General features: G+C 31.5%; 1 protein-coding gene across 1 annotated transcript; it reads right to left on the minus strand.

The window, feature by feature from the left end:
• Window positions 1-12,339: 12,339 nt before the first annotated feature.
• On the minus strand, window positions 12,340-53,606 carry LOC110995317 (acid sphingomyelinase-like phosphodiesterase 3a). The gene is made up of 10 exons (XM_022262421.2): window positions 53,472-53,606; window positions 23,934-24,058; window positions 22,082-22,147; window positions 18,116-18,266; window positions 17,630-17,835; window positions 17,086-17,252; window positions 16,553-16,751; window positions 15,092-15,201; window positions 13,320-13,492; window positions 12,340-12,759 (listed from the first exon to the last, which is right to left on the minus strand). Exons 2-10 carry the CDS (start codon window positions 24,001-24,003, stop codon window positions 12,540-12,542), a joined length of 1,362 nt encoding a protein of 453 aa, XP_022118113.1. The 5' UTR covers window positions 24,004-24,058; window positions 53,472-53,606; the 3' UTR covers window positions 12,340-12,539.
• Window positions 53,607-56,854: the final 3,248 nt, after the last annotated feature.

The following is a 56,854-nucleotide window of genomic DNA, read 5'->3' on the forward strand; positions in this document are numbered from 1 at the left end:
TGAGAAGTAAGGTTTTTGTTATGTTACAGGAGGCAGACGAGCACGGCTCACCGGATCTTAAGTGACACTGCCGCCCATGGACACTCGTACTGCCAGAAGGCTCGCAAGCGCGCTGCCGTCCTTTTAAGAATCGGTACGCTCTTTTCTTGAAGGACCCTAAGTTGAATCGGTTCGGAAATATTTCAGTGGGCACACATCGTGGGTTTCACATCGTGATGGTGCGTCGCAGAAATTGCCTTAATTGCTGGCTAAGGGTCAATAAATATTAATTTTTATTTTATGAATTTTTAGATAAATTTTATACAAAAATACACCAATTTTGAGAAAACAATTTGAAATCTAATCAGTTTAATCTAGTATTTCGTAACAATTCAATTTGTCTCAACTAGTTAATTATATTAGATTCCTTGGATTGTTGGCGCCTGGATTGAAATTATGACAGTCAATATTTATTTCAATAAATTTCCTATTTCTCAAACGAGATTAAATATGAGATTGAATGCCATTAGTAAATAAAAAAAATCATATTAGTACGAAAACCACTTTAGTCGGTTTATAATTTGATTTATTCTAAAAGATACGAAAACTGAAAGATAAATGAAAATGGCTTAACTAAAACATGGTCCCAAAATAACATTCTGCAATGTACTCGCTAGAATTTGCATAAGTATGTTTTGTTTCGTTCTAGGAAATTCTAAGCAAAGCCACCTTGATGATAATTAATAAATGGAATGTTTAATATTCGCTCTTCAAATATTAATTTTAATCTGTGGTTTAAATATTCTTCAGGAAATTTCAACGTACAATTGTCACATGTACACAATAAAATGTAGTAATAATCTGTAACTTTGTATTGAAGAGATACTAATCGTGTTTCTTTTCTTCACAAAATACAATTTAACAGGAAGAGACGAAAGAGTAGTTTATACAAAAGAGATTGGTTTTTTATGGTTTGAAAATTAAATTATTCTAACAAATAACTATCAATTCCATTAATTTGAGACCTTGGACATCATAATTATTATCTAATGATTTAGCAGTTATATAAAACTTATTATATCTCCTTAGATATTTATTGTAATCAAATTATGTTGCCGGCAATATAGTTTAAAAATTAATACTAATACCATGTTTATTAAACTACCTTGCCATGTATTGTAGTCAGTAGACATTTGATTACTATAATATAGTATTCAAACGTAAAAGACACACATACTTTGGGGTATGCAATATTATTCAAATTGTCTGAGTTAATACAAAATTCTGTTTAAACTGGTTTAGGGACGTGTACGTCACCAAAAAAATAAGGAACATTGTAAACGTACTTTTTTGCCCGCCCGTAATACGAACTCGAGTACAAATGTAAAATTTTATTAGTTAATTATAAACATAACCTCTCACATTGATATTCTTAGATAAAAGCGAAGCTTGTATTTTTTTGAATTCGTAGTATTTGTAGTGAGTTCGAGTGAATTCGGGGTGTATTTATATTAATCGTTGGTAAAAAAATGAAGTCCCGTAGTAAAGGGCCATGACACAGTTTTGAGTGTATTTCATTGAGCTTTATCCGGCCCAGCTGCGCTTGTCGTCTATTGATGGATATCAGATACAGTACCTCGCGATGATTTTCTTTACCGTAGTGTATGAGTCAATTGTCAATTCAAAGAAAATTTAAAGCATGTTTCGAAAAAAAGACTTCAGAAGAAACGAGATAATATACTAAAGATAACATACTCTATTTAAGATCACCTGAAACCCCTGTACCTTTTTCTGTGGCCCGGAAAACTATTAATTAAATTATAATATTCCTGTGTATGTTAATGTAAATAGTACCAGGGTCGCATAGGTTCTCTGGATAAGGTTCTTGTTAATAGTCCATTAAGTTGCCGCGGCACGTGGCGACGCGCTACGGATTGCCGACTATTTACTGTCGAGCTCGAAGAGTGGGCCACGACAGATTCCATATATTATTTACACTATCATGTAACAGTGAATTATTTTTAGAAATACTTAAAAGGGAATGAAACGATACAGAAAATATCAATTTTTTATGTACTTTTTAATACGGAATTCCGATTATATTTGTATAAAAGTCCAATGTACCTTAAATTTAATTCTGATATTATAATACGATATTAGTAAAAACATATTTACAAAATTTACGCAATTAACAGAACAGAAGGCTAATGACCTTTTAGTATATAATAATTAAATAATAAAAATAAACGCATACATTATGAGGCCAATATTATTATTACCTCAATAGTTATATTTTTTTAAGTTCTAATATGTCTAAACGAATATGTACATCAACCAATAGCGTGTATTTTTTTTCGATATCTCTTTCTCACTCTCTCGTAATCGGTCTCAATCACTCTCTCCCTTTTTTTCGATAAAAACGCTGCACATATTCGTGACGTTTCATTCGTAAAAAAATACCCTCATGCGCCTAAAGAAGGTTCAATAATTTTTCATGGCCCAACTGAGAAGATTTACGTCGCGCTCAAGGGTAGAGCATATTGACCTAGCAGAGTAGATGTGTGTATGTATATGGATTGCATAAACAATGCGAACATGGTTTATCAAGTGTGGATTTAGTAAATGGTAGGACTGGTCATACTAATGAAGTGTATGATCATCACTTATAAAAGATAAATTGGTCTTAATATTTTTACAAAAGTATTCACTTGTCTCTTTCCGTCAAATTGAGTTTACGGTGTGAGAAGAAGAGACAGATCGGCAACCGTGCTTTGTAACTTCCGATAGCAACAGCGATACCGAACCTTTTTGTATGCAAGTTCGTTGTAGCTCCATATTTCTTAAAGGAATCTTGTATTTTCTAAAAAAAGTTAGTCCAATGTTAAAGAAACAAATGAGTTTCACAAATAGTGAAGATATTGCTTTTGATGTTGAATGAAGTTTTTATTTATAAACAACATTAAAGGCAGCGATAACTATATTTGAATAGCAGTGGCCATCATCTATGTAGCAAAAGCAAGGGGACCTAACGATGAAGATATAGAATGTTTTTTCAAGGTTTACAATATGTACACGTCTAAATATAGTTTAAACAATAAAAAATAGAACACTCATATCAAATAATAGTAAATTTTGAGGGTTTTTTGACATAATAAATCAGGCAATATCAATATAATACAAATTATTCGAGAACTGGTTAATTAAATTCACTCTGAGAATCTAATCAAGCATTCAACTAGAAGTTAATTTGTGTTTCGATCGCATTAAATATCTGAAAGAAAAAAGATCCGATTTGCACTTTGACTGTTCAAATAAAAAGAAATTCAATATAATGAATTTTCCTTGCGTTCCAAAATGAAATTTTTAAATCACTGGAAACATCTTTTAGAATATTCACAGACGGAATATTGTATATTCGTTTGACGGGTTTTCAAATACTGTAAATAATAATTATTATAACAACACGTCATATATTTCATATCATATCAACTATTCACATATGTATTTGTAAAACTTTAAGCATTAAAAGTTCTTGAAGTAAGAAATACATTTAACCTAAAACTTAATATGTATTAATACATATGAAAATAACATATCAATATATATATTTATTATAACATAGATAATCCCTCAGAATAAATTGAAGCATATTATTATATCATTCTTTAATACATTCAAACATTTTTATGTGTAGCGATAAGCGAAAAACAGTTAATTTTTTAAGGCTGCCAACGCTTGCCAGTATGGCAAGTATGACTGCCCACCCTTAAAAAAGACCATCACCATTTAGAATTGGTACGCTCTTCCTAAGTCGACTTGATTCGGAAATACTTCAGTGGGCAGCTCGTTCCACATAATGGTAGTTCGCGGCAAAATATGCTCTAAGAAACGTTCAGTGGATCGATGGACTCCGAGGTGAAACGGTATTTCATTTTTTTTAAAACAGGGGGCAAACGGGCAGGAGGCTTACCTGATGTTAAGTGATACCGCCGCCCGTGGACACTCTCAATGCCAGAAGGCTCGCGAGTGCGTTGCCGGCCTTTTAAGAATTGGTACGCTCTTTTCTTGAGGGACCCTTAGTCGAATTGTATTCTGCCTTGACGTCCGATGATAAATTTCAGCTGCAGGTATTATCCGCCTTATACACCTACTCTGAACACCGTCTATGGTAAATGCAGTAGAAGATGCAGACAGACCCCACTTCTCTACGCAACGCTATTGGATCCAGTACTGCCACTAGTCGTTGACTCGAATAGTTTTTAGTTAAATATAGTTAAGCGGAATTACTGTACTGTTCCATTCTATAAAAAGATAGTCGATCCACGTGTATATATCAACCAAACCAGGTAACTAACTATGTGACATATAAAACTTTCCTTCATTAGTTTGTCTAAAAATCCATGCCAAAACCGAATAATTCGTTTATCGATAAAGCGTTGCGTGTTGATGGTTTACGCTAAATTTGCCAATGAGATAGCATATCCGATTCATGGCTTGTAAAACATGAAAGGAATAGAGCTTCTGGGCGTATTGAAAAATGATATTTCCCATTATCGAAATCATGCTTTAGCTTTAAGGAAAATATTTATTATGAATGAGATGTTTATCTTGGTTGGAAGATTGGTTGTGTAAATATAGCGAGAGTGATAAGACATGCTTTTAAAAATTTCTCCAAATTCTTTAATGAAAAAATGGTTTGACTCGTAAATACTTCAGTGGGCATCTGTTACCAGTTTTGTTTTGGTAAACACAAAACTGACTCCGTATTTTTGCACAATTTTTTTTTTTTTTAAAGAACAGGGGGCAAACGGGCAGGAGGCTCACCTGATGTTAAGTGATACCACCGCCCATGGACACTCTCGATGCTAGAGGGCTCGCGAGTGCGTTGCCGGCCTTTTAAGATTTTTTTTATAACATACAATATTTTGTGTATATATAACATTTTCAAATCGACCCAATTGACCCGAAGAGAGATAAAAAATCTTCTAATTATCCTTTTGATTGTCTTTTGAATAAATTTCACGAAGGTTTAATGATCATTACCAATTCCTGTAGGCTTGATATGCATATCAAAACGAAATAAAGTAAATAATGAAACGTTAATATGGCAATTAGTAGATCCAGGTTGTTGTTACATTCTGTTATTCCGTTCACCGCAAATTTATAACTCTTATTGCATCGTATTTATGGAATGATGCCTGTTTAATGTATTTATTCATGCTTATTAATACATTATTTATTCATTGGTTAGCGTGTTTATACATTACACAGCTATTCGTTATAATATTCTTTGATTATATGTGTCATTTATCACATGACATTTATTAGTATTCTCACTGTTATATGTCAAATGTCATCGTTACTGTCGTTCGTTTTTGACGTTCATGAGTGTACATTATGTTACCTATATGAATACATTATTTTTGATTTGATTTGATTTGTTACGTGTTAATTGTCTAAAAGGACAATTCTAAATTCAAGTATGAAACCTCTAGTTATGTGCGAATTCAGTTGATAATTGATAATTCGTTATTTTTAATTTAGATTGAGAAAATGATTAGAGCTTTAGTTTGAATTTATAACTAACTTGATCTGAAAAAAAATTGATTTTTTTTTAAATTAACAATATTTTAACCTCTAATTTAATAACAGTGCGTTGCATCCAAATTTTTAATAAAAAAAGCTATGATAATGTCACGAATTTGAAATAATGATGAAATGCGTATACTTGTTTACTATAGTGGGATATTAATATCTGTTCATCGTGAAAGCGTGTATATTGGTTTTATATTTATTGAAAATAGTGGCTTAAAATACTAGTATTCATATTTCAAAGTCGACGTGTTGTTAAATTTCGACCGCTGAATATACCTAGCTACCGTGTAAAAGGGAAAAATATCAAAAAATAAAGTAAAACCAAGTGACAAACGCGCCACGGGAGTCGGTTCCGGCTACCATGAATTTGTTCGCTTTGGTTCCTGTTAATATTGTAGCTACATTTTATCGAAAGCTGAAAATTCTTTGAAATTACAGGAACTTTGTAAAACTTTAAATTAACTCACTCGTGCAATCGGTTGAGTATTTTTGTTGGTACCTTTGTTGTAAGCAATGTCGTGTATATTGTTGTGTATGCTTTTGTATATTTAAGGTGTTATTAGAGATAATGAACATTGAATTAGACTACAATATATTGGAACGGATGTTTTTCGATAAATTTCTAACAGTTATTTCCCCATTTGCCATACACAATGAGAGGCTTTATTACTATATAATAATAATAAAAATTAAGCTTTAAATAATCAATAAAAATTCATACCAATGTCATGACAGTCATAAAAATTAAATCTCGAATAATAATGAATAAAATGACGTACCAATAATTAATTAATCATTAAGTAATCATTCACACATGATAATTAAATTATTTTGCTATTGAATATCGGTAACCAAACCTTATTTAAAATAATGACAGGATTCTGACGTATGTTGTGTAAACTGTGTATTTACAGATAATGTAAATATTTGTATGGTCCTGACGTTTTGTTGAACAATTTAAAATGCAAGATAAATTATAAATTAAAAAACATTTGGTAATACAGTTCATTAATACATATACGAATCGTTGACTTTTTTTAAATCGCTTTACCTCTTGATTTTTGTTTTTAGTGATCAGCATTTTCGTGTTGTCTTAGCTGGGTCCAACGTCATTTCCAACGTAATAAATCAGATCAAGTTAAAAGTCGAACGGTGGAATAATTTACCCAGTTCTGTTCTCCAGTTAAACCTATTTGTATGACTCAAAGCTTAGCGATTAAAAAGAGTGGCGGAAAGTTTTTTGCCAGTACTCCTTGCCCGCTCTACGCCCTTGACTTGCGAACTGGTAGTATATGTAAATTTACAATTTTTTTTTGACGTTCATAAGTGTACTTGTTTACCTATATGAATAAAGATATATTGAGTTTTGGAGTTAATTTGATCATATCTACTGACCACTTGCATCGTGCGAGCCTTAGGTTTCCGCCCAGCGAATATCAAAGACTGAATTTTCAGGTAGTGTGATCTATGTATTTGTACAATCTGTAGGAATTGTGAAACAGTGTGCAAAAGAAAATAGAGCGGAAAGTAGGAATACACTTTTTTTATTTAATTACCGAAATCAAATCTAAAATCTCATTAATAATCAGACAAGTGTGCACACTCTACAAAATAGATGGCGCCAAAATCAATGCAGCGCAAAAAATCAAGCTAACCACAAACTACATTACGTACTTTCATTAACAATTAGTCGCCGCGTACGCCGGGCGGCGGCCAGCTAGCAGTATTCAGTGGGCATATTAAATTGCTCTGTAAAAGCGGATTGCCTTTGCTTTATTAGTCCACTAATTTGATTTTATGTCCAGCCACTGCGGTGCTCCCGTGACTGGAAAAGTAAATAAAATATGCGTGCTTTGCAACGATTTAGCTACAGTTTATTCGTATTCCACTTTAAAAGATACGTCTGATGTTATACAAACAGATATACCTGGGGCTTGTTTGCTTTTAAAATGAAAAAATATACAATTCCGTTTTTAAAATAATGCTGCGGAAGGCAAGATAGCATGTTAAATATTTTTGAAAACTTTGGCTCACAATTTGTACTTATTTATTAAGCTTGGCCAAATGCATTTTATTCATATCAAACATAACAATCAAATATACAGTATTAACAATTAAATATATAATCAAAAATTAATCAAAATAAAATTAAAACAAATATAACACAGTTACAATGTTTATCAATAGTATAAGATCGTTGTTATAACACGAAATGACGTATGTATCAAAACAATTACACACGAAAAATGTAATTTTTTCTTACCTTTTTCATATTCTTACAGACCGTAATCTTCATAAACACTCCCTAGCTGTAAATCAGAATCATTTGTGCTAATAAAATGTACCAAAATTCCAAACCCGACCCCGGCTTAATAATTCTTTTTACATCCAATTCCACTGTTGTCGAGAAAAAGGATAAAAAAATCATAACAGATTAACATAATTTGCTCATGCCGTACAGAAAGTGCCTCGCGGGTCGTATGCCATTAATTTCGCAGCAAATTTAATTAGCACAAGGGGTCAGCCAAAATACGTAATATAATCAACGGGGCCAGATACATTGTACTCTAATTAGATGTAGGTACATACCAAAGGACAAACACAAAGGTTTTATTCCTGTTGATGTGACTTGGAAGCCCATTAGGAATACAAAGGCGAAATAAATTCGCTTATTTCAGCTCTGTCGAGTATCATAACTTTGTAAATAATCTTGTAGTTACGTCAAACAGTTGAAAAACCCGCGAGTGACGTTGAAAACCAAAGAAATTGACGTCAGATTTTACCGTAAGTAGAAGTAGGTCAAATAATCGTGATATTGTTAATTTAAAAGGACGAATTATTTTCTATCTAAATAAATGTAGTGTTGTCTGCAGTGTCATTTCGCGTTTTAAGTGTATTTTTAATAAAGATTAGTCTTACGCTGTTATTGAAGAGTGCTACGTTGTTATTTATTAGAGAAATCCATTCAGTGTTCTAAACAAATATAAAAAATGGTAGTTTGTGATTTTCGTTTTGGAATCTTTTGATCATTGGATTGTGAAAATCTACATAAGGTTACTTTGTTTCTGTTTGACAGATATAATAGCAATACATTGGTTGTACAAATGGGGGAAACCTTGTATACAAAATCTCTTCGTTGTGCGCCATCGTTGAAGTCTGCAGAAAATCATCAAAATATTATTGCGTAAAACTTACAGTAATAAGTTCATTTTAAAATTAAGGAAAAATGGTTTTTAGAAAAATTACTGTCTTATTATGAATAGAGGTATATTTATATTTTTCAGTATAATTAAATCAAGTGCTTCGATGAGCGCGCGCAGCGCTGGTAAATTCATTTTGTTGTTTATACCCAGTTTATTGAATTTGTAATTAAGAACGTACGAGATTTTTCATTAAAATAAAAATTGTAATAGAAGATTTCATTTTTAAATTGGTTAAGCGTTATTTTTATTATGGTTGTTACTTGAAAGTATGTCACATTATGTTCAAGCAAAATACTATTTATGTATAGGTAACATGGCCAAAACACTCATGAACGTCAATAAGAAAATAATAAAAGAAAATGCTTCTAAATTTAAATTTTCTGGCATTTCTCAAATCAAGGACGGCGAACAGACGAGAATAATTGCCTATAAACATTCCGTCACTTTTAAATTGCCAAGTTTTTTTGGCAAATAAATTAGGGAGCTGCAACCATTATATCATGCTTGTCAAATCTTAACGTAATAATAATAAAATAAAAATGAGAAAACAAATGCTTTCATTACCTCAATCAGCAAAAGCGAAATAGGGCTATGTATGTTTGCGGCTTTATCTCGAAAGATATGGTAAAATGTCTTTAGGTACTTATCAGGTTGTCTTAATGATATGTTTTTTATTACAAGTCAAGGATGAATCATATAGACAACTAGTTGGATCACCAAAAATCTTATTCAGAAAATCTTTATGCTAATTATTTTATATTAAAATAAATATCGTGTGTGTTTCATTTCGTTCTCCGATCGCCCGGTATATCTTTAAGTCGCTTGAAAAGTTTTCGTCAATATCTGGTGTCAGCAAAATTGCTTGTATATATTATTCCCAATGCCCACAAAGAATTTCCAACTTTTATCCAGCCTTTTTTCACTTATCAATATTCCGATATGTGGGATAACGATTTTTGGCTATTTAGGAATGGCCTACGTATTTACTGAGGGTTCCATTGTAGATGTTCGAGTGTTGCAAATTCGAGGGGCCAAACAAGAATGGTCTTGCGAAAAGGTTACTATGACCTATTTCACAGCGTTATAAGGGCATCCGAATGATTAGTAACAGTAGCTTGCTTTTAGAAATGTTGAATGTATTTTGTGTCAGCTTATTCGTAAGATATTACCATAACATATTACTATCAATAGTACAAAGCAAAAGGCAGTTGTGTCAATAATAATACCCATTATTGTACACTTTATAGTGAATTTATTTTTTAAAGTAGAAGTATTTTTATACTTACTATACGTATACAATTTCTTTATATACTTTAATCACTTCCTTATAAGGTTTTAATAGAGCAAGCGGGCAATGGTAAATGCCTGACCCTGGACCGTACGAGTAGAGAAAGCACAAGTACAATCAGAAACGACATGTTTTGAAAAAGGCAGGAGATAATTGTCTGGGCAGTCTCCTCATAAGGTATGTAATATGCGAGCAGTATTGGCTTAATGGGCCTCTCACGCCTGAACACTGGATTTTTATATCACCTGCTCGTAGGTAAAAGTAAGCATCACGACGTCACAAGTAATATTTGACATAAAGAGGTGATTAAAAATCATTACAATAGGGTCAAATTACTTTAATACTGAGGATTATTTTCTCAGAAGTGAAAGTGTTCTATGGAAAGTTAATGATGAATTGGGTGTAAATAAAAAATAAAATACGTAGTTAATAGCATTTTACTATATCAATTATTATTACAGCTTGACTTAATAATCTATATATACATAATAATCATATTATCACAATGAAATTATAGATAATAGCTAGAATCTTAGTATGTAAAGTTTATTTTTCTTATATATTTTATCTCTCAAGTCAAGTAATACAAATGTCATCTTTAATTTAATTCTTAGGTTCTTGAGTTGTGAAAATAAACTTACTCGTAACTGTTTTGTCTGAAGTACTCATAACTCTGACAAATTTTGTTTCTGCTGTGTGTGTGCCTGCCACCATTTTCGCGACATTGCGTAGAACTTAAATCAACACTAAAGTTGGTCAGTCAATATAAAAACCTCCTTTAACTGATATATAATATGAACATAAAATTCTTGACATAATTTTCGTTGATTTTCAGCAATCGTGCTTAGCGAGGGACTATCAAAGTATTATTGAAATGTATAGTTTTCGTATAAACTAAGGACTTAAATAATGTCCTTCTGTTCAGTATAACGATTAAAATGATGTAACATGTAGTATATGTTAACTTATATAAAAACAACTTCAAACAATTTTATAGCGGTTCTGTCCCATTTTTTCATAGCAGAGACACAATTTGAAAGACAGAAACGAAAGGATTAAAATTCAATCACTGTAATGGGATTAAATCTTTTAAGGTCATAAACCGCTAAAACTTAATAATCATTATCTCAGAGATTCAAATATACACGTCAACGATGTTTATAAAACCGAGGAAAATTCTTATTATAAAATGCTTTAACATTACACTTTTTATGAAAACATTTAGCCTTTTTATTATGAAGCCAAATGTTGGGTTGTCGTTTTATGAACTCCAGGTAACTAATGAGATCTACTTTCGTTTTGGACGAAATAATTTACTAGGAGCGAATTAAAATTCCGTACAATTAGTTTATACAGTATCACAAAGAACGTACAATATATAAAATTCTACATTTTTGTATACGTATAGGAAACTTAAAAGTATTTGGAACAAAACTGAACGAAGAAACTCGTTCGAATAGAATTCGTGTTGTAAAATATACAAATCCTTTGAAAAATCAATACATTCGAGCTGTCAAAAACTACCAGTGTATTGACGTATATGACTTGAGGAAACTATAGTTAAGTTTATGTTAAGACTTCGGGACGCAGAACGTTAAGCAAACAAAATGGCAGATTCACTTAACATATCGCGTTAAGCTTAGTTGAACCTGCACTAATTAGTTTTTGTGTTATGCAATCTGCAAATATAAATTTTTACTTCACAATTTTGGAACCATTATGAGATGCAGGAATGTTGACCACAGTAGTGGTTACTCAGGACTTTTATGCACTCCTCCTGTCAACATTTTTGTAGATATATAAACCATACCTAATTCACCTCAAGGGTATCTCTTATAAATGCTTAGTTATTGGGGTAAAATGCTATTTACATATGTAGAGTGTAGACGGATATTAGAACATGAACCCTTTACTAAGTACGTGAGTTAGTGGCATACTTGATTTAGGACGTATAGCAATTTTTTGGCCATAATTTTGTATTCGTTTCTTGTGTTTTACTCATCATGGCATCGTCGTGGTCAGTATTAATTAAATGAAATTAATGTTAAAACTAACCTGATGAATACGTACACTCAGTGCTTTATATTATTAGAATAATAATTACAATTGTGTATATAAGTAAATACATGATTTATATCTATTGGAAATTAATACTTTCAATTAAATCCACTATGATTACTTGTCAATATTTACATTGATGCAGTGTTTGATTAATAACGCAGGGAGCTAAAATAATCGAATCATTAAAAAAAACTAAATACATATTTATATATTTATTTAGATTTATATTTTCTTAATTTCTTTACATACTACCTTTTATAACATGATTGCAAAAGACAAAATTTTTACAGCATTTTTTACATTTCTCCTTCTCTCATCCTTTCATCACAATAACGATAAATTAACAATATGTTGAAAAGCCTAAAACTGCTTGAAATATCGTAAAAATAACATTGTTGAGTACTCCACACATTCTAGTACCTTCTCGAACTAATCAGCAGGACTATTGCATAAAGCAATATAGCACATGAAAGATGCGGCGCACGCGACGCAAGGGCGGACGCTGGGTTCCGTACACAAGCACGAAAATCAAGGAATTCGGCATGAGTTATGGCGCAGTAGTGGACGTGGACACATGCTGTATCACAGTTTGATATATCTGGTGCATGGCGTACGTGGAGAGCCATCAAGTACCTGAAAAGAAATGTTAATATTAACAAAATTAAACAATGTACAAAAAGTTAGGATCTGTACTTGTATTTTGTATGGATTCTTTTTTAGAAAATAATAATTTATAATCAGCTAGATAAACAAGGATTTTAATCTTAGTTGACAAGTTGACACTGAGACTGAAGCCTTGATTTAACTTTTTATTAAATTATTTAAAATTATTATTTATTCATACTTGACTATCTATGTTTTTACATACAAATATGTAACGAGTTTATTACGCCGACATATTTTTTTATTTTTGTTTATACTTTTCTTCGTTTGTGTCTGAGCATTAATAGTTAAGCCTTTATGAAACTAGATGTTATTTAGACTGTAAGTACTCGACGTTGAAGTATGACATATCAACTAAGGATGAAACTTCTTGTCCAAACCACATGTCAAATTAGATAGTATAAAACGTCATCCATCATTGAATTATGTTTTTAAATATAAGGTGATATTTTTTTGTAGGCTTCATAATATTTTATACGAACTCCTTGAATTGTTAAAGAAAATTAAAAAATATAATAACAATATCTTACTTGTGTAAGTACGTTCGGTCATTATAATTTCTTATCTTCTTCGATAAAGCATCCAATGATACTGCAGTGATGTCTCGGAGATTATAATACTGAGTTAAGTTATATTCCACTGCCCAATGCAATTCCCCTCTTTTATTGGTTACGTCTAAATAAAACTGGGTATAATCCAACACCTGAAATGGAAATATGACTTAGTTTCTTTCAATAACGGGTATGGACGAAAGACGATAGTGTTTTTCATTTGATTGGGTTTGGTCTAACAGCACACGTGTCTCTGAAGAAATGCTATTATAAACAACCGCAATATGTTCGTCTTTTGTTTCCGATCTTATATATTGGCAAACTTTTGTTTTGACTACAAATATAATAAATTATACTAAATATTAAAATTTACTTCTAATATATATAATTAATGAACAAAAACACATTTTTAATTTTTGGATCAGAACGTTCCCTTTTTTCTTTAGACATATTTCGTTAATTATAACTCTAAAAATCTTTCCTATATTAACCTCAGGAAACTGCTGGAATTTTAATTTCAACTATAGTAAATTAAAATGCATTATAACGCAATTCTGTTAATCAACATACATTTCGTTTATTTTTTTTAAATAATAATCAATGATTCTATACAAATAAAATCACTAGTATCTAAACATTAAGCAAATACTGATTGCCACTTAAATATAATCATAGTTAATTCGACAGCGTGTTAATATAAACACATCGCACTCCAGCGTGAGGTTGTTTGAGAGAAGCTTTGAATGCGATCAAACAACAAAATTCCTAACACGAATTGGGTGGAGAGGTAAAATTAAGCGGCATTGCGTACTTAGTTCGGGAAGTACGAAAATTCATTTACTATTAACATTTTAAGGGCGGGATTATGTTGTTATTAACTGCTAATCTACTGATATATTCCCGCTTTTATCTAAGCAAATTAATGTTTTGTAAAGCTGTTGTATAATGTACGTTATGTTTTGCTGGTAAATTCATTTGTGTAACAAGTATTTAAGTTAACAAATATGTAGACGTACCTACGTCTACATATTTGTTAACTTAATAATAAGGCTACCTAGCCTTATTATTATAAAAAGGAGCAAAATAATAAAAAAAGTTAAAGCAGTGAGGTATATTTGTATTAATTATAATATCTACAGAGTACAAGATAAAGCTGATTCGTGTATTGATGCAAAGGACTATCATTCTTTCTTTTTGAAGTAGAACTTCTAACGCGGCTTCCAACAAGGTTGCGTTAAACACTCTTGGGGAGGGGGAATAGAAAGAGACAGACAGAGCGAGAGTGAATGCGAGGCACTCGTTAACAAAGAGTAGCGTCCAATATTCCAAGGTAAGAGGGAGAGAAAGAAATATATAAAGAATAATACATAAAGGTAGAAAGTAGGAAAGAGAAAGAGAGTGAATCGCTAATTCACCAGCACATGCGCGTGGTATTCTTGCTTTGCAGCGGAGTAGTGAGCGTCGTGAAATTAACTGAAATACGTACTTATTGTTATATTTTAATTTATAATATTCATTATTTCATTTACAAAGATCAATTTTGAATTGTAAGCAATGTTAATAAAATTTGTATTAACAATATCATTTGACTAAAACCAATTTCTACCCCTTCCTATTTTCAGTTCCAAATTACGAAGTTTCACTTCTTCCGTGAAGAAGACTCCACGCACCATTTATTTTCTTTATGACCACAGAGCAAACGTTAATCCCCTAATCACTGCGTCTGAAGCTGATAGAATTATTAAACTTACTTTTCCATTATTTGTATCAAATTTGTAAAGCCTTAAGCCTGGATTAGACGTACTCCCAGCGCCCCTCGGCGTAACTGAGGGCGCTAATAACGCCCATGACACTGGACGACCTGTTCAATAAATCATTATATAACCAATCTTGCAAAACATAATTTATTTAGTGTGTAGTAGAATTATATTTAAAATATTTTTCACACTTTCTCACATACGAAAGTTCATATCAGGGTTCGCAAGCATTTCCAAAATACCTATTAAATAGCCTGTGTCAACTGTGATCGTAGATACCGCAAGACAGCAATTTGCGTATTTGCCACCTAAATTATTGTTTCGCTTGAAATGGAACCTAGTACTTTTTGGTTTCCAAGCTCAAGCTCATATAAATAGTTTATATGAGAACACAGACACATCAATATCAGACACTTGTTATGAAAAAAAGTAGGTTAAGTTAAATTAATGATGATTTTAAGTAGTTTAACTGGCTTATATTAAATTAATTGAGGCACTCGTAACTTTTAATCGTGTAAAGCTTGGGGTTAACTTTGTTTCTGACTTATAACTTCATTATTATGCTAAGGCTTTATTGCGTAATTAAGCTTTATTGACTTTTTATACGTTGTCGTTAAGCACGCACTGAAAGTGTATCGTATTGTTTATAACGTAAATAAAATGTGTGAAATAGTCGAACATTATTGTAGCTTTACTTAATACAATTCAACAAAAGGTTTACTAGCTTATATGTTGTCTATGATTTGTGTCTCATTTGATTGACGTTTATGACAATGCCCCTTCCTTTTGATGGGTTAAAACCTTACTTAAGTTAAAAATAAACTACGGTATGATGATGTTTTTACTGTTAGAAATAGTTACCATGTTAAAAAACACGTTACGTAATTAAATTTATAATATTCTCATAGTCGACATGCCTTAGATCGACTCGCGGGAGTCAGGGGAATCTTAGCAACTAATAGTTTAGTAAGTATTGTATCAAAAATGAAATTTAATTTATTATTTTAGGCTTAAGTTTAATTAGATCACTTCTGAGGGTAATATGAAACCGTCTATATTATTTATCTCAGGGAGTCTCTAAAGTTAGCTGAGCACTTACCAGCAAAGCACATAAAGTAGAGAACTGTTTTGCTACTGTAATAGATCTCATAGAAACCAGTTTCCAATTTTATTTAAATAAATGAAAATATTGCTCTGTTGAAAGAAAGCAACATAAGTATGTTTTCAGGATATCAACTATGTTTCATGAAAACACAAAATGCGCGTTGCGTTATTAGTTGCTTATAAGTCATTGGATTATTAACCTATACCGATAAATGAACGGTTTTAGATAGAAAAATAAATTGATAGTAATAATGGTCTCAGATAGTTGCATATTTATCTATCTATCAACCATCAAATATAATTTGGACGACCCGGCGACTGTGATTGTGAACGTTGTATGGAGAAACATACCTTCATTATACATAAGCCTAAAGGTGTCAGAATGGCGGTGGCCATAAAACTGCCCAGCAATGACGTCACTGAAAGCTTTGATAATGCGTACTAAATTTGAATTAGCTGTTGGAGTGAGTTCTCCACCTCCAGCCGCGGAAGAACTTCCAGCGTTGTGTCTCTCTTCAACACCTGGGCCAGCGTGAGCGACCAGATATACCTAAAAAAACGAAAGGTTAACTAGTTTAAAAAATGTGACTCTGTAGTAGCTTCATACAATAGTAACTTGTAACGTAGAAAAAAAATCAAATATGTTTTTGTAGTTTCATTTATTCAGTAAAAAGCCGAATCATAAATATATTTTAAGTGTTTATATTTCGTATATTTTGATGTAAAACATTATCCTAGTGGAAATTTTAAAGAAGGTCAAAAATTACTACTTACTATGTAACATTAGTATACATTATTATTTATAAATAAGTAAAATTATTGGAAACCACTTAATCTTTTAATGTAAAAAACGTTCAGGTCACACATGGCCAAAATAAACATACCATTTCGTTTTTCCTTCTAGCCTTGCTTAAAACGCGTTCTAACCACTCCCACTGAGCTCTTCCCCTATGGGGACCATCAGTGGTGGCTGCGCCACCGGCCCAAAGCACACTGTTTAGTACCACAATACGTAGCTTGCTATATGATTGTTCAATCGTGTAATAGCCGCCTGAAAAATACTTATAATATAATAACAAATAATACAGGATTCTTTTAATTTAGTTAATAATGTAATCGATAATCTGGGCTTTACCTCTGTGACTTATTTTGTACTTTATGTACAATAAAAATATGTAAGCATTTATCGAATTTTTTATAAGTTTTTAAATAATATAAGGGTAAAACACAGTATTTTGTGATATAAAAATAATTTGATAGCTACGCGTTATAATTATGATGATAATAACTTTGAGTTTTTGGTTATTTATTTTCCTAATGCACCTCCACTTTGCTACTTTCTCTCGTAGCGTATCATCTTCTCTCCATAATAAAACTAGACGTTTCTTTTATTTAAAATAACAATACTTATTGTGGATATACTCGTACCTGTTTCAAATGTGGTCAGCGCATCAGAAGGCAGCCATTGCATCCACATATCAATAAGTCTTCTGGAAGGTGGAGGGTCATTATGACCCAGAGCTGGGAACACAAACTGACTGCTAAATGTCCGACTTAGCAGGTCAGTTACGTTCCTCACAGCTTCCATTCTGATTTCATCACTGAGATGCTCCATGGATGATGATAGGATGTCCCTAAATTTTTTATTAAATTAAAATAAACGAGTTCATACCAATTTTCCGAAATCAAAAAGTATATTTATGTTTTATTATTATTATTATTTTTAATTGTATAAATGCGTATATTCTTATTTCTTACTCTAGGGCTTCGAAGTTACTAACTGGGACTGTAGTCGCTACGACGGCAAATAAAAATAATATACTCTTAATGCCTTGTAATAATATTTGCCATTCAATTATCATATATACATAAATTAAATATAGTATGTGTTTTGTAAAGTTATATAATATTTACCCCGTCCATAGCACAAACTCAAGGGTGTCTGGATGTCTCTCCGCCATAAACGAGACAGCACTCTGTATGAGAAGCCAAGAGCTATCACATGTGTGGTCCCGGTGGCGTCCATTTCTGTGGTTGTGGTCATTGTTTCCACGATGTTTGCAGCCTGTATAAGATAATGCTTTTATAACTATAAATCAGTCCACAATGCATCGAGTAGGAACCAATAAATCTCTTTTGGTATCTACGTCGCAGTAAAGAAGTAAAATTAGAGGTTAATTGAATCTCTGTTAATTAAAGATCGATATTCAATCAAGTTGCAGCATTGTGATTTAAATAAAGCAGCGTCGAAAACGTTTAACTATTTGACTGACCGAAAGTCAGCGTGTTGATTAATAATATAACACATGTAACAGCTGATTAGAGTATTTATTATTTTAAAGTGGTTTTATGTTTCGAATTTTAGTCTTTGGTGAAATTGTAAACATGTTGTCGACTCCGCCATGATTTTTTCGGTGTGATCGTTAAGAACTGTCTAGAGATTCAATTAACTCCCTGATTTAACTACTGTACTGCGACATCTATACTCAAGAAACAGTGTTTCAGAAAGGTAGGGACAGAAGTTGCAGAATTGTGTTATTGAATTATATTTATTATTAATTTTTATACAACTAAAATATTAATCATTATGCTAAATCAAAAACTTATGAACAAAAATTTTTTAATTCCTTTTGTATACTTGTGGACGTTGCAGATAAGTTAAGAATTAACAATACATAATGACAATTTTGAAACCAACTCAGGTAAAGTTTTAAATTTATTCTCACAAGATAATTATAGTGCGACACAACAATTAAAATATGAAAATTTTTAATTCCATATCGCGATAATTACTGGACGGCGATGACACTATCAATATTAATGTCTCAATCTGAATTCATTGCTGATTTCAATACGATATGCATTTTGGAGTTTGTAGTTATCGGATTATACGACAAAGAGAATAACAATAATTAACACAATTTTATTCTTATTTTAAAAATTCTATAACTAGTCTGGCTATTAATACAGTAATAAATTTAATACATAAAAACTTTTCTTGAACCGTTTCTTTTTTTTTTAATTTAGAACAGGTATTTAAAAAAAATATTTCGATGTTGCGTCATTTCACATATATCTTTGTGTTTATTGTCAAATCATAATATGGAATAGGGTATTAAAGAAAGTATAATTGCCTTGCAAAAAGTGGCTTGGCTGAAACCAATGTTCTGGCCTTAAGATATATGCCGCCTATAAGAGCTGAAGTCTGGCCCTCATCTAGCCTAGACTTTTAGACTTCATATTATCTTTAGTTTTAAACGACATGGCATGCTCTATACGACATTTATAAGTCTGTTTCACGATGTCCGGATAAGTTGCAAATAAGCTATTTGTTAATTATTGGTATGATAAACACCATTGTTGCGTTTTACGACTGTCAGATAGCGCTATTCGTCATGAAACGCGAAGTATCTTTTTCGGAACTTTTATCTTTCGAATAATTTATGTGTTACATAGCTATTTGGTACTTTATCCATACACTGAGAAACAGGCCCTAAGTCTCTTAAAAATTCTTTGGAGCTAGCAGTCGCGAAATTTCGCTTGGAAACAGTGCGTAAAACCATAGATTTGTGGCCAAACAGATTAAATGCCTATAAAAGCTAGAGGTGGCCATTTCGAATATAATATTTTTTTCTAATTATTATTGATTAATATTTATTTTGCATGACCCTTACTATTCCAATTCATATCATAAGAATCAAGTCTGAGACTGTCTAATATGACTTATTAAATTTATAGTTATAAGTATCTAGTTCGCTAACTGATCGTAGAAGTATTTACAACAATTATATTATATTCTTAATTATGTTCTGTTTGCGAATGAAATACTCGATTTTTCTTATTTTCCAGGCACTTACGTGATTCTAGGCTTGTTAAGGAACAAAGAGTTTAGAAGTAAGAAAATACTAAGTACAAAACTTATGTTAACGACTGTAACATTGTGTAAGTATTATTAAATCGCAAACGTTAACTGCACTATGCGAAACGTTAAACTGAGAATGTATATAATCCTATAAAGTTATTTCAATACAATGAAAACTGGTAGGTACGATACTGAAGTTATTATGGGTAGGTTTTTAGTTTATTATTTTCAATACATATAGTTATATGTTTGTACATAGTGGTATTACAATTTTATGGCATAACAAGGAATCTGTTTATCGTAATACGTATGATACGCATAGAGAAGTTTAATTATGATGAGTTTAAATCTGATATGCACCTTAGTCATATTCATGAATGGTCCAATGTATAATTTTAAATTTGATATGAGTGTCTTTCTCGTAAAATAAAAACCAACTTTTTAATATTGTTTATAATTTAAAGCGGTCTTAATTAGATGGCTTTTATTTATGTTTGCATATAATTGGTTGTTCATGTAAACATAACAAAAATACTGGCTCAGAATAGTTAAAAGTGTTCCTCTCTCTGATTTATAATTGAACAATTCTATAAATTAATTTACGTTCGCAGAAAGAGTAACACAATTATTAAAATATTTATACATTTTACATTTCTCAAGAACGTGTCAATTACTGAAATATGAAACTTATTTTCGTTTTTCATTAGCATTGCCGATAATATAAACGTATGAATACTGTTTTATTAAAAGAGCCCGACTCCTTTGACGTTATTGGCAATTGTGAATAAAATAAATTCGTGTATATTTTAAATAATTTCATTTCATACTCATTCTCGTACATTGAGACGGTATATTTACATTATAGTTTTCACTCTATGAATAGATGAAAATTATTTAGCAAACAAAGTCTGTCAAAATCAAATACATTTTTGCCTTACGGATTACTGGCGATAAATAGGAATGGAGGACCAGACAGTTTTCAGTTTTTGCCGCATACCACCGCTATGTGGAACCAGCTGCTGACGTATTTCCGAACCAATTCGACTAAGGGTTCTTCATGAAAACAGAGTAGCAATTTTAAAAAGGCTGGCAACGGACTTGCGAGCCCTTTGGCATTTAGAGTGTCCATGGTATAGTATCACTTAATATCAGGTCTGAGCCTGTCACTGATGCTTCCATTTTGATCCTCTTCAATTTTCTTTAGAATAGAATCTCACAGCAGAGAGCCAGGCCCTTAAAGGCAAAAGGCCTTTACAGCTCATGTCAGGCTGTTCTGGTGAGCTCTTCAGAATTGGGCGTATTGCCGCGACTAGCGCAACACTGTCTCTTGCAGGGCTCGATCCCAGGGCCGTCGCGGTGTGGTCAATCGAAACCCTCTCCAATTGTCAGCCTGTGTTCTTAATTATACTGATTTATACTCTATAATTCTCCGTATGGAAGTGAATTTTTCATGTCTTTCCTGCTATCTAAATGCAGATGATTTTTCTCATCGCATTACACTCAACGATCATCCACGGCTTTCTTGACTCAATAAAAGCAATGTTTGAATTAAAAGTTGTTACTTCAAACATTGTATACACTGCAATACGCAATGGCGTTTATAGATAAATCACACAACATATTCATTGATGTGGTGTAACTATATGTTATATCCTGATACTCAATGTACCTGTAAAATTTCGTTAAATTTTATAACTACTTTTTATAGTTGAATCAATATAACTAAAATCACTATAACCACTATTTATATATAAACTATTATTTGTTACTACTATGCGGAAGAATAACAAATAATATAATTTTTGATAAAGTTAATTTAATATAAGACATTTACAATAACGATTAAACAAATACTGGATTCTAAATAAAACAAAGGAATAACTGCGGCTTTTCATATTAGTACTTGCAGTGAAATGATTCATCGCATACGAACTTTGTTGCAAACAAAGGACAATTATTACGCTTTCCGCGATACACTTTAAAAATTAAAAACAAAATTTTCATAATAACGAGCGTACCTCTATGAAACTCTGGGGAGTTGTGAAACGGGTCGTAATGAAGATCTGTGATGTGCCAGAAGTACCCTGTAAAGAATATCATATTATTTACACAAACTATGAACAATACAGATGTTAGTTAGTTAGCATATATGATATTTAAACATTGGCAATTGTATAGTGTATGTATAGTAAGAAAAAGAAATTAAGCTTTTTTTAAAAATAAAAAATCTTTGGCCCCATTTATGGCCGGCCCCTAAGATGTTCTTCTAACCAAAGAAATAGAGGTAAAAATCACTGAGGTCCGCTAAATATGGGGGAAGTTCCATCAATTCAAAGCCACCTTCTTTCTTCTTCCTTCGCACCTCTGGAAGTGTACTCGATGGTATTTTATTGGTGAAAAAACTAAGCGAGTTGCCAGGCTGTATTTCTTACAAACTTTGTTATTTGTCCTTCGTATAAAGACCCAGTCGGTGACCTGTCCCACAAAAAACATTTGCCGGTGCATTGGATGGAATGAATATTATTTTTCGAGATGACGATCTGTTCCAAATAATGGCCTGTTTTTTCTTTTTTGATTTTCTCTTCCTTTTTGAAGACGTCGTAGACGTCCATAGTTATAAATCGAGCTAAAAATTGGTCCAGACCTTGTAACAAACAGAAACAGCTTTGTGAAATTCGCGTTTGTTTCTACGCGTCAGAAAGCCAGGGCACCACCACCAAACACAGGACACTTTTTTCATAACCAAATTGTTATGGATACTTTTTATAGCAATCTTCATTTCTTTTGCCACGATATTGTTTTCAACTTTATTAATCATTTGTTCAGACACTATCGATATAGGGCGTTCCGTGCAGGCGTGATCGTTAATGACATTTGACCCTTAATGTTTCTCACAAGTCTTCATCTACCAAATTCTTTCACGGATTTATTGTATACGGAGATTTAAATAAGTATTGATATGTTAATATTTTAATCATGGTAATAAACACAATCAAGACTTTAGCCCACGCACGTGCTGATTGTATTATCTTAAAAGCAAACATTATAATTAAAAAATTAAAAATGAAATTATAAAGTAACATAACTTAATATACGTCATGCATCATCAATACTATAACAACGTATATATTAACCATTACGCCATACGGAATTCATAAATTAGGTCATAATAAAGGATAATTTTCTTTTTATTTACTACTGTCAAGAAAGTACCGGTAATAGACCGGTACTTTCTTGACAGAGTATTCAATATAAGCTATGCACCCAAATTTATTTTATCACATTCAAAGTATGATCCTTCAGAAACGATACACTAATGGCAACGATCAATCATCAAATCATTTTAAAACGTTTTTCGGGCATCGAGGTCAGTTCTCGCAAGTAATTTGAGTGTAGCAAACTAGTACTTCGCTGGAGCCATATCAAGTGAACAATGCTGTATTGCTATTTGTTGAGCTTTTGGTTATTGATTACATTTTAAAATAGTACGGAACAACTCTAATACATTTCAGCGGCTTTCTCTTTCGCAAACTGGAATGAGGAGTTTCGGTCACCATTTTTTTCACTTTTGCGATGTCAATATCCATTACATCAACGCTTAAACATATAATATACCATACATAAAGATATTGTGGTCATAAAATGGATTCACCGTCACATTTTTAGGGACTTCTCTTTCTCCGGCGTTTTTATCCATTATAAATTTTGCAGTACCCACTAAATATCATTTAAATAAAACTACACTAAATTTAATCTGTTACATAAAAAATAATAATTTGGAACACTAAACAAAGCATCCTTTCCCAATAGTTTTTATTCCCGAATTTTTGATTTACCAAACATACTAAATATTATAACAAATAGACTTACCTATTTTAGCGTCACTCAGGTTAAGCCAAAAGAGGCTGGTGATGAATATTGCGAAGGTAAAAGGGTTCATGTTAGGATGTTACATGTTGGTCTGACACGTGAATATATCGTCAACATTATTTTACCTGCAACAAAACAGAAAATAATAGCTAATTTATTTTATATTTTGTTTATACATTTATATGTATGCTTACTGCATACTTTTTTCATAAAAAAGAACACCGTTTTTTTAAATAAAGATATTGACTACGTTGTAAATATACTTTTAATTCAACAAATCTTTTAAAATAAGAATGGCGGCAAAGCACCATAGACCATCGCCGCGACTAGACAAATGTACGCCCTGCCACACATAATTAAAATATGTCATAAAAATGGCGCGCTTTTTCTGTATGTAATAGATTTTATAAATGACTCAGATTAACTTCTTGGGTCTCTACCATATGGTAATAAAAACAATTGACCTATTTAAAATTAAAATTTAAAATTTAACAAAAACTTTTAATCAGGCAACATTTTAAATTTTCTGGCATATTAGGAGCTGTGTTCATTAAACATGAGAGTTTGAGTATTTTTCTAAATATAACAACATATCATTTAATGCTCTATTTTGTGGAAAATAATTTTAACTTTCAAGAATACGATTTACATTAAACACTACATTTACATATTTCATATCAAACTTCCAGTCAACAATTCAGTATTCATTCATCTCAACGAGTATGTAGGGAAATAAAACAGTCCAAGCACAACAATCGATAACACTTAGATCCAAACCACATACCACAAGTAAACAAAGCGAACTCTGAATATCAAGACGTGAAATTCTCTGTCAATTGGTCAAGCTCCGTAGCCCGAAGCTCTTGAGGCGGCGTGACGGACAAATGGGTGCTTGACTTGAGTTAGAACCACTGGAAACTTGTGGTCCAAGATATAAAGTTTACGTTTAATTAAATGACTTGAATATTATTTTAGATAGTCCTGGGTTGTTGATTCAAAGTTGGCTTGCAAGTTAACATTACTTAAAATTTAGAAATGAAATTTCGCTCTTCAATTCTTTCGTGTTAGTAGTTGATTCATTGAATTTTAATTAGCATAGTAAATATAAATAATAATTTCGGGTTTTATTAATTTTTGTGTATTTTTGTTATCTTATTATTGTATATTTAAATATACGCTTAAGCTAGTGAAATGCGTTGTACTAGACGACGCACTCTTATTTGTTCAACATACAATGCTCTCACAAATCCTTTACTAGGGTTTATATTTGTTTCCGGTTTACGAATATAAAAGTTTAATCATACCTATTTTTGAATTGTTACTAAGTTTTCAAGTTAAGAAAGGCTTTACAGATGTATAAGGATGAACAACATTTTCAATGGCTGGAATAATTATTATAAAGGTAAAGCAACACTAGCGATGGTGCGGAAATTAATGGATACTAAAATATTTTTGCATCTGAAAGAGATCGCTCGAAAGCGATAAGGCCGCCAGTTATCCTTATTTAATTATTTAAATTTAACTTTTTTACTGAAACGAAGTGTAAATAAATATACTTATAAATAAATATTAATATAAAAGGGTAAGTATTTTAAAGAAAATATGGTAGTCGTGGCATGTACTGCTAATAAAAATGGACAGTGAAAAAGATACAAAAATTGTGCACAATAATGGAGAACACGTAAGAGTTTCCGACTGCAATCCTACCGCAATAATTATGATATCGAGATTACGGGTACAGTATTTGTGTCTATATCTCTTTAGCTTTCAGTTATCTGCTTACAGTCTTCTAGTATTGATTAGTTACTCCCCAATTAATGACACCCGGCAGTTAAATCTTGCATAAAAGATCTAGTTAATTATCGATAATTTCTGAATTAATACTGACTTACTGGTTAGTCAGTATTATGTGTGTCAAACAATTGAAACACTACTAACATTGGTCAGAATGATCCAAATGTATGGGCAAAATATTCCTTTTTATGGAACACGAGCTGAAGATACATCTGATTTTAAGTGATACCGTCGCCCATGGACAGTCACAGAAGGCTCTCAAGTGCGTTGCCGGCCTTTTAAGAATTGGTACCTACACTCTTTTTGCTTGCATTTCATATTCCACATTTACAGTTGACTCGATTATCAATATCATAATTCACTCACAGGTTTGATAAAATTATTATATAAAAATGACTCAGAAATAATTTAAGTAAGCACTGTTATAAACAGGTATTTACCAAGATCAAAAAGCTTGCAGTTGCTTGGGTTGGAATTAAAAACGAGAATTTCTGATATTTCGGATTAATCTCAAATATAAAAATTAAACTTTCAATTTTACAACGCAATATCGGAGAGCAAATATTTGTACTAGGTACATTTATTTCCATTGGATAAGTTATTACACTTTTAGCCTTTAGCACAAACATTACGCAGAACCAAAAATAAATCAACAAATCTCAATACAGCGACAGATTTTATAATTGTCTCCTCTAATGAAGGGTAAGCCCCTTTAATACATATCGAGGTCAGAAATAACAAAATACACGTGTGTAAGCTAAAGGTATAATTAACACTGCCCTAAATATTTAAAAAGATTTCTTAAGACAACTTTTCCCTACGAACTGTGCTCTGACCTATCACGCAAATACCAATTATTATAGGATCGATTTCTTATAAATTGGAATTGAATATTGTAAGGATTCGTAAAGGATTTTTATACTGAGTCTTGTTCATATAAATAGGAATAGATGGCAGGTACACATCTACAGTTACAAATATTGAAGTGAAAAATCTTTATCGGCGTTGGAAAAAATACCGTAACATTTTTCCGTTACGCGCCATCTTTTTCTTGTCACTACCACGGTTGATTCGAAGAGATAAGCCATTTATAACAAAAAAATTTAATATAACAATTAATAATTTTCTAATTCTGTAAAAAATGTCAATTAATTTACAAAAAAATATATAATATATATCACAATTTATAATTAATTTAGCTATCATCTAATTTAACATTATTTTACCAATTTCTGTAAAGTTGCATATATATGTAGTAGATCAATTTCCGTAAAATAAGGTCATAAAGAAGTTTCACTTCTTACGTGTGTACAGTAGTATACACATGTTTTTCCATATAATCTATTAATAATATCCATTTTTTAATCGTAACAAATTCATTTTAATTTTCAATTCATCACTTTCAAAATTTGTTTAAAATAACAATTAGTACGTAAAAGATTTAGGCATAAATAGTGCTAATACGTCGCTAGTTTATTATAAAACATTTAACGTCCATTGTGCCATGAGCGAGTTTTGGAAAATTTCCAGTACATGGCTTATTAAGGCACCTCGGGTCAATCAACCCTCTTGTATTGTCACAATAGATCGTATAACAATTTTCAATGGTCTTTGTTACATCCTCCTTATTGTCAAGATATTTCGCGAAATATGAAAGTGAAGTTGGGAAGAATCGTTCCTTTGATGTTCAAATTATATAATCTTAGCAACGAAGAGCTTTTTGTAAGCTTCATACTTAACAAACGCGGTATTTTAATAATCAATCAGTTCGATGTACATGATTTAAGGTATGAATATGCAGTGAGCCCTTAAAACTGAATTATTAATTAAAAATAGCACGAAAAACGCGTTAATTTTGTAACTGTAATTTCCTTATTTTATTGTCTTAAGGTCAACCGTTTTATAATATAACGTAGTGAACAGTTATATGTAGTTTTATATTAACTTTATTTAGGAAATTATAAAATTACATCAGTTGGTACTAAACAGATTAAGTAACTATCATACAAAAACGAACATGAATTCAGTATATAAAGGTCCTATCGCTCTGAACTTTTATACCCACGACATAATTAACTGATACTAACTAAATAAAATTACATATAACGTAGTGAACAGTTATACGTAGTTTTATATTAATTTTATTTAGGAAAATAAAAATTTACATCAGGTGGTACTAAACAGATAAAGTGTCATACAAAAACGAACATGAATACAACTATTATATGAATAAAGGTCCTATCGCCCTGAACCATATTTATTATTATAGCCACGACTTAATTAACTGATTGCTAGGGGCGTCACTTAAACGGCGAATTTCAAAGCGATTACAAAACTTTCGTTTTGCTTCACTCAACGAAAACTCATTGCAAAAGTATGCCTCCGCTGCGTACGCGCGGTGCGCACTAGACCACTGCTGCTAGAAATAGCGATTAAAAAATCCGCACTCGTCATCATCCGAACGCTATCACTCCCCCCCCCCCCCCCCTCCCGCTATCGCCGCGGGTTAGCGAAAAATTTGTGTATACAACCGGGGCTGGGTGTCTCATGATATAGATTTAATCCACATTTATCAAAAGAACAAAAACATCTCGACACTGTTAATGGAAATGTTAAAAACGCATTCACTCGTTATATTCCATGGCTGACACAGCGATCCGAAGTTCAAATTGTAACAGAACAAAGTCTTTAAACCAGAAGATTCATTAATAAGCTGAAGATTTCTTAATGTGCATTCTATGTCAGGTTTCGTAAGCTCCCAGAAGACTGCAGTTGACCTGGAGCAACGGATTTGCATAGATTCCAGTACTTTGCATGCAAATGCTGCTATTTCGTTAACCAAAAACCGATACTTGCTTGCCAAAAGTAAGACTAGATGTGGAGGCTTTAAATAAATAATGTTTAGATAGAAGAAACGATAAATTTACATCGTTTCCGGTTTTGCATTTAACATGAATTTATTGCTACGTCCAAGATAAGGATTAGTTGTGGTTACTCCAAATTTCGAATATATGTAATCTAGGGAACATTAGTAAAAGTGTATTTTAATAGACATATCTTCCTTAATACGGTTATTTAGATGTATATAATATCAACACAACCCAGGGTAGTATTAGTATGTAAAATAATAATAAATATTTACATAAAAAGTTTGATATCTAGTAATATTGATGTATTATAGTAATATGCGCAATCAACAAACATTCACATATATAGGTACTTAAATAGCGCTGCAACGCTAAAACGCTTAGATATTCTTTCTATCTAGATAGTCTATTTAAATTTTACTATATTCTAATACATACATGAATCTTTTCACATTAATACTTCCCAGTAAAACAAGCATACATGGTCTATAGATTTATCGGATGTTATACAATTTTATATCAAAATAATATCACGTATGTTCACTTATTCATAAACACTAAAATAATGTAAGGTGTGCAATGAAAGTGATTTATTTTTATTAAGATTTAGTAGATCTTTTAAACTACGCAACAACCTAATTAATTTAACGCTGTCTGTATGCATAGTGTGCATTCTTTATTCCTATTTTATCCTGGTTTTAAAATATTGTACAATATTTTATGTTCAATAACTAAAATTTGTAGTACCTGCCCATATAATTATACCCGTTCCATGAGTTCTTTTGTACGATAAAATTGCTACGAGGATTATTGTATTTTTCGTCTCAGGTGTTTGCTTGGGAACATTTGGTGAGCGGTACATTTGTAGATAAAAGATAACTTTGTTTGATAGAGTAACTATAAAAAGATGTGGAATTGTCGCCTTACTTATATTATGGAATAATTTACTTAGCTATATCTAATAACTAACCTTAAAATTTAATTATTAAAAAATATTATTAAAAGGAGTCCCTTTAGGCAAGGTTCCGAAGATACTAGCAGCGTTCCCCCTTTGAATAGCTAGACTAATTCTTTGTGCGAGGTAGCTGCCAGCTCTTCGTTCTCCTGTGATGTCGACTAACCTTTTTGATAATTCCCTAAAAAGCTTTAATGCGCTAGGACCCCACGGACCAAGGGTCTCGACACCGAATGGGACAAAATCATATTCAGAGCCTAGACCCCTGTATTTGCAGACTTTAGCTTTTTCAGCCGCATCACAAGCCGCACCAGCTCTCTTGTTAGTTCCATGAAGATTGGAAGGGGCCAGTGTGTCTGAACAGGTGGCATCCCATACCAAAACCCGACCCATCTTCCATGGAATCAAACTCATACCGTCCGGTCTCTTGCCATCGTCTCTAGCAATTCCAGTCTTTTTTTAAATCTTCGGAACCTTGCCTAAAGGGACTCCTTTTAATAATATTTTTTAATAATTAAATTTTAAGGTTAGTTATTAGATATATTTTTAGTTTGTAATTGTATATAAGTATTATAAATAACGTTCTTTTTGTTTGTTAAAGTACATTATATTTACTTTATATTTTTATGGTATATAACATAACAATTAACAAAGCTGGAATTAAGGCTCACTTAGCTATATATTTTTTATGAGTGCTAATAAAGTTACTTTACCAAATATCTGTTTGATGAGTACAAAGTATGTTCAGTTTTATTTCAAATTGTAATCCTCTTCTTATGTAAAGTATGCGATTTCTTTTTATTTGTGAGCTACTAATTATTGTAGTAAAATTTCTTTAGGCACATGAGTGTAATATTTTTATGGATGAAATGTCACGAAGATGTGCAACGTTTTTTTCGAAGAAAAGGGAGAGAGCAACTAAGAGAGAGTAATAAAGGGAGTTCGATATAAAATACACGCTATTGGTTGATGTATTCGTGCAGTACATGTTAATAAAACTTTAGATGTCAAATTCAGTGTGTTCTCATAATTAATAAAATAATTTTTTTAATGGCTTTAATTTGTACAACTGGGTACTTCGCCAGTGTCGTGTAGATGGAGAAAGCACGAAGGAGATTGATCGGTGAAAATAATAATTATGCACCTTAAAATAGTTGAAATTCGATTGTTAGTTTAAAGAAAGCACAGACAACACAGATATGAGTAATAGCATGATTAAATATTCCTATTTATCAATAATTTATTGACTCATATATTTTAACACTTTTTATAACATGTCATTCGCATTGTCACAAGTCACATGTCAATCTAATACTTTTTAAAACGGTTTTGTAACTACAAATATTTTTTCATACCGTAAAACGAAATACTTAAAATCCCATATCACATAACCACCCATACACGAATCGCCCTTAAAACATTCATTAACGTAAATGTAACCGCGGGAAAAAGTATATAGTATACATTACATGGAGTCCAGCGACGCAGGTGCGCTTCCCTCCTGATTTATAATTTAAATCCTCCCTGTTAAGTGGTTAAGTCGATATGACGTGTCGCACCGAGGGTTGTATTCCTTTGGGATATTTCATAATTTAAGTTTATCATACTTTATAACGCTTTAAAGTTAGTTCTCACAGTCGAAGGGCGAGGTCGTTTTAAGCGACTTTAACACAGCTGTTCATGCTGCCTAGATAAATTATACGTAGACAAGATAATCGGCTCTTAAATCTGAATGAATACAACTTGGAATTTATTAAGTGATGGAACTCGTGAGATTTTGTTTGTTAGTGTTTAGCATATCTATTTTAACTATTGTCCTATATTGTTTGTTATTTAATAAAACAATAAATAAATAAATCAGTGGCGCTACAATGTCTTTAGGTCTTGGCCTCAGATTTCTGAATTTGTTTCATGATCGTTTTTTAAATCTAATTGGGAAGTAGATGATCAGCCTCCAGTGCCTGACACGTCGACTTTTTGGGTCTTAGACTTGTCGGTTTCCTCACGATGTTTTCCTTCACCGTTTGAGCAAATGTTAAAATAATAAAACAATTAATTAAAATAATACTATTGAGTAATTAAAAATAACTATGTTTTCAAATGATTGCAAAATATTAAGTCCATTGTTATGAACTATTTATTTGTTTTGTTCAACGCATACCGTAACATAAGAAAATAAACAAATGTTTCGCACACTTCTTTACTAAGGCTCACATTAATTGGTAATAAAAAGCTGGTTATTTATATATAAATCTACACTGAGTGCGTCAAAGAAATCAATTTAACTTGTTTCCGCCATGATTTCCACAAAGTTCATACGGGTTAATCAAACGCAGTAAGCACTCGGAAAACATAAATGATTAAGAGCTGGAAATAGATTGAACATTTGAAAAAAGTTTATATAAAAAATTACGATAAATCTTAGTAAAAGCAAAACTGATTATTATGAGAGGATAATTTGTTACAAATTTAATTTTACTTGCATTATGACGAAACCGAAAAAGTAAAAAATTCCAATATCACAAATACTTCGTACATATTTCAAGGCTGTCTTGAAGACATCGTCTAATAACCATAATAGAGTACCAAATTCGAAAGTTTGCAGTACATGTATATTTTATTGTATAAAAGATAGTTAAAAGATGTTTCTAGCTGCTATTACGGCAGTTGAATTAAGTCCTTATTTCTTGAAAATGTTAAGATGTTTACTTGATACGTAATCAAATTGTATACCATGCCTACAAACGGAATATTTTTAATTGATTCATGAATTTAAAAACATGAAAAAGTTTCTAATAGATTTATTACAATTAGTATATTGATAGACTGATGAAAAGAAAGTATATAAAAATAAACCCTCAATAGGGTCTTTAGAGGAGAAGGTAAATTCTCGTTCACAGTTTGCACTTATAGATTAAACCATCGAAAATGGCGTGGAATAATAAAAGTTCCAATCCTTTTAAGCAAAATGACTAGAAAAACTCGAACGTCGCCCTAAAGCGCTCAGTATGACTCCTCGATTATGTGCCGAATGCGGAACCCACTTGGCTCCACTTTGCGATTCTAATAACACAAGTTTTTCTCGTTCAGCTCACATAACATGCCCCGTCTGTCCTATAAGTACTTGTAAGCTCAGTTTCGTGTTTTCTAAGTCCACTATGGACGATAACAATGAAAATATAAGCGTTAAAAGTTTGGCCACTTAGGAGTTTGGGCTTTCTTAGAATTTTAAAATTATGGATACGGACTTGATCTTATTATTTATTTATTTAAATTTCGTTGCAGACTCATAATACAAATGACATAATTAAATAATAAGGAGGCCAACTGGTGGCAGGCTCCAGCGATATCTTCCAGGCAACCACTATCTGATGTTTGTCCTAATTTCACACGCATGCTACGAAGTTAGGGGTTTTATTAATCTGTTTGTTATAAATGTTGACTTGGATAAGTTTTGATGTTATTTGCTAAGGAACGTATATTATTATTTATATTTATAAATAGGGCATTTTGGAAGGAACATTAATGTGATGCGTGACCTGATAAACAAATAAAAGTATTGATTTTGTAAATCAAAAGTCCGGAAAACTTATAGTATTTTTACAATTGTGTCTAAACCAATTTACTTTTTATACTATAAATAATGCGTATAGTTTTCAAAAGAACACAATGTATTTAAACTTTTGTTGATGCATTAACCACAGAAGACAGGTTCATAAAAGAAAAATGGTTCACTATATTCCGTAAATGTAAAGTTAAAAGTATTTACATGATGTCACAATAATGGGCTTCAAGCTGTAAACGGCGGGCCTCCTCACTTAACTCATATCATAGGTTACATCCTTCTTTGCTAAAAGCCTTTGTGCTACGCTAATAAGGGCTGGGTTGAATAAAACACCAGAGTAAATTTTCTTATGAATGAAGTAAATGCTACTTTAAATAAAATAAAAATGAAATAGAGAATGGACATCTTTAAATACAACTTAATTTTAAAAAGGGTATATATTTTTAAAAACAATTAAGTTTTTATATCAATTATTAATGTTATAAAGATTTTAACGGTGGAATAAAATATGGTACATATGCATTATTATTATTCGATTTCTTGAGTAATTTATTAATAATTTAAATGAGTACTGTGGCTGTTTATACGGTGTGATAACATTAATAATTGTTATTGTATTTAAGATAAACCTCTAAAACACATGCATATAACTAAACGTTATAAGGATAGTTAACGTTATAAGATACCGCGTTGTTACCATGGTAACCTAATTTGTTCATGGAAAAACAGTATGAACAATCCAATAAATGTGACAGAAGGTTCCAAGGTTCCCAAATCAAAACTTGGGTCCACTTTACAAAGGGTGCGTAATTAGGCAACATGATTTGTATGATAACGTGATTTGGCGAAAGCAACGGAAGCCTATCCCAATTCCCCTGATGTGTCCTGAAACGTGTCTGACGTCATTTCCTGTCTACGTGTCCGCACCCTAAGGAGGGTGGACAGGGGACATTATGATTAAATCAGAAAGAGAAAGCCGTCCTCGCATTTCCCAAATCTCATTATAAGCCCATATATTTTTGGAATGAATTCAAAACGATGTCATAACATGACTTCGGGTTTTCATCTCCTTTTTTCTTTCTGACCTTAACACTGGTTCTTTCATTAAGTGATAATTAAATAACTATAGTTAACTAAAAAACCCAATGGAACTTACAAAGTATATGTATAAATACATATAATATTACAAAAATGAAATTTCATTTTTGTAATATTGGCAATACAAACATACGTGACTCGGCTTTTAACTGTCACTTATAACATTAATACTTTAAGGATCTGTTTCACAATGTCCGGATATGTTCCAAATAAGCTATTTATTACTTATTGGTAGGATAAACACTATTTTTTCTTTGAACGTCTGTCAGATAGCGCTATACGTCATGAAACGCGAAGTATCTTATTTGGAACTTTTATCTTTCGAATAGTTTATGTGTTGCAAAGATATTTGGTACTTTATCCATACATCGTGAAACAGGCCCTTGATATTGTTATACTTAATTGATCTAAATTGATAATACAAAAATGCCTAACCTTTTACTAAATAATAGTTTTATTGAACGTTTATAAATAAGAACGCGTGAATATTTTAGGGATGAAGATGGGCTGAATCCTAAGCTGTAATAGGCTTTTATCATTTTTTCTAAGCTTAAGTAGTACTTATTTTCAGGTTAAATATCTTGTGAACCCATTTATAAACAAACAATTATTATCAAAAGGGTGTAAAATTTCCAAGAAATTAATTAAATAAAGATCAGAGATACATAGCTATATAAACCTCTGTTAATTGCTGTAATCAAAGAGTTCTTTATAAATTAACCTTTCTCCAGGGTGCTCTTATTTCAGTATTTACGTAAAATTGAGCTTTGTGAGTAATTACGAGTGGCCGTCCACTGCCTTAATCACACGGTGGAGGCTACAATGCCCGGAATCTAAACTAGAACCTTAAATAACTCGGTTTTATTTACAAGTTTTACAAGAAAATGTTGACAGTATTTGCTTTGGAAATTTGTTAGTTGTTTAGCTTTTTTTGTGCGTCCATTAAGTGCTTAGTTTCTTGTTTTATACGACTGTTAGAGATAGTCGTATAAAACAAGAAAACTCTGTTAAAATAGTATATAAACACAGAGAGAGTTACTAAAGGCAATAATATTAAATAGTTTGGCCTCAAATATATTTAACAAAATTGCCCTTCGTAATATTGAATTTATTATTAATTTTGCAATAAACAGTGAAAATAGATAGAATAAATAATCAAAAGTTTTTTTAAGTGTATAAGTAACACTAAACTGTTAAATGTTACTTAACCAATTATTTAGTTAATTTATTCTTTTTGATATATATTTATATAATTGAATAAAATCATTAACTAATAATATTACTTATCCAGTTAATATTATTTGTACTTGACCATATTTAAAAATTTATTAATGGCGTAAAAAGAACATTATATTTAGTAAGTTAGTAATAAGCTGTAAATCATTCTCAATAAAAAAAATGAAAAATAATATGAAGTTTATTTTATGGCAAAGCTGTACAATTTTTGGTTTATCTAGATTTAGACCCACAATTAGTGTAAGTTTCTATATATATTTGGCCGGTTTCGTGGTTGAGGCTGTGGTTTCATCGCCTAATCTATCTCTACTAATTTGCATATTAAATTATAGTTTAGTATACAGAATTTTACTATTTGAAACCTCATTATTTAAAGTTTGTTGCTATATGCGGTTAATCCTCTTTTAAAAATGATTAAGAACAACGATTATAAAGCTAACTACTCAAATTAAGTGTGACTGTGCGTTATTGCCGTTAAATTGTCCTGTGTGTGAGTGTTGAAATCGAATAAAAGATACTTCAAACGTTTAATATTATAATGGGATATACTTAAGACAAAGATGAAAAGATTTTAAAGTGAAAATCGGCTACCTGTCTTTCGTTAGAAGACTTTTACGTTCCGTAATTTTCTCACGGCATTTCGAAACAACCAGTGCTCGGCTTCCTTTCACGATGGCGTTCTTCAACATTATTTTCCTACATAAAAACTAGGACAATAAACCTTTTTTACTGTGAAAAATACAGCTTCTTTGGAATTCGCCGGGAAACTTTGTCATTATGCTTTGACGCCTCTTGTTTCGCAAATTTTAGTAGCTGCAGACCGCTCTTGTAATGTACCGAAACTATTTTTGCTGCAGTTTTCTTGTACTCATTAAATATAACGAGATTCCTGAAGGTGTTAGCGTTATACGACTTTTCCTAGATATCTTTATCTTTGCATTCTTTAGTGTATTTGAGTAATCCTAGTTTTAATATTTTTACTAAAAATTTTACGTCCCAAGCGAATAGGATATTTTTAAAGATACAACAATCGAATGGGAAATAAAGCTACATTTCTGTGTTTGTTTATTTCTTTTGCAGGTGATCGGTCAGTGTGTGTATCACCGTGATCTGTCGTAAGTTGATCCATTCGTCCAACATCGGCTTGATGGCTGGAAATCTTCCAAGGTCTGTTTCACATGGTATTTTCTTTTGCGAACTTGCGAAAAAATCTAAATTAGAGCGGCCATTAAAGGCCGGTAACCTACTAAAAATGGGTGTCTATGGGCTGCGACGACTGCCTTTTTGGGCGTCACGCAGACTCGTTTGCCCCCTTTTATATATATAAAAAAGGCCTTCTCGTTTTAATATTTATGTCTGAAATAAAACATTTTGTAATTTCGCTCGTTTCAAGTTGTATGAGAGATACAACTTGAAACGATTCACTCTTCAATTGTTTTACTCCTAATGACAGATTTAAGGTAAGATATGAGGCGTTTGTCATATAAAGGAGCGCATTTAAGCTTTGTCGCCGCTAAATTTGCCAATTCGTCTGCTTGCTCATTTCCTGCCATACCTACGTGTGTATCCGGCGTACGATTTTCTTATTTTGTGAAAGTGCCGTTATATTTTTTTCGATTCCTACTACTAAAGGATGTAGTGATTTTGATCTGGTTATTGCTTCTACAGCCGCTTTTGGTTCTGTATACGTTCAATACCTCTTATAAACCTCTTATAAACGCATACGCCAGCGTCAGAAGTTCTGCTTGATAGTCTGCTCTTCCTAATAAATACAATGCCATGTTTAATGCTGCGCAAATGTTGGTACTTGAGGCCCTATTTGTGCACGCAATCTAAAGCTTTATTAGCTTGTCGTTGTACATCACCATCACTACTTATACTTGCACTCACGATTATCACAACATCATCGGCGAAAGTTTGGCAGAAGACGTTTTCGAACAAAAGCTCCTTGAGCAGCGTGTCAAGAATTAAATTCCTTAGGATTTGTTCTCCTATGGATCCTTGCACAGTTCCTATATTTGTATCTATTTCTACCTATTTTCCGCTTTTCCTATGCATGTCATGAGATTGTACAGTATATAAACTGAGAATAAATAATAAACATTAAATGACCCATATAATTCGCAACGCTGTGGAAAATTGTTCATAAGTTGTAGGCATTTAAATACGAGAGAGCTATTTTCTTGAAGGCTCTTAGGAAACAAATCTAAGTACAAACTAGCTGAGAATTTTTAAACATTTTTTCATTTGTTACAGAATAAATCACACATTTTAGTATAAATAATACGAAAATAGTCGATGGTTTCATGAGTACGTTGTAGTAACTGGATGAATTATACCGATATAAATGTTAGCTTCCGTAACATTCAGGGATAACAACCCATACACGATATCTAACACGCGTCCTAAATATAGTTAGCAAAATAGCCAATTGAATTCGGGGTATATCAAGGTACAGTTTATATTTAAAGTATTATAAAGGATCCCAGCATCCCACCGGAATAATTAAATAAATTACCAAAGTTACGTGATTGCTTAGCCGCGTAATTTGTATGTAAGTACAGTTAACTGTTCTATTATTAAGTTTCGTGACCCTTATTAAAATATTCATAATTTCATACTATGAAATACTGATAAGGGACAGGAATTAATGTTATCCCTCAAAGTTGCCTCCAATGAGACTGTTTTACGCGTTCACTAGGGAGCTTCGTAGCAGCCTCTGAGTAATGTTTATTATACCCATTGACCGTTTTAACCCTTTCTACCTTTAACATGAGTATTTTCTGTGCTTTTATATTACGAAGACAGGATATTTATCGTTTTTTCTCCAGCATTAACATCAATTTATATACAAGCAGTCATTAATGTTAGTGCTTCACCGGAGTTGAATATATAATATATTTTTGCATCAGTGAACATATCTTTTTGGGTAGCAATATTTCAGAAATTAGTTGTCATCATTAAATTGTTAATTTCAAGCTGATATAAAAGGTAGAAACTACCAATTAAATGGTCTTTGAAGAAATAATAAAAAATTATGTGATAAATAAATAAATTACCTACCTATGTAAAAACTATAACACAATTAGAAATCTTGCAAATACAGAGTTTATATATATAACACTTATGAAAATTTTAATTTTTTTAAAATTCCAGACCCAAGGACTAATTCCTAAAGTGGTTTCTCCAAAACTTTCAAATATGTAATGCACATAATTAGCCATAATTTAAATGCAATAATCAAACTTTTCAAGGAAGTCATTTGTCCGCAATTTGTTCAAAGTGAGACCAACGGCGTATTTACGTATTAATTAGAAAATACGAGAAAATAGTTAATTAGTTTGTTGGAAGTTGGGAATTGAGATTAAAACGAAAATAGTTCTCGAGTCCGTACCGTTTGAGTATGCCTTGCAACTTTGTTGTAAAGCTTTTGATATTTACATAAGCAAATTTTTTTTAAAGTAAATCTGTTACATATCATGAAATATAATAAAATAATAATCTATTACAATGTTATTGATGTGAAACATATTGCCGTAAACCTTTTAGTCATAACCATAAAGACATGTGGTGGTGCACATGTACTTTGGTTTGTTTTGTTATAAGTAGTATATATGTTATAGTATAGTATATAAGTAGTAACGTATCTGGCGAAACATCTGATAGTTCATCAGAAATAGATGCCTCTGACTAAAATTAAATGTTTTTGACGTCAAATCAAACAAGGTACAGTCTAAATGCAGTAGTAAATTTCACATTAAAAATATTTAATGAAAATAATGTTTATTCAACAAATAGTCATCGTTATCTGGAAAAAAATCGTAATATTTTATTTTATCATTATGACATATTTACCTGGTTCCTATCACACTCTGTTCTTTTCTGCATATTACTTTTACAAAATAATGTCGATGTTTCACATCTACCAGGCGTCCCGTGACGGCTCACATTTTTTATTTAATTGTTAAGCACGCGAAACGTCGGTTAAATTTAAAATTATGTTTAAATAATTATAAGTTTACAATAATACATAACTTCAATCCGTTAAAATAGTGATTTCTTTAAATGTGTAAACGTTATGTTAATAAAAGACAATAATATGTTATTATTTATTTGTAGTTTACGTTTTCTACGTTTAAACAAAAACAAAAATAATTCAGAATATTTAAGAACGTAAACACTCTTGCTATGTTATCAACTTTACTGCTTGTAAAATTTATAATGTTTGCCCTTTAGAGATCCCTTAAATTGGAGTAAAAATAGCACAATCTTACGACTAAAACTGTCTTGCAATCATCATTCGCCAAGTTATTAAAAAAAGGCGTAAAAAACGATCCTCTGAGTTTCTTGAATGTTTTTCTCAGATCGGACACGTGCTTGAATAGACTGTTAAACTTAAGGCAAATAAGGAATTTCATTTAGAATTTTCAAGGAATTTTATTCATTATTTTGCGCTTCAAATAGGAATTTTGGCTAGACACCAATATAATACATTACCAAAGCTCCAATATGCTTTATGTAATTAACGCTTCGCGGCTTTCCATTTAAAAGCAGCGGTTTGTTATTCAAAAGGTCTGTTTCACCAGTATTTTAAATGAATGCAAGTTCACTTAAATATAAATGTCTAATTGCATTAATTAAAATATATTTTACAAGGTGCAAAATGTTTCTCGAGAAGTATATATTTCAGTTCATTGATAAATTTTTCGTTTTAACCATTATTTTCTGAATACAACATTAAATATGTATTATGAAAACTTTAAAACAAAAGACGATCTTAAAACGAATGAAATTATGCCTTCGTTTAGTAATATTGTTAGGGAGTGGCATAGAATGGGAACAAAATATTAGAAAATGTGACGGACTTGGAGATTAGCTGCAGAGAGTTAACTGATATTATTTTTTAAAGTCGTATTCAGGAGGAATGTACAAACTAAATACAAAAGCAGCAATCTTGTATATTTGTAACCAGCATTTTGTATTCTAGCCACATGAAAGATAATAAAGCTATAAAATTTTATACGATTGTTGGGTCTACTCCTACATGGAAATGAAAATATTGCAACTCAAGTTGGTTATGTTTCTAAAAACCAGATTTGTGATGTGATTGCAGTGTTGAATTTTATATGAATAAAAACAATTGTAGTACGTTTTAAAATCTTATAAGTTATTTTGTTTGTTATCTTGCTACTGTGCAAAACCCTGCTAGTTTATGTATATTTGGAAAACAGTGTATTATTAAAGAAAAACGAGCAAAACACTGAGTGATATCGCCATCCATGGATACTCATAGTTCTTTAATAAATAGGTATTGTTAATTGTCAGTGTTAAATAAAATTTGTTGGTTTGGTGGAATATTAATTTTAAGAATATTTAAAGTATTCTGTGAACAACTCTTTAAAAAGACAGTTATACTAAAATATATTTTTTTTATAGAACAGGGGGCCAATGGGCAGGAGACTTTTAAGAATTGGTACGCTCTTTTCTTGAAGGACCCTAAGTCGAATTAGTTCGGAAATACTTTAGTGGGTAGCTGGTTCCACAAAGTGATGGTGCACAGCAAAAACTGTCTAGAAAAACGCTCAGTTGTGTAACGGCGGACACCAAGGTGATACGGGTGGAATTTCGCATTCAGCCTCGACGTCCGATGATGAAACTCAGGTGCAGGTATTAATTCGAACAACTCCTCAGAACACTCTCCATGGTAAATATATAAATCTAGTTTTATAAGTCAAAGTCAAAAATCCTTTATTCACATATAGACCAGTGCCGAAGCCTTCAAAAATAGTAAAAAACGAAAAAAAATTACAGTAGGATGAAACCCATTAGAAATGCAGGGGAATATGATCAAAATGAAAGGAAAAATAAATTACGGTCGATCCGAGTTCGGGAAGTGGGAGGGGGGTGACTTTTAAGGGGGAAAAATTGTTTAACTTGATTTCCGGCGAAACTACCAGTCCTATGGAAAAAAGTTAAATGGCAAAGTTGTAGGTCATAAAAAGATCTACAACTTTGGTATTTACAATTTTTTCACATAACCTCAAAATTTAGGTGAAAAATTCAAAAAACCAAGTTTTTAGTTTTTTATTTATATCTTTTTTAAAAAGTTTTTTTTTTCTACGAAATTTGGTGAAAACTTACCTTATTATGTCCCAAATATACTGTAATTTATTTGATTAAAAATATTTATTTTTTCGCCTCATTTTAACTTAATATCAAAAAAGCACCCTAATTTTCAATCGAAAATTCTGACGTCAAAATTTCAGCTTTTTTCAAAAAGTTTGGGGGCTTTTTGTTCGTTGAAATATCTACTTTCTGATGGTGTAAAAAAAAATATACATTACTATAGGAAATATTATTAGAAAATGCAAAAAATTGAAAAAAGCTCAAATTCGAAAATTTTCTTTTAATTATGTACAATTTTGAGGTATTTATTAAAATTTACACTTTAATTACTCAAAAAACGTAAGATTTCATGCTTCATTGATAAACGAAAAAATTGCAAATTAAAATATACTTCTATAATTAACAAACAAATAAGTTAATAAAGTTAATATTTAATAAGACATATACAATATTTTGAAAAAGTTGTAGAATCTTCTGTAAATAATATTTGTAGATGCCTATTTATTGCTGTTTTAAGATAATTTATATACCTGAGTGACCTTCGGTGAATTTAAGCCCAGTGTAAGTTATTTCATTGAGAAGTGGGGATAGACCTAGGAGGGTCTGGGCCTTACTGCTACCGTTAGCCAGTATTCGAGATACAGAGTAGTGTACAACATCGTTTTTAAAAATACACCTGCAGGCTGAGTTACTCTAAGTGATTTGTGAGAAATTTACTTTATTCAAAGAAAAATTCAAAATTCACCGAAGGTCACTCAGGTATATAAATTATCTTAAAACAGCAATAAATAGGCATCTACAAATATTATTTACAGAAGATTCTACAACTTTTTCAAAATATTGTATATGTTTTATTAAATATTAACTTTATTAACTTATTTGTTTGTTAATTATAGAAGTATATTTTAATTTGCAATTTTTTCGTTTATCAATGAAGCATGAAATCTTACGTTTTTTGAGTAATTAAAGTGTAAATTTTAATAAATACCTCAAAATTGTACATAATTAAAAGAAAATTTTCGAATTTGAGGTTTTTTCAATTTTTTGCATTTTCTAATAATATTTCCTATTGTAATGTATATTTTTTTTTACACCACCAGAAAGTAGATATTTCAACGAACAAAAAGCCCCCAAACTTTTTGAAAAAAGCTGAAATTTTGACGTCAGAATTTTCGATTGAAAATTAGGGTGCTTTTTTGATATTAAGTTAAAATGAGGCGAAAAAATAAATATTTTTAATCAAATAAATTACAGTATATTTGGGACATAATAAGGTAAGTTTTCACCAAATTTCGTAGAAAAAAAAAACTTTTTAAAAAAGATATAAATAAAAAACTAAAAACTTGGTTTTTTGAATTTTTCACCTAAATTTAGAGGTTATGTGAAAAAATTGTAAATACCAAAGTTGTAGATCTTTTTATGACCTACAACTTTGCCATTTAACTTTTTTCCATAGGACTGGTAGTTTCGCCGGAAATCAAGATAAACAATTTTTCCCCCTTAAAAGTCACCCCCCTCCCACTTCCCGAACTCGGATCGACCGTAATTTATTTTTCCTTTCATTTTGATCATATTCCCCTGCATTTCTAATGGGTTTCATCCTACTGTAATTTTTTTTGGTTTCAAAAATTATCGACACTGGTCTAATAGGTAACATAATGTACACTTATGAACGTCAAAAAAGAAATATACATTAAATGAATCTAATTTTTAACATTTACTGCCAGTTCTCAAATCAAGGGCGTAGAACGGAAGAGAAAAACTGGCAATAAACTCTCCGCCACTCTTTATAACCGCCAATTTTTTTTACACAATGTTTGTAAGGAGCTGCAACCACTACACCATGTTCCATATGACATCTTGAGTAATAAAAAATAATAAATTAAATAGTACGTATGCATTATACACATTATTATAAATTCCTTACCATACAATGTACCTATAGTATACATTCACGCACAGTTTCGATATACAAAGTGTCGTTTTAATTGACTACAACGTGTGGAGGTATAATGTTAAATTAATACTACACGTATCTTCTTTCAGCTTGTTTAAAGGAATCGTTCATATAATTTTACCTAACAAGTGGACTGTTTCTTTTACCTATTCTACCTGATAAAATTATATCATTTAATTTAAAATAATTTGTAATTTTCTGTATAAAACTCGCCGACTTTAAATGATTTTACTAAATATAATTTTTAACATAGTCTACATATCCACATGCAGAACATTTCTCTACCATACAGAAATTGATCGCTTTTCTGCAATAAAAACTCAATAAAGCGTTCCAAATAAAATAATAATTACATTTAATATTTTTCAAATATATCTATTCATAAAATCTAGAACTCAAGAAATAAATTAAATAACAATACCCGAATCGGGATTAATTTAATTATCGTATCGTCATAGATTTTGCTATTGATAAATTATTGTCATCTTAAAAAGTTCTTGAATATGCGCGTTGTACGTATATAACTATATAGTTATTATTTGTGAACTTAATAAAAAGTGATCATCAATATAGTATCGATAAAATAAATAGTAAAAATTTACTTTGTTTTTCGGCAAAGTATTTCTGTACAAATTTAACATTCGACCTGACAAAGAATGTACTGCTTTGAGCATTATAGCTACAGTCCACTCTCTTGAAATGAAATTCTTGTAGTTCCTACAAAAACAAGAATTCTTGAATTATATCTTTATAATTATAAAATCGGTTTTAAATTTATTGATATATTAAGTTCTTTTAATATAAATTTTCTGAAATTTAAAATAAAGTATATTTAATTTACGACTAACATAAATTTCTATATTACTCGTGGTAGAAATTCCAAATAAAAATATATAAAATTTCTAGGCTTGGTAAGTTTTTGTATGAAGTTAAACAGTTCACCAACAATACACAATTCCATGAAAATTTAAACATGGAATAACTCAGTGTACCGACATCCCGGAAACTAAAATTCAAATAAAGAATGCGTTTCAACTTTGAAAATACACTAAAACGTTCAATAAAGCTAAACAATTTCAGCGATACAATATCAGTCTAGGTGGTTTTACAAACGTAACACAAGCTAGAACCGGCTACAACCAGATATTGATACCGCATGTTGCATGTAATGGCCCTGTGCTATCATAAAACATAGGTACGCCACCGGAATCCTAGTACTATACAATGCTATTGACGGTTGGTTTATATGATTTTAATAGTCAGATGCAAAAATACAAATAAGTACCAGTATTAGTTGATTTTTAATGGATAAGATACAGTCTTAAACAAAGTTAGAAACCCTATTGCAGCATAGTTGTGATTTGAGCTCATGAACCCAGGTTTTGCAAGCTCAACTACGCGTTAGATGACGTTCATGTATCAAAATTTTAACCTAAAAAAATCGGTTGTCCGTAAAGTCGGTTTACTGACGATAGTTGAACGTGACAACGTCATAAGAAAATACCGATGGAATGGTTGCATTTTTCAAGAGAAAATTTTAATTTTATTTGTTTGATAGATACTTTGTATGGATATAGAGAAGGAGGTAAATGGAAATCATCATTGAATTGATCAAGTTACAATTATTTGTAAGCATGAATACAATTATGTAATTTTTTTAACAAACGAACGCTGCTGAACTTGAAGGCCGATTGTGCCTCATCGCCGCTCGTTTCGCGCTCTCGCTTGCACTTCAAGCCTTAAATGGAATGCCTCAGAGCAAGATAACGCCGCATGCGTCATGTTTTTTTGTGCGTACAACCGTCGTACAGCTCCGTCGAATTATAAGACAATGTCTTATAATTCACGTCAAAAACAAAAGTTTTTAATAGTATTTCAAGAGTTGAGTTCGTAGTTATTCATCTACATATTTATATATATATATATATTAATTATGTATAAATAATAAATATTAATTTCATTTTTTTTCTAATGTTCATTTACGTTGTAAAAGAATATTATACAATATATTGTTGAACGTAAATATATAATACATTTTATTAATATACAATTACAAACTAAAAATATATCTAATAACTAACCTTAAAATTTAATTATTAAAAAATATTATTAAAAGGAGTCCCTTTAGGCAAGGTTCCGAAGATACTAGCAGCGTTCCCTCTTTGAATAGCTAGACTAATTCTTTGTGCGAGGTAGCTGCCAGCTCTTCGTTCTCCTGTGATGTCGACTAACCTTTTTGATAATTCTCTAAAAAGCTTTAATGCGCTAGGACCCCACGGACCAAGGATCTCGACACCGAATGGGACAAAATCATATCATATATATTAATTATATATGTCTGAAAACGGTGCAATTAACGTATAATGATGAAATAATAAGTAATAAATTAGCAGAGGCGTAATAGTTAGTAGATGTCTGCTAATAACGGAATTTGATACAGGTCATATAAGGGATCTTCATTACTATGTGGGTGTTGTGTCAACTATTAAATAATACACCAGTTGAATAAATCTAATAATATAACATAAATAATATCTAAGTATGTTACTTAGATATTAGATACTCGCGTGAATTGTCCTGAAAATGTATCGAAGAAAGCAGACAGATGCCATAATATTATAAGAATGTTATTCATGTAATATCTATAAAAAGCGTTTGATCTAATAAAAGAGAGGCATAAAACCGACGCGGCAAGATCGATGCAGATGGAATATTGACATGCTCGTAAGAATCTGTCCAAGTAACAAGTTTTGCGTAATTTTTATAAATACCACATTTATATTTAATTTATCTAATTTCCATACATAACTTCTATATAACTTCATAGAAAGTTGATAAAAGATCAATAAAAAAATGCATAAATTGACTTTTGCATAATATGTAATGGAGATGAATTCTGTCAATGTTAATTGTATCACTCTTTATCGCAACATTATTAATTAAGCGTGCAAAATGGGTGTGAGTGGCCCATTTTTAATACGCGTGATGTAAAATTAGAATCATTTTATATTTCTTTTCTTTTATAGACGTTCATAAGTGTACATTATGTCACCTATATGAATAAATTATTTTTGACTTTGACTTTTTGACTTTTCGGTATTGTATTTGTGCATATACAAAGAAAACAGATGCTTGGATCAACATGAACATTCCATTATTAATAATAAAATTGGAAAAGTACTTAAATTTGACAACTGCTATTTTTGTTCTTCGAGCGCATAATTAAAGAAATTGCATTATCACGCATTGAACAGGAAGTTGGTGAAAATTAGAAAAAATCTGACATAACCTATTAATTGCAAGAGCATTTAGTACTGAACAATAAGTTAGGTGCATAATAATATATATATATATATATATTCAAAATTAGCTGAGTAGCTTTCGACTATTGGCGAACACTTGTTCAACAAATATTCAGAAAAACGAATGGTGGGACATAGAAAAATGTCTTATCTAAATCGTTCTTTTCAATTATATTTAAAAGAATTCATTTATAATTTATATGCTTAGTGGATCATATAATTTGTTCGCGCACAGTTTGTTCAAAAAATGCAAAAAGTTCCCACCTTAAACCACACTCAAAAATAGCATTACATTTTCTCGATTGAGAACCAAAGAACTCTTTGTAAAAAGCCATGTCATTGAGGCAGCGACACGAAATTGTTTCGACTGTAATATCCTTCGAGTGCAGGCAATTTTAGAGTCGCTAACAAAATAGAAAATTTGTTCAGCTCTGATTTCTGTTTGCACGAATTCAGAGCGTTTAAATTGCTGATGTATCGCATTTGGCTTTCACTCCACAGTTCGTTTTGATGTATCTATTTATGTAAATAAAATCTGGATGTCCGCTTGTGACACTGGGAGGGGACGCTAAAGGTTTTATATAGATTATATTATAAAGAACATGTGCTATAAAACTATCTTTCACACCTTTTTCCCGAAGGGATAGGAGACCACGATGAACACTTGTTACATTCCTTACGACCTTTCTCGCTTCGGCCACTTTCACGATATTAACATTCACCATGTTCGTCGGTTAAAGGTACTTACAACCTGTAGTATTGGTTTGTGGACACAGTTTCCGCACTTAGACTGTAGTTACGTTGTGCGTAATGTAACCTATACTATTTCTAGTACGTCCTGAATTTGGTTCAGGTATGTACGACAAGCCTACTGACCACAGTCAAAGTCAAAGTCAAAATTCATTTATTCATATAGGTAACATAATGTACACGTATGAACGTAAAAAAAATATTAAATGAATCTAATTTTATATTTACTGCCAGATCTCAAATCAAGGGCGTAGAACGGAAGAGAAGAACTGGCTATAAACTCCTGACTAGACCGCTATGTCTGCTATACGTAATTTTAACTATTCAAAAAATCTATAGTCTCTAATGTCCTTCTTATAAATAATAAACTATTCGTTTGGATAAAACACTGTATATGAATTATAAGTCACTAGAAATGTATTGCAGTGCGATGCGATAAAAATAAAAGGTGAAACATATATATTATAATATTTATTTTTAAAAATCCACAATTCAAAGCACACAGATGCTGGAGTAAACCTTTAACATGAAAGTTTATTTCAAATCTGACAAACGTTCAGGACGACATAACAATGCAAAGTACGAACTTGTACGGGTGTCGCAAACTTTCTGGGATAAAAACTTTCCTATTTGTTAGCTCGAGTCCGCTGTATGCATGTGAAATTGCATCAAAATCCGCTTAACCGCCGTACCGTGATCCAGTAACAAACTGGAGAGTGGTACGATTTGATTGAACTAACGCTTTTTCTAGGTTCTAGCTTGGCACGTACGGGATTAGAGGACTCGTTGATGCCTCTGTGATTTTGCTGACGGATATTGAAACGGCCGAATTTCGATACGAGAGTAATTGACAAAAAATCCATGAGATTTGAAATTGGAACAAAAGTTTTTATAATATACCCATTTTATTACGCTAAGCAATTAATTTAATTGATAACAATTTTTTAAACAAATGTGAAAAACTTTTAATAATTTGTTTTTTATTTATATACTACTAGTTTTGTACCTTTCCTTTAAAGGTCAAACTCCTAAGCACCCGGCAGCAGATGTCCATCGGCGGTGGGGCCTTATTCAAAATACTCCAGCTTGCCACAAAATCTCATACCTTAATTTTTTTTTTTTCAATTTGTTCTTTCACAACGAAATTAATATGAGAATTATTAGTTGACCGCAGTCACCCCTTAAAGGCTCATTTAAGAATAAGAATGCCGAGAGTTTGTATGACAATTTAGTTAACATTCTGAAAAGTATTCCACTGATTACAAAATCCTTTCTATCCTTTTTCAAGTTCGGTTACAATTTAATAAAAGCTATTCATTTTCCTCAATTCTGTGTATTTACTGTGTTGAGTACACAACACAACAGGAACAACAAATATAATTATATATATATTTACAGAGAATACAAATTAATTTCTTGTTATGTAAGCACAGATGTAAAAACAAGGTACAAGAAAAATATCTAGCAAAAATAACAAGGATTTATATCAAAATAATAATAAATGGTATCCCTGTGACGTTTCCATTTGTCTTCCTTCTGTGAATCGTGTAACGACATCATTTTCCTTCCCATGAGATTTTCCGCGCGAAACTTTTGGGATACGCCACGCCCGACGTTTGATTCGAAACTTTTTTTCATATTTGTATCAGATCCATTGTTATTTTGTTACAACTTTTAGAATAAGTTTGGCAATAAAGGTATGTCCTTTTGGAAATAAGTATAAGCTTTTAAGTCGAGAAAATCACAAGAACAAAAATCATACCAAAGTACTATTTGTTTTAAAATTGTGTTTTAAAGATGAAAGCTATAATTTATCTCATAATCGCATGGGTACATACTACAGGCAGTGACAGATCATTAAGTGTTGTACCAACTTTACGAAACAAAGTACCTACTACACGCACAAATCAACTTGACACCTAATTTGGCGATAATGACATTTGGCGAGGTGCATAGTTAACTTCTTCTTCGGTCACGAAATTAAATTAACGTTCCGTTTCTCCGAATAAAAGTATGGACCTTCAAACCCTTCTTGATCAAACAAAAATAAAAATGACTAATCATATAATAGAATAGACAAAACTGGCGCCATTAAGAAAGGAAATTGTGCAATCTGATGAAACTAAACGTGAAATAAAACAACATCGATTATATCAATAGAGTTCGGAAAAAAACGAAAAAATGTCAAACCAAGGATAATATTGATCGCCTTTGTTAAGGGCTGGAAACACGTAATAATGACAAACTCAAAAACCCAAAGAGGCTATGGTAAAATAATAATATCATGAAGTCTGATATAAAGTAAATATCGCATACCTCATACACGAATAATCGACTGTCAAAGAAGTAATTTTCCCTATAGACAAACGGAAAGATAATAAGATAATGAAACTATATCTTGTAAAGAATATATCTAAAATAAATAGAAGCAACGCATTTGATTTAATGAGAGGTAGAAGCACCTCAATGTCAGCACACAAACATACTCTAGCTCAAAATGCATGGGATCAATTAATCAGCTATCAGTAAATTACAAGTAAGAACCAATAAATTTAACTAAAAGAAACAATTCCCAAGCCAAGCTGGTCACCGTGGGAATTCCGTTCAACACCTTCCAAAGTCATACATTTGATAATAATAATAATAATAATTTATTCATTGCACGAATATGGTACAAAATGAAAAGTTTATATAAAATTCACTTTAAAGTTAACAACTACAATGCATTCCTTAGAACAACACAAAGGTTCCTAGAGTCAATGCATTAGAATGTGTCACTTAACCTTCAGAAATCAGAAAAACGGGCCTCATTTAGTTGATGCTGATTACATTTTTTGTTACATCGGTGAGACAAATGGTCTGTATGGCGTAGAATTTCTAATAAAAAGAATATGGAAACGTAACATAAGTTTTACTTGTATCTCAGAATAAGTAGCATTACAGCTGACATTTAATCACATTAAGGTTTCTTTAATCCAAACATATACACCGACAACAAGTTCCAGCAAACGTGAAATTGAAAAGTTCTATGGAGACCTTAAAAAGGCACACACCTGGGCAAATGAGGAGGCCAATCAAAAGAAGAAAGTTTATCATAGGAAGCTTTGGCTTTGGTTAGGAAAACGAGCGGGGAAAACGATTCGTAGATTATGCATTGGAATACAGGCTATCAATAATCAACACCTATTATAAAAATGACGCAGCAGAAAGTGGACTAGTACAAAATGAAATTTGGGGAGCCAAATGAAAATCGAAAGAGTTAAATTGACTGTAATCAACTAGAATAAAAAAAAACTCTCCTAGAATTAATAAATAATTATGAAGTCGTAATAATATCAAATTCTCAACAGATCCTATAATGCTAATATGTTGCTATAGCAACACTTCTTAATCAGTAAAAAATCAGTAGAAAAAACTTTAAAACCCCTTCAATATTCCTATATTTTATATGAACAAATAAAACACTAAACACCGTCCTAGGCAGGGCAAATACGAAATTGGCTGATAACTGGATAAAAATTGCAGGAAATGACTGGCTTTCTGACTGAAAAGTTGCGAAGTTGAAGACGGCCTCTATTGAAGAGGGCCCCATACGAGCAAATTCACATACTAACATTTAGCTTTAAATGATCGTATAGATATTTTTTGGGTCTAATTCATTAATATTAAAAAAAATCAAGGCTAATAAAGTAAACAATAATTGTATGGCTACAAAATAATTGATGTTTCGCTGAAATCAAATGCCTATACACCAAACTCGTTAACCACTGAACCAAGTGCCAATGGTAACTGGCACATTCTACACTTTTATTGATACATAAATCTATGAAAGCAATAAATATAAGTAGGTTCTTTATAATCATAAATTTGCCTTAAAAGCTTAATGAAGTGGGAATATATATTTCAATATATTTAAGACTAATGTCTTATTATTCTATTAAGTGCTAAAATGACCACTTATTCTTTAATAGCCAGTCTCGAAACATGCACAATTACGTGTCTAGTACGAAAATGCAACATTGCGTGCTAACGAAATACGTGCATAGAAATATAAGCCAAACTACTCAATAAATTAAGCCCAATTTTCTATAATGTTGTTTTCATGCTGTTGGTTGAGATCCATATCTTCAAGAAGTGTAATAAATTTTAGGTAACCACCATGCTTATGTGTGAAAATATTATGTGTGTTTAACCTGCTAGAAATATATTTTATTTAATGTTTCCCGTGGGTAAAGTGTTCTTGGCAAAAAAAAATGCTGAAACTATTCACTAACATTACTTATTTAAGGTACCATTGAAAATCAAGCTTCCGAATTATAATTTGTATTTATTCTTTAAGTATTTATTAATAAATATACGCTTGTACTGTGAGGGTAAAATTCGGAGTCAGGACGCTCTATGTATGATCTCCGTATGTCAAAAACAAATTGGATTTCATATCCGGGAACTTAGCGCTAAGTCTTGACTTTGAATCTTCCGATAATTTCAAGACATTTTGATACAATTGTGATTGTTTGATTAAAAAATCATATTTATCTGTAAGAGGGTTTTTTTAAGGTATATCTCACAAATAACAATTTCAATGTTAGCAAATGTGTTTAAAAATAAAACTCTAGAAGTCAGATAGGTATTTATTGTACTGTCAATATGTGCTATTTCGACCTTGTATCATCAAGCTGATTAAATAATAAAATTTCTTTGAAAGAAGCACGATTCCATGGAATTAGGCTTTGCAATAGCCCTTTTTTCATTATTTAACGTCTGTACTAGAGACTATTGGACATCTATATAATAAAATAGATTTAATTTTTTCGATTTTAATGGATTAACTTTAAACTACTGAACTGAGTTTAAGCATTCCTTCATAAAGTTACATCACACCAAGTAACAATAAAACATCACACTGCGATAAATTAAATCAAAGTGTTTCAAAAATTATTTATATGAAATAAGCTTTCCTTAGTTCGAACCCGATAGTTAATTTATTATAGGTACAAATTAAATAGTATAAACTCACTTAAGCCACTAAATGTCATATCAGATAATTCTGCCTTAAAAACTCTGTGTATTCTGAAACAAAACTTAACAAAATATCTTTCTTTTACCATCTTAATTTATTGAAAGACTCAGCTATTATTTAATCCAGGATATCCGCGAACATAGACCAATTGAAATAGTGTATGAACCTCAGTAAGAACATCACGCAATCGATTTCTATAAATGAAATTTGGCTTTAATTGATTTTTTTTACAGTACAATAATAACGGACTTATCATAAATTTTAAAATAAACACGATTATACATTAAATGTCCACATTATATGTCACCCAGCAAATCGAATTTAATTAAAGCTTATTAACAATTGGCTAATATAAAAGTTGGTGTCAAAACTTCCACCCTTTTGTCGGCATAATTTTGCTTTAAAACAAACTTCAATATTGAATTTCCAAGCTTCGCTGCCCGTATTGTTTTCTATTGATTTGTTATCTTGGAATAAGTTGTTTAATTGATAAATTCAGTGTAACATGTTTTAGTTCATTTAAATATCCACTAAGCCTGAGGTTACCTTTTGGAATAGGTATAATTTATAAAATATACTTTTAACCTTATTAATTATGAATTTGGCGTTAATTTTTCAATAGAAATCAATACAATTTGGCCAATTAAAGCCTTTATTTCTGTATGAAAATGTTGGTATAAATTTAACATAGACTCTAACCACTCAGTATTCGTATAATATTAGGTGTGATTGCAGAAAATTACAATTTAAAAATGTAACATATTATGTTCCAAAGTAATAAACTCCAAGTTCAGAACACGTTAAAAGAGGAAATGGTAAATCAAAGTAAAATCCTCAAACAAAGTATTAACATAAAGGAAGCTCTTACGTTTTATATTCCATCGGCGTTCCGATTTAAATGTTCTCCCAAAGTCTGTACATAAGTCACGAAATTAACAACAACACGTATACGAAACACTCGTGAGTTCACAGCTTTATGCCCACACGCGTCCGCTCCAGTCAAAGGACGAGCGACGAATGAGTACTACACTCAGTCGCCCTATTTCCCTCCCAACCCCCAGGTGGGAAAAAGGCAAAAGGCATGCTCAACTAGGTACGGGCCGCGTTAAAACACGCGTAATACCTTCTTTCAGACCGTTCCATAAAGTCGAGGGCTTTCCTTTTTTATTTTCAGCTATTCCTCATTGTGTTTATGGGTCACTTCTATTCTTTGTGGTTTTATTGCATTATATTTAATTAGAACCACTTGTAATTTGTTTGTAAGCGTTAAGTAAAGTGTTTCCTTCGTTTAATACGAATCATTATGCCGGTGTTCAGACAATTTTCCGTTTTATCTGATTCAGAGCTTTGAGTAAATATTTGAAATGATGATGAAAAGATTTCGTGTTATTTGACATTCAAAGAACGATTGATTTAGACTTTCTTACTGTCGATGAAATTATAATTGGTCTAAGCTTTCATGTAAGGTAAATTTATTTAAAGTATAGGTGTTTTGGCGTAACAAATATTGGTGCCGAAAATGTATGTAATATTTAGTCGTCGGGTTACGAAACTAAAATTTATTGGTTTCCTTTCTTCTTAAACGTAATCTTAATCTAATAGTTTGGAGCTGGATTCAATCGTGGTTTTCAAACCCGATTGTTTTTTGTTTGCAAAATATTTTTATGTGCACAGTATTATATAAAGCTAAGTACTTAAATTGAAAAATAAAACGCCATACTGGATTATGCCGCCACTGGATTATTATTGTTAGGTTTTCTCAGGGAATTATACGATTAAAATTAATAAGTTTCCTCCAATCATAAATAAAACAACAAGCTTAACTGAAGTTTAAAAATAAACAAATATACAATATGAAAACAACAAATAAAATAAAACTCAGTTCACATTTTAACCCTACGAGCTGTTGGCTTCACGAACGCTTATTCCAAATTCAAAATTAAAAATACATCGTAAAACAAACGTGCATTGAAGTGTCATTTTAAGCATGAACACAAAAGGCCACAAAATAAACACCTCCGGCAATTGTCGGGTTAAATTCCTGTATACATCGCACTGAATGGCATGTAAAAGATTCGGTACATGTTTTATATACCTATCTTGGCCTCACGCCAGTCCGGCCATGGTATACCCACTGGAATTTTGCGAATTTCTTTTCAAAGGTAGGTAAATTGTGAATAAGTAATGGGGTGTTAAAAATGAATTTGAATCATGTGTAAAGAAATAGTTAGGCCGGAGTGTTGGTGAGAAGTTACGCAATCTACTTAATGAGGTAGACAAATTTCTATTATGACACGATAACTCGTGGTTTCAGAGGGAGTCGAATCTCGATTATCTTAATATTCCATCTGCTAAGCCGTTTGCAAATGCATTATTGAAATTTCTTAATTGTTTTGTGTTCATTGCAAACAAGTCCAAATAATTCAAAAATTTGTTTCTTTGTTTGTAATATTTTTAACTCAACTGATATTAATATAAATCTTGGCTATATGTATAATATATGTAGCTTATTATTAAGATTTATTGATGAAGAATAGCTGTACAAGAAACCTTATCATTGAGTGAATTCATTAAACATTGTTTTAGCCAACTTAATTATTATTTAGCTAGCCTAGGTTTGAGTATGTGTCAGCTGATTGAAACTGATTATTTTCCAGTTAAAACCAACTGCAAAAGTTTCAAACTAATAGAATTCCATCATTTATTTGCTTCAAAATTCCTTGTAATACAAAACACCTTCAACATTTTAAGTTGGACAATAGAATGTAATTCCTTGGTATATTGAGCCGGGTGATATAGCATAAATTCTAAGGTAGTGCAGTAGAGTAGTAATAGAAGCGTTAACAAAACATTGCAAAATTTTCCGGCATGCATTTTTGGCCACTTTTTAAAAAGACCAATTATGTATTTTATGCTTAATGTAGGGTTTAAAGTTTATTTGCCATCTGTTTACTGAATATTTTTAAATACAGGGTTATGAAACCGGGACATTATAGTTTATATTTAAATAGAACTAAATTAATTGAATAGCTGAGGCAAAAATGAATCGTTAATTGTTCGCAGAATCATATTCAAATACAACATTATTTTCTTTGATCTGAAAGTTTAATTGGATAGGCAAATTTAATTGGGTTGCAAAGTTGCCCTGCCGCTACGCGTATGACAGAGGTTCAACCCTAACCACAGGTAAAGCAGCAAAAACCACGAAAGGCTAACCATAAACTTTGATTAGATTTTGTTACACGCCGCGCCACGGTACATTAAAATGCGTGAATCGCGCCTGGCAGAATTGAATTTTCTAGGTCATTGCTTCACTCAGTTCATCTTAAGATTATGCATTATTTTCTCTATCCCTTTTGAAGCGCATAGAATGTCCATTTGTGGGATTTTCCTTTTGCAATTCCATTTGCATAGAAAAGTTCGATGTGTGAGGAAATTCCCGTGCTAGAGACTATTTGCAATACATTATAAATTCAATAGATGACACGTAGTTGGGAGAATAGATTTAAAGGGACGTAAACGTATGAAGATATTATCATAAAAGGTAGTAGATTTCTTATACAAATATAATATAGATGCGTGTCACGAACAACCTGTATAAATAAGGGCACGTTCCTGTTTATTGCCGACGTCTGCAATTTGTTTCACCTGTAATTTGATGTATGTACACTGAACTAAACAGAATAGAGCATGGATTTACTTATAAGATATTTTTTCTAATTTTCTATTATAAAAAAATCGGGTTGCACTCCGAGAATGCCGGCAGAAGTGAAAACTTGAATATTAACGTTGTGCATTTTTGATATTTTGGAATGGTAAGGGAATAATTTTGCACGAATTGCTTTAATAATCAGTATAAAAGTCCTTTATAATTAAAGTAAAAAAATTAAAAAAAAAATGCAATATAAAAGTTCTATCATTTATGTGGTAGATATTTATTTATTGCGCTATCATACACAAACATTCTTTATATTACTTTAAATACGCCGCACCAGCTGTCTACTCTCCATCCGTCTTACGAATTTTCTATCAGGTCACGTGTCCTGACGCGAGTTTAACATTTTTACTCAATTCCAAAAAAAGTGTACAACGCTGCTAAAGAAGTTTTCACTTCAACATTAGTATTACAAAAAAAGGAATAACTTTAGTTCGATCAATGCAAACACTTATTTTAAAGTCTTAGTCGCCGACAAATTAAATAAGGTTAGTCGACATCACAGGAGAACGAAGAGCTGGCAGCTACCTTGCACA

The sequence above is a fragment of the Pieris rapae genome, chromosome 2 (genome assembly GCF_905147795.1).
Source record: "Pieris rapae chromosome 2, ilPieRapa1.1, whole genome shotgun sequence".
In the NCBI taxonomy this organism is placed as follows: Eukaryota; Metazoa; Arthropoda; class Insecta; order Lepidoptera; family Pieridae; genus Pieris; species Pieris rapae.

Bases quoted from the DNA above. Each gene is read 5' to 3' on its own strand.
- LOC110995317 (XM_022262421.2), bottom strand. From the start codon at position 24,003: ATGAACCCTTTTACCTTCGCAATATTCATCACCAGCCTCTTTTGGCTT. The intron at 17,836-18,115 runs GTAAATATTATA...TAAAAAATTTAG, and splicing joins GAGTTTGTGCTATGGACGGG to GGACATCCTATCATCATCCA. The intron at 12,760-13,319 runs GTAAGATATTGT...ATTTCTTTTCAG, and splicing joins GACCGAACGTACTTACACAA to GTACTTGATGGCTCTCCACG.